At 42.8% G+C, this 72,089-nt stretch overlaps 1 protein-coding gene and 1 pseudogene across 3 annotated transcripts; both read left to right on the top strand.

The window, feature by feature from the left end:
- Positions 1-12,129: 12,129 nt before the first annotated feature.
- LOC311028862 (serine/threonine-protein kinase H1 pseudogene) lies at positions 12,130-20,368 on the top strand (annotated as a pseudogene). Its single transcript has 3 exons — positions 12,130-12,392; positions 13,439-14,144; positions 19,892-20,368. The product of its transcript is annotated as a serine/threonine-protein kinase H1 pseudogene (transcript).
- Positions 20,369-35,074: 14,706 nt separating this feature from the next.
- On the top strand, positions 35,075-63,568 carry LOC311029104 (enhancer of polycomb homolog 1-like). 2 transcript variants are annotated; one of them, XM_084034038.1, is made up of 15 exons: positions 35,075-35,327; positions 36,127-36,241; positions 46,624-46,783; positions 48,155-48,300; positions 48,804-49,010; positions 49,379-49,527; positions 51,143-51,296; positions 52,404-52,562; positions 52,819-52,908; positions 53,117-53,265; positions 54,589-55,004; positions 59,921-60,051; positions 60,435-60,576; positions 61,132-61,534; positions 61,936-63,568. In XM_084034038.1, the coding sequence occupies exons 3-15, from the start codon at positions 46,684-46,686 to the stop codon at positions 62,006-62,008; spliced, it is 2,319 nt and encodes a 772-aa protein (XP_083890164.1). In that variant the 5' UTR covers positions 35,075-35,327; positions 36,127-36,241; positions 46,624-46,683; the 3' UTR covers positions 62,009-63,568. The 2 variants fall into 2 exon arrangements, with proteins under 2 accessions (XP_083890164.1, XP_083890163.1); XM_084034037.1 differs by lacking the exons at positions 35,075-35,327; positions 36,127-36,241 and adding an exon at positions 38,830-39,315.
- Positions 63,569-72,089: the final 8,521 nt, after the last annotated feature.

Genomic DNA, 72,089 nt, shown 5'->3' with positions numbered 1-72,089 from the left:
TGGTTAGAGATTGCGATTGTGTGTCATATCATTTATTCTTAATCTTCTTGTTTGTGTCTGCTCTAGTGATTGTGAATGGGCTGATGACTGTAGAGCTGTAATTGGAAAAAAATCCATGACTGATTCGCTGAGATGGAGCAAACATGGAGGATTGCATTTTTGAGCAAGATTCCCTCCAGCGCTCCAAAGCATAATGTAACATGCTAATAAATAAGTGAGCGGTGAGGTGCTAACTCCATCCTGGTAACCGGAGTTCAAAACCAGTAAAGCAGTTTGTGGGAATTCAGCTCTGTGACTTATTGAGCGTGACTTCATTAATCAGTCTGCTTGTGGGGTTTTAAATATAAACATTTCTCCACGGTGTTTAAACCTCAATCCACGAGGCCATATTGTCACATCAGGCTTATGTTAATGGAAGAGGAGAAGCTTTGTGTAGAACTTCAAAACTACAAATGTCAAACACAAGCATTGTAATTGGGGTTTTTTATAACTCCAAAGCAGGTTCAAATTTTATGGATCCAAAACATATCGCTACATATTTGAAGCTAATGTATGCTAAAGAGTTTTGATGGATATTTTGAATCTATACAGCAGTCATAAAAAGATAAATATCTGTAAAGTGGCCAAAAATCTACCAAAAGTAGCTAACATTAGCCACCGTAAGCTACTGGTCATATCAGACCAAGTGAAGCCGGTGCAGCAAACTCCCGGTCGTAAATGAACATTAGTATTAACAGCTAAATGTAACTAGATGAAAGTAGTCTAGTTGTGCTGAATAGACCCTTTCAGAATGTTACATTATAATATTGCTGAATTGTTATTATTGATGCCTTAACATGCCAAATTTTAATATTGAACGTTGTTATTGTTTGACCATATCGTTTGTAGGTACAATTCTTATTTGCATATAGTTGACAGTTAATTTACAATGGAGTAAAGTATAATATTACAATCTGAAATGTAGTTTAAGTGACAAGTAAAAGTCAAATATCTTTAAAAATCCCAAATTTGAGGGCATTAAAAACACACATGACAGCGTTATGGAGGAAAAACCAATGATGTATAGAATATATACTTCACTCTCCACAATACGACGACGTCTGAAAATGATTTTCTTCAACATTGTTCAATCGACCATTTCCTTTAGCTCTGTGTATGTTTTTAATGCACAGTGTGTCAGTGCCAGCGAGAGAAAAATAGCCACAACCAAGAATCAATCAACAAACACAATGTGGTGTGCATTTAATCCCAAGGGTTTATGACCTTCAGGGTATACAATATCAATTTATCTCAAAATTATTTTCAGCACTCCATCTTCCAGTGTTTCTGTATTCTGCATTGTCATTCCTATCATTTCACCTCAGCCAGAGATTAAATTGGGTCTTATCTGAAGTCCTATATGTTTTGAATTGACTGTACTTTACCGCAACAGTGCATAGTGGGAACGTTTGGTTATCATTGGTCAGAAAAACAAAACAGCACATTCAGGTTTAATTAGAGACAGGGACGGTATCTATTAAGATTGATCATCTTCAAGTCAGCACGTTCAGATCTCACTTATATTTATACTTCAGAATACTATAGTTCATGCTACGTGCATTGAACTATTACATTATGTACCACAGTAACATTATTTATATCCTTCTTTTAATTAAAATTGAATTGCTTCAATAACTCCAAGTTAGCACATCATTGAATGAGGCCGTATGCTGAGAATATTTTGTGATGAGAGCTAATAAGCAGTAAAAAAAAAAAACGTGTCAAGTTATCGCTATAATGGGGAGCCTTCTTACTCTCAAAAGAAGGATGAGAGTGCAGTGTTGGGCGGACTGAGACAAAGCGGGGGGATTCTCTACCATTGCTTTGTGTCTTTAACCTGAAGCTGTAGCAGGAGATGATCCTCTGTCTATGTCACGATTCCCCCCCTTTGTCCTGTCATTGTGAAAGGTTAGCGTTCAGCCTTTGACTCATCGAATCATCATGGATCAAATGAATGTGAAGTGCCCGTGGAAAGGTTGTGGCCTAGGCTGCAGCTGAGCGGTCGGAGCATTCCTCTGTTTGTCCATGTGTGTGGATGTGGCTGTTTTTCAGGGTCCAGTACCAAACATACTTCAATGCAGTGACCTGAATGAAATGAAATGAGTCAATACAAATTAAAACAATGGCAGTTTGTTATTCCTGCTGCTTTTGGGATTTCCTTCACGACTTGCATCTGAGTGACCCTGCTTGCATTTCTAAAAGGAATCTGTGCACGTGTCCGATTCTGTCCTCATGCACTCAAATTGCCAGACTCCATCCAACTCCATCGTCCGTCAATCACCCTGCCGTGCATCGTAACGATCAAAAGACTGAAGGAGCAGGGGGACAAAGACAACCGCTCTAATATCTCCGGCACCTTCCAATTAGTGTCTCGCTTCACATCAATCAAAACAATTATCAATCAATGAGCCGCAATCATTGCTAAACCGCTCGTTAAATTGTTGTCATTTTTGACAATTGGATCTGTCTTGTGCAGGATAAACACTGAAGGATGTGACAGCCGGGTTTGGAAGGATTTAAAGATGGTTTCTAGGGATGGTGGAAGGTCACTATGGTCCTTGATTGCATGGAACAGCATTTCAGTCATTTTATTTGAGTATGACCTACTTCACTTTGTAATTAATATTCTGTAGAAACATACGTTGTTGTATATGCTGCTTGTCCCATCATGATAAAATGCAATTTAATGCAGTGTTGTTTAGCCACACATAGGACTGTTAAAATATGAAAACATATTAAAAAGTACTGATCAAAGGACAGCTAAGGTCAGAACTTATCAACACTATGGTCTTGAATAATTTAGCCCAGCAGATTCGGGTCCCTATTAATAACCAACATATTGTTATAATACATATTTGATCGGATTTAAAATACACCCTTAAATATCTCTTAGATTGGTGTCAACCAACATGCATGATGTGTAAATGAGGTCAGAGACATCTCCACACATTTTCACCAATCAATGGCCAAATCAATGAGGGATCAATACTGTCTGGGACTATATCTCTGTGGACCATGAGCAAGATTGCAACCGCGGCCCTATTTCAACTTCAACTGCAACATCTCTCTTCAGTTTTCCACTGCAAACCTAAAAAAAATGAGCTTTCCTCAATTATAGACTTCCTGCTTTGGCTTCTGTGAGGACCTCATTCCCAGCAGAGCGGCTGCACCCATTTCAATCACCGCTTTACATAAAATGATGAATTCTAACGTTACCCAGAGCCGTACTTGCACTCGCCTTACCTTCCATTACACACACTTCTGAAACCAAGCTGCTCCGATGCCTCGTCACTCCATCAAGATAGACGTTTCCGCCAGACTCCATATTGACACCTTGTGCTCACCGAGTGGGCGGCAGTGATTTCACTTGATAATAAGTCGCCTGACTACACGAGTCCATTTTTTTCCCACGGAGGCGTATATTCCACGGTAGAGCTGCTGGAAGACGATAAGACCGTGGAGAGATAACGGCTCGGTACGCCGCGTTATAGCACCTGAGAGGGCGTTCGTTACAGAGATTATGGTTTTGACATTAATGCTGAGAGGTGAGAGGGACAGCCAGGTATTGTTAGCAATAACAAAGTCCCATTATGACAGTTAAAATTTCTGCATGCTTCAGCAAAATGATGTTCCTTGGAAAGAAAGAGAAAGAAGACTCGTATAAACTTGGGAAACGTAGAATATGTTGTTGTACTTTTTTTCATTTCCCTCCCTCACACTTTTTCAACCCAATGAGGTGACAAATAACTCAAATGGCTAAGTTTGCATTTAGACCAACTTTTATCAAGTGAAAGATTAGTCATCACTGGTTGAAAAAAAAACACTCTTGCAGCGGCTTTGTTCAAATCCCAGTGGTGCTTTTGTTCCATTTCTCTCTGGTGTATAACCTTGAAAATGTGAAGCACTGGAATATATATATATATATATATATATATATATATATATAAATATATATATACCGGTATATATATATATATATATATATTAGAAGTTTAAAAAAAGAGTCGCCTATCATCCCTCGACAGCTCTGGACTTTCAAGTTACAGTTGTCATATATATAATATATTTGTCATATTTGCTCAAACTGTGTCTATCCAGGCAGTAGGACATTAAACAGAATAGGGCTGCAGGATATTGGAACAAAACTGACATTTTAATATTTTTAAGCAATATGAAAAAATACAGGGTGTCTTCACCCTAGATTTTGTTAAAGTTAAATGCATAAATTTGATTCAGTCTGAGTTAAAAGTTAGAAGTCTAGATCTATAAACAATTTTGCTCTGACATAAAAAAATATTCAGAAACTCACAGGTGGTATAGATATGAAAGCAGAAGCGGCGAGGTCAAGGCGAGGGGTGCTCTAAAGTTCATCATAGAAATTCACGACCCAAAATATAATATGTCATACATATTCATTGTGCTCTCTACCAAATTGAGAAAGATTGTTGAAAACAGTCGAGCACTGACTGCCGATTCAATATGCTTCTGAAAACATTTGAGGCCAAAAATAAGGGATGTCCTAACAGAATCTTGTATTTGATGAGCACTGCCTATTTTGACAGTGATCGTCACAGTTTGTGAATGAGCAAGTCTTGTAAAGTGTAACTTTCAATCAAGTATTTGTAGTCACAAAAAAGAAAAAAAGCTTCTTTTTTTTTGCTGGACATGCCCATCCCCGCAAAGTCGCATTCTTAATCATCCAACCTGTGTTTTTCCATCAGATAAGTAGATAGTCTGATCAGTCGGACAAAACGATTGTTTTGCATACTTTAAATGTATTCATTAGGCGTAGTGTTCAAATTTCCTGGTGGTTTTGTTTAGAATTCATTAAAAATGAAGTATTGATAATGGTGAGTGGAAGAAGAAGTTCAAACATACATAAACTACAGGCTCTGATCCCGTGTGTTGCTGGACATTCACTGGGGAACGCATGAAAAATGAGAAATAACCGTTAAGATAAGGTTTGTAAGATATCATACGAACCATCCGCATCACCGTGCATCTTGATCTATCTGATACTCAGAACAGCAAAGTTGCTGTCATGTGTGAATTGGGGGGGAAAGTTAATCATAAACTTTTAAAAGTTAAACGTGAGCTTTTGCCGCACCCATAAATATGCTACACACACACACACACACACACACATACACGTGCATTCACAGTGTTGTTGCCGCTCCTCCAGTTTTGTTAACCTGGTAATCACACTGATAATCAACTTGCATTCAGAATCCTGTTTGTGTCATTCTGAGGTGTTCCGTTAATTAAACTCTCATGCAGTGTCCAATCACACTGTCTAAATAGCACCAGTGATGCATTCAAAGAATGGGGAAGAAAGGAAATATTCTACGCTCGCAACATAATTACAGCCACTTGCATATTTCTGACTGTCATTTAAAAATGAGTGTCTGGGAGCAGGATAATGGGCATGATCCTGCTGCCCATTTTCAAATTAAATTTTGGTGTTCATGGCGAGACGAGTGTGTGTGCTCGTCTCCTTCGAAGCAAATCCGCCGTTTGAATAACTTCCCCCAAGGCTTGATGGATGTGATACAGATATTAGATTTCCATCACTTCAAACTCTGAAGTTTCTGCCACTGGGTGACTTAATAATTGAAGACTTCTCCAGTTAAAAAAAAAACCTGCAATATATTTGTTTGAGAAAAATGTTGCTTCTTCAAATTTATCAGTCAATATTTCAAAAGTGAGGACGGGTCTATTGCCAGCGACATAACTATTCTGTAAGCAGACGCCCTGGAATGACTCACTCTCGCCCCAGCATTTATTTTGTAAAATGATTTTGGCAGATCTTTTGAAGCTGTTGCCACATTTGTATAGCTTTCCTTTCATATTTTCATTATTATCATTTTAATTTCACATTTGTGTTTGCTGCTATTTATATTGTCAGACTCATCATGTTAATTGTAGCCTTGTGTCAAATATGTTATAATAATTAAGTTCTAAAATGAAATACTTAATTAATAAAAAAAAATAAAAGATATGAAAATGTATAAAGCAGAACAACAAAATACATCCTTTAAAAATATAATCATTATATGAATATACATGATAACATTTTCAATATATTCACACATTATTTATTACATGTTGAATGTATGTAATGATGTCATAAATTCACATGAAATATACAGATCTCTCATTTGAAATGTACAGATATTTTGGATGTTTTGGGGGAAAATTGGAACATGAGGTCCACTACAGCCTTTAATCATATCACATGGTCTTCATCAGCAGACCTTGTGGTGAGATTCAAGGATGAACTTTGGACCCCAGTTTTAAGCCCAACATGGAAGAGAAGCAATCAGATAAAGCCAACAATTCCATTAAAACAAGGTGAACTCCATCTGCTGGGGAAGAACATGTGATATGATCAAAAACCCCTGAACAGCTACTAAATGGAGCTCGTGGTGCTCTTTCAATCACGGGAACTCTGGACCTCAGTGGCAAATTTTAGTTGAACATTTAACAGGTAAAAAAACATTCACATGTGCTTTTTGTGGGACAGTTTATATTGATAGGTTCAGATTCTGGGAAAGTATTTATTTGGGGAAAGCTTCAACATTTTGTTCTTTCTCGTCAGGTGATTTTTGAAGGTCAAGTCTGGTCTCTGAGCGAGAGAGAGAAACGCCAGCTGTTCACCTAAGAGCCTTTGGAAGGAAACTTTCCTCGGAGGAGAGCTTGTAAATTTGAAAAGAAATATCCCAAATGCCAAATACTTGAACTCTTCTTCGAAGAGATGGCAAATGTGAGAAAAATGTTATCCAAGAATGCTGCTGTGAGGTGCTTTTACCCATAATTAATTGTGCCGGCTATTTATACTTTTAATTCAAGGAGGGAATGAAGCATATCGGCAGAGATTACTCAGGATATGACTCACTGTCTTCTCTCCACGAGGAGCGGTGGCTCTGCCTTCAATCTCAGAGTTATGAGACCACTTGACCCTCCCTCACTTGTTTTCTTTCCCCCTCTGTCTGCTAAAGAGTAATTAGCGGCGCTGTTCATTAATTACACATGTGATTCCGATGCCAGACATCAGAATGCGGCCCTGGTAGGTGACTGTATCTGTCAACTGAATCCAATTTTGCCAGCTCGCGCAACGTCCATGATTTGTTCAATCAAGACGTCACAGGCAATTTGTCTGCCGTGCCTCGTCCCTCGGCCACCTCCGAGCTCCTCGCAGAAAAGAAAATTAGAGTATCCGTCAGCCGTCCCTAAGGGTCCTGCCTTTGGGAGATGTAGCATCCTCCCCCCTCCGCCGACAGACCTGGCGCCTGCCTCACTTGTCACTGTAATTAGTTTTGTTGCGCTACCATTGTGCTCAGCAGCCTTGTTTTATTGCTGCATATAGCAGTCGGGGCTCATTCCACGGTGTTGTATTAAAGTAGGTTGGCTTTAAATGCCCTGACATGAAAAAACAAGCATTCTCCACCCACATTGATTTCTCCTGTTCTCAACGGCTCGTAATAAGCAAACGTACTTTCTCGCGTCCAGCCCCCCACTTTATTTGTGTCTCTACACGCAACAACAATTACAGGCCGGTGTTGCGTGGATGGATCGTGGATGGCTTTAATTAATCAGCCGGATAATGCCACGTACGGGACTCAGGATGAGAGAGGTCATGAGGGGACTGAGCCCATCGTGGATGGGAGAGCAAATCTCCGAGATTGATCAACGGCAGCGGTGTTATTTTATCAACCCACGCATGGAAGTACTAATCTGGTTTTAGGAAATGGAACAGAACAAAAACCAGGGACCTTTTCTGGTAAGACCGAGAGATGTTCCGATACCACCCAATACTGATTCTGATGCATGTATATGCAGCGGCCGGTGGCTCCCATGAGTTTCGCAAAATTTTTGTTTTCATTTGTTGTTGTTGTTTTTGTGTTTATTACTTGATCGCTGAATGGCATGTAACAGAATACACTCATCAACATCAGAGAAGGATGTGGTTGGATTAAAGTGCAGCAAGAAAGGAATGTGAGCCACGATTGAAGCTAAGCAAACCCAGCTAGACCAAAGGCTATTTCACTACCCAGCATGCTCCTGGCTGTCTTATGTCTTGTGGCAGGAATGTAATTAACGTGAATATTTTATTTCTATTAAAATATTTGCTTAGATTTTTAAAAAGTAAAAACTTGGCATTAGGAGTTTTGGTTTGTCTTTTTAGCTGTGCAGAGCTATGTTAGGGTTATACAGGTCATAATTCCCTTTCTAATGTCTATTTTTTATGTCATTGTCTCCTTCAAACAATTGTATTTATTCAGGTATCTCACCAAAATGAACAGTTTCCATGATTACACATGAAGTTATAATTTACGTGACTTTATAATAAGACTCTTGGACTAATCTGCTCAGATCATATAACATGACATTGTTTAGATCTCATATAAAAGGGATCATTCTTGACATATTCTTAATGATTTGTGTCATTACTTTATGGAAATAATCATACTAACTTCTGCTTGGCGTCTCTGCTGTCTTTGAGGATCATTTGATCTTCATGCATATTGGCCGGCGGTTTGATGCCGTGGTTTGACACTTCAAAGACATAGTTTCAGTAAAGACTGATCATTTTTCTTCTTCCTCCGTGCTCACTTTTTGTGGAGTCCCACAGGGCCCCGATGTCAAATGTCATTAATTCATTAAAATCTGATCATCTACACGCAAGAAGAATTTGTTGACATGTTGTCGGAAAAGTGGCGATGCGTTGATCAGCACAGGACTTGCACCCAGGAGACCGATGTCCATGTCCCTTGTGAAGTCAAAAGTCAGCGTGAGCTTATTGTACTTTACATCCATGAATTAAATAATGTAGCAGACGTACTTTTAAGCCAAACCATGATGTTCTTTTTCTCAACATATCCATGTAGTGCATTTGTTGTTTTGTTTCAACTCACGCTAATCAAATGTCTAAAACTGCCATTTTCCCCCTCAAGACATAATAGAGAATGTAGTTTAGTTGGGAACGTCATTTTGTAGAGACAGGGTTGGCAATGTCAGGTCTATCCCAAACTGTTGCAAATTGGGGAGACTCGATCACTCTTGAAATATAATTGAAGCAACTGAACTATGGGGCATAGTCCAAACCACATGCTTTAGAGTGTATCGTTAATATTCTGAATATTAGTCCGGGAAAATCTTCATGAATTACGCAACCCTGTGGAGGTGGAACTGCTTTGGTAATCTGCTGCAATCATCTACGCGAGCTGTAATGTAAAGTGCACACCACAAATAGGCCGCATGCTGTCTCCCACCAAAAGCCACTTTTTCAAAGTTCAAGTGATCATTTTCTTTTTTTGCAAAACCCAACTATCTCTCTCTCTCTCTCTATATATATATATATATATATATATACACACTTTCAGCCTCGGAACGACAGCAGCTTTTTCGCAGCCTTTGACTCGGCCGTGCTTAAGAGCTACTTCAGTCCACAGATTCTTCCAGCTGCAGTGCCCCCCCCCCCCCCCCCCCCCCTCTTGGCACACAGGTATCACATCCTCCGACTACAATAACAACAGTAATGAACTGACTGGCAAGTGGCAGCTGTGCTCTGACTTCTCCTCTGGCCTAAACCAGTTCACAGTAGCCTATAATGGCTTTTGCTCTCAAGTAGCGGGCTTTACCAATACCGCACACGTGTTGTGGGTTCATTTATAACCGAGGACGGCCTTTTAGTAATCAGATAGGGGTTCGATAAACGCTGAACTGCTGACTCCCTTGAGGAAGGCTTCTGAAGGGCGATTTACCACCTCAGTGCTGATGTGATGTCTATCCTCTGTTGGCTCTTTGTGTTTGTGTATGGAGGGGGTGTTGGAGTTCTGTGGGTGTGGGTCTCTCTCTCCCTCTCTCTCTCTCTTACTCTGTGTGTGTGTGTGTGTGTGTGTGTGTGTGTGTGTGTGTGTGTGTGTGTGTGTGTGTGTGTGTGTGTGTGTGTGTAGTCCTTTGAGAAAGGGATAGACATTGTGCGACAGCAGAACAGACTGATAGGCCGAGCATCCCCTTTGGCTCCTTTTGAATAAAAAAAGAAAAACCCCGCAGCAGACAAGCAACTGATGATGCAGCCTGTCTCTGTGTCCAATGACAACACAATTTACACCTTTTGAAAAGACACAGCGTCGTCTCGTAGCATCCGTGACATTTTCGTATAAATACACATTTCCCCTCCTCTTAACTGCAAAGGGATACAACACAATAGCGATTAAAGCTCTCCGCCTTTTGGTGAAAGCTTTTCCATTTGCTGCTTCTAAACACTCGCCGCCCGGCTAGGCCTTCCATGGGAATAATCCTCCCGGCACGCAGGAGCAAGCGCCACATTTCACTCAGGCAGCAGCAGCAGCAGGGGCACATAATATCTTTTAGTGTGAGTACGCAGCAATGAAAGGAAGGGAAGAAGCTAGCATGAGCAGCATTAGCCACCACTTTACCAAGCGCCAGAAGATTAGGGAAATAATCAAGCGTCTTGATTGACAGGTGATGAAAACAACAGCAAGAAAAAGATTCCTGCGTAAACCCATTGAAAGCATCGTAACGACTGTAGCTTTTTTTCCCAATACCTTGTTTTGGAAGCATCCTCTGCAAATCTTCCTTAAAAAACACAAACACGCTGCGCAATTTATTCACAAACATGAACTCGTTATACAAACCTCATATAACCACATTATTTACGCCCTGTGCAAGTGATAAAGAATAATTCAAACTGCACAGCACTCCACTTGTGGTTAAAAAAAAAGTGCTTCTTCCCACATTTTGATCCCCTGCTTCCTCTCTGCAGTGTCGTATGAATAACTATGTGCATGTTTTCATGGCATCTTCATTTTCTGGGAGGTTTGGCTCTTTAAACAATGTACAGGACAGAGGCAGGCAGGGAGAGAGGAGGAAGCATGTTATTTCTTTTTTTTTTATTCCTCTATTCTCTGAAGATTACAGACACGTGACGACAGCAGCAACATAATGCAGAAAATAGAAAGGTAGCTTCGTGCTAGTTACAGGCTTGACAGCGGGGACGTTGTACGACATAGCGGGCTCAACAACAACACAATACAATGAACATGTTCACCTCCTGCATTGGTGCCAGAAAAGTAACTTCTAAAAGTAAGTATATCTTTGGATTTTGTTATGATGAGCTGAAAGGAAGGATGAGTTCTTCATGATAACAGAGAACAGCTTGACGGGATGAGTTGTATGTGGGTGATTTGGAAGCAAAAAACAACAAGAAAATCGCTGCTCTACCAAGGTCATGTGGTGTTGCTCGAAAGGTCCCATCCACAAATGTAACCGTTGATCTGACTTGAAGATATACTTCTATACTACTGTGCTGTTATTAACTTAGTTACAATGGGCACACAATTGAAAAATATATTGGCAAAACTGGCATTTTTTCACACTGCACACAGCCCCAGGCTAAGAGAGCTGTTTGCCCGGGGCATAAATCCACATTCCAAAGTAGGCTAACATGGACTTTAGCCCAGGGCTTGCTGGCCTTGTTCCACAGAGAAGTTAACACCAAGTTGGCAAAGTTATCCTCTGAAATTGTCTCAAAGTCAATGGTGGAATTGTTAATGGTAAACAATCATTTAACCCAGGGCTAGTAGTAATAATGTTACTTATATAGTACCTTTAAAAGTAAAAACATGAACTAACAAATTGCTGGAACAGCCCTTTAGTCTGCTAAATAGGTGCAACATTTCCCTTTTACATGGAGTTGAGCATGACAGTATTACATTGATATGAAGTAACATCCAACAGCAGTAACGTAGAAGTACTGTTTCCTGATGTGTGACTGGAATCTCCTTCCTCCCACCACGTCTGCTGTGCTCCTTGTGGAGTGACAATAGCATCAAAACAGTTTCTGTTTACCTGACACTTTCATCACATAAGTGAGTGAGAGGGTGCAATCGCACACCTGCCAACCTCTGAGCTCAAGTCAACCTCAAGAAACACCTGCAAACCTGAATGTGGAGCTGCTCCTGCTGCACCACAGGCTTGTGTTCCTTATTTCACATGCAGCACATGTAGGATTTCCTTTCTTTGTTTTTTGTTCCCTCCATGGCGATGGCTTGCTGCATCTGAACGATGGGCTGCGGGAACAGTAAGGTGCTGCCTGAAGCGTCCAAGAAGGGCTATGTAAGTGTTGTGCGATCTCTCGTGGCCTTCAGCAGAGCGCGCGAGGATGATGAGCTGAAGAAGTGTGTGGAGAAGCAAAGAGGTTCATGGTTTCCCACCAGCGTTAAGAATCAACCGGCATCAAACAGCCAGGGGGAGATAGGCAGACATGGACGACACCGGGACAAGGTTGCAAAGTATAAGGACAAGTTTGATCCACGTGTGACGGCGAGGTAAGGGGAAAAGCTTTGACATGATTCTCAAATAAAAATCTATTTTGGCAGCAACATTTTGCAAGTAATACTCTAATCCAGTAACGTAGTATGTCATTGTTTATGTTTGTTATTAAACTGTCTGTTGCTATGTTTTTGTAGGATTTTGAAATCATATTTGACTAGTATGATCCTCAGATTTCAAGTAACTCACATTGCTAACAAAGGAAATTTAATGTTGAATAACTATTTAAGATATAGAGCTGCACGGTGGTGGTTAGATTCCCGGGTTTGGGTTCCATCTGTGTGGAGTTTGCATGTTCTCCCCGTGTAAGCGTGGGTTCTCTCCGGGTTCTCCGGCTTCCTCCAGTCCAAAGACATGCAGGATGATGATAGGTAAATTGATGAAATTGTGGTGTGAATGTGAGCGTGAATGGTTGTCTGTCTCTACATGTCGGCCCTGCGATGGACTGGCGTCCTGTACAGGATGAACCCTGCCTTCGTCCAATGTCAGCTGGAATCGGCTCCAGCCCCCCCCCCCCCGCGACCCTGAATACAGAATACGCCGTGGATGATGGATGGATGGTTAAATATATAACTGAAGCTGAACTGTAAACAAATATCTCAACCCCCTGAGCAGCCGGTTTTCATTCAAAAAAATATATTTTGCGGTGCGACACAAGGTGATCTGACTCATTAAGAGCATTGGCAATGCTCGTGGAGGACTGTTAATGTCACCGGCGTTCTCATTCACTGAGCCTGCCACCCAATAACCTTTATGCGATGCAATTTATTAGCGGTAACAGTAGACATTTATTTGAGAGGCCTAGGCCTTGTAAAACCTGAAGACTGGCTTCCTGTGCTTGTCAGATGAGAGCATGTAGGCGCACTTAAAGCAGGGAAACTGATGTCTTAAAGGGAAGTGCATCATTGATGTACATCATTGTAAACATGTATGAATATGCCTGCGGATGCATGCAGATATCTTCTCTCTCTCAGCTGCGGTGAGAGTGTATCACTAGATAGCGAGGCTGTAATGACTCGTCTTTCCCCTCCTGCCCTGTCAGGTACGACATCAAGGCTCTGATCGGTCAAGGGAGCTTCAGCCGTGTTGTGCGTGCGGAGCACAGGGCGACCCGCCAGCCATTCGCCATTAAAATGATGGAGGTGGAGGCCCCGGAGAGCCGCGAGGTGTGCGCCTCGGAGCTGGCAGTGCTGCAGCGGGTGAGCCACTCGCATGTGATCAAGCTGATCGAGGTCTTTCAGTTCCCGCAGCGGGTTTACGTGGTGCTGGAACTGGCCACGGGCGGGGAGCTGCTGGACCGCGTCGTCAGCAGGGGCCACTTCACCGAGCGGGACGCCACCCGGGCCCTCCAGATGGTGCTGGCTGGGGTGGGACACCTGCACAGCCTGGGTGTCACCCACGGAGACTTGAAGCCTGAGAATCTTCTGTACTACCACCCCGGGGCCGACTCCAGGCTGATTGTCACCGACTTTGGACTGGCCACATTCGGGGGAACAGGATCCGAGATCTCAGGCCCTGGTAGAAGCAACGGAGCAGACGAGGCTTGGTCTCTCAGAACCACCTGTGGAACCCCTGAGTACATGGCTCCTGAGGTGTTGCTGAGGAAACCCTACACCCGTGCAGTGGACATGTGGGCCCTCGGGGTGATCGCCTACATTGTTCTGAGTGGATCCATGCCTTTCGAGGACGACAGTCGCACGCGGCTCTACAGATCCATCGTGAGAGGGAAATACAGCTTCCGTGGAGATGTAAGTTTATTATACATTTGCACAATGGAGTTTAGTTATGGAGAAGGGATCTTCTTTGAAGCAAAATTTGGAAGCTTTAGAGCCAAAAAAAAGTTTATTGGCAACTACATTGGAGGGTTCTATTTAATGCTAATCATGCAAGTCCAGCTATAGTGCTAAAACTCAATGGACAGAGCCAAGAAACCATATTATATTGTTTTTTTTACATTTTTAATGAATATACAATAGCAATAAAAACACAAACTTTCTATCTAAAAGACAACTTTCAACTTTTTTTGTTTTGTTTGATCTGATCTGTTTCCACTCGAAGCTTTTAGCCTTTTGTTTTCTATCATCGTGCAAGCGTTAATAACTAACCGCTACTCTGTGCAAGTTCACGTTATTTATTTTTTGACATGTACTCATGGAAAAGGTGGAAGTTGTCATTCTCATAGCACACAGATTCCTTCACACACCCAGTGATGCAATGTTGACAATGTTTTGACAGTCTGGCACAAAAGTCCCACTGCTGTGCTGCCATGCAGGCAAAATGTAAACTTTTTTTGTTTGTTTTCTGGTTGCTAAACACAAGCTCAGTGACTATGTAGAAAAGTTTATCATATTCCCAGCTTTAACGCGATACATGAGACTGTTTCCAGTGTATCTCTGCCTTGGAAATCAATGTTCAAGCTATTGCGAGGAACTCTAATTTTGCCTTTTGGCGCCCCCAGTGAAGATAATCGGTAGTGTTCCTGATAACCAAGATCCCTTTACGACAGCAGGGTCCAACAGTCTGTCCCATGCAGTCCTGGTTCTGGGCCTCTTCATAGGAGTTTCTGGTGAACCTAGATGACGGGCATTTAGGACAATTATATAGAAATATCCAATCTTCTCGCTGATGATCTTGTTTGCATATGGGGGTCACATAGTGGCATCAGTATTGAATCGATATTAATCATTTCATAACCAGTTACAAAACTTCCTTCTAGTAACTTTAAGAAAATTGTTCATCTGACATTTCAATTTTGACATTCGGCCTTTTTTACCCACAATCTGGTTTGTTGTGTACACTTATCCAGAAATTATCCAACCCCAGCAACGCATCCGTTCACAGCTACTCGCTGCACAAGACAGATTCACCCCTCTGCTATTAGAACTACCAGAAGTAGCTACATTATCCCCTCCTTGCCGGGTGTAACAAGAGCATTGTTGAGCTGAGGAGGCAGTGCAGGTGGTTTTCATCTCTTTGTCTGCAGCCTTGTAAAGCACAAGAATGCATACGTGAAAGGTTGTTGTGGTGTCTGGAGTTTTCGGCTTGGTTCCGCTCTTTCCGGATGCTTGAAAATATGGGAAAAGACGACCCTCCATGTTTCCCTTTGCTCCCCCTTCCCCTCCGCCGTGCAAACTGAAGCGGGTATTTTTAACAGCGCCTTCTGCCGAGCTCAGTGGTGAGTTTGAGTTTGTTCTTTCATGCTGATTACACCCAAGGCTGGATTATTCACTGGGCTTTAAGCTTGGCCCGATTCTCAGGGTTGCAGTCTGACATTTAAGGCTGGCAAACAAGAGGCTCCCTTACATAGGCCCTGGACTATTATCCCTGTGTTTACCACCGCACTGACCACCAACAGAACAATAGTGCAAAAAATCCTTATGCAAGGAGTTAATTTCACGTTTTTCACGGTGGCTTTCAACGCGGCTCATATGTAGGCCACACGGCTTGGAGAAACATCTTTGGGAAGCTGAAAAGCACATTTTATGAGAGCTGGCATCCTTTAGCATCTTACATCCCAATGAGATGCAGTAAAGACATCAACCTATAAATTCATATGATGACAGTATGAAGACATCACACATGGCTAAGTAGCCGTCCAGTGCTTGATGGAACAGCCATCAATCACATTTTCCATGTTGACAAGACAATTATTCTCTATCATGTGCAAATATCCACCCTCTCTGAGACACACACACACACACTGTGATAATCATGTTGTAATGTGTGATGAAGGTCCACAAGTGTCCACGAATATGTGGACCTCTGTCACCAGAAGGGTTCTTCATGTCATTCAGTAGGGGGCTTCTCCTCGGGGCGAGAACAGTTTCAAGAGGCCGAGCAATTCCCATCACATATTAAACTCGACTTGGAGAGTTTGATTCCAAATGAGCCGTCCACCAGTCGAACACAAAGACATGGAGGACGCATTAATAATGGAGCGATGTCTCTCTGACTCAAGGTATTAGATGTCAGTGTAATTAGGTGTCAATACAATGGGCCCTTTTAAGCGGCAGACATTTTGACCTGTCATAAACACGTCTTACTAATAACATTAACAATGGCTCTATTCCATTCAAGTGTCCCAGTAAGCATGCACGGCACCGTGACCCTGAAAAACCGAGGCAGCTAAGTGGATTCATGCTGTTCCTCATTTGACATGTCAAACTGACATTATTTATTCTGGCTTTTTTTTTTTTTTTTTTTTTTTTACTTTATTTTGAAAAAACACAAAAGCTGCATAGTCAGAGTGAGTTATTAATTTAATATAATCCAAATCTCACTAGAACCAGGTAAAAATCGAGACCAATAGGTAGCATAATGATGTACTGTAATATACATAATTGTATTATTCATCAGCAGATTGCAAAATATATTGTCAGTTTAGGATCATAAATTAATATTCTAGCAAAGCGGTGTAATGAAAAAGGAATCACTTCAGGTATCATTTTTCCAGATGGACGTATAAAAGATTTTTGAAAGTAACTATTCGTCTTCTGCTATGCAAATGAATACCCGAGGGCTGCAATTACAAACATTCTTCCAGAAAGCATCAGTAACCTTGTGTGTTTATCGAAGCAGAATAGGGAGTAGCAGCACATGTGTGAGTGTGGGTGGGCTTGGGGGGGGGGGGGGGGTGGGGGAGACTTACTAAGAAATGCAAATGGCCCCTGGCACCTGCCCACGAACCAGGTCCCTCTGTCTCCCCAGCGACCCCCCTCACACACACACACTCCGTTCCCCACTGCAATACACAAACTCACTCGGCGTGCATACATCTCCCCCACTGGTGCAACAGCCCCTGGCCTGAAGACCTGTAGTGCAGACTCATACTGATGTGTTTACTCAACAGCGGGCGGGTGGGGGAGTCGGGGATGGATGACAGGGATGGAGGAGATTGTTGGGAAGAGAAAAGGAGAGGACAGAGGACGAGCAGGTCAGAGGAAGTAGGTGTAGCCTTGGGGGGCTTTTCGCACCTTATCAGTCAATCCACTCGCCGCCCGTCGGACTGAGCGTTTCCCCTCGCACGGAATCACGGTATCTCATCTCATGTGGGTGAGTGCACTTCCATGAGTGTGTGTGAGTGTGTGTGCTTGTGTCACGGCAGCCTTCAGAATGTAAAGCACAAATCCTGCGTGTTAGTTAGGCGAGACGGCGACCTGGTAACCTCCTCTGCATTCTGCTGCTGTGTTATCGAAAATGCACACTTTCACGGGGCCCAGCCCAAACATCTGCATCTCTCAGCAGCAGGGGCGACCTGGGTAACGGTTAGCCCAGTCTGCCCCCTAGTGAGCGCCACGTGAAATAAAATCCAGCCTCCACTTGGCCACAGTGTATTATAGCCGACACAATAGCCCTATTTCCTCCTGTATCCGGGTATTGATATTTTGATTACTGTGTTTTTGTTTTTCTTTCACCTGAATTAGCCACCCCCCCTCTATTTTGGACTAGTTATTATGAGGCGTATTTAAACTTGGCTTTTGTTTCTCTTGAAAGGCTGCCAGGTGAAACAGAGTAAATTGGGGGACTCGCGTGGAGCGGTTCATTACTCAAAAGTGCATTATCCTCGTGATCACATTAGCCCAGCCTTCTAGCATTTTCCTCACTTGCCGCAATTACAGGTTTGTCAGGTAAAGATGTAACGCGGCGCGAAATGCAGTCAGCTTCTCGTTCACTCTTAACAAGATGTTGCCGAGCAAGCCCTGTAGGTTTCTCCAATGCTTATACCGTAGCTGTACTCCCCCCCTCCAGCCAGCTCCCTGCTCAACAGTGATGTATAACACCGGCTCTCACCCCTCTTCCAAACACAATAAAGCCTTTGTGTATTTTGACGTGAAAAATGTTCGAAATAAGGGAGAGAGATAAACTTCCTGCAGCTGGCTCCGTTCCAGGAAGACAACACAATTGGGTCTCTTCTTCTCACCACGGTGATAGCAGAAGGGTCTCTTTAAATATATTTTTCTCCTTGCGTCACGTCTCCCCACCAAGTCGGGGCTTCACCATCTCCCCCACACAGCCAGCGTGCACTAAACTCACATGTCCCCATCATTCGAGATCAAAAGACACCTGCTGGCCACGGATGACATCAAATGTGTATTTCATGGCACAGTAATAAGGAGGCTGCCTCGCCAAATCATCCAGCAGCACTGGGAGAGGAGGGGAGTCAGACTTGTTAGTCGTGGGAGCTCAATCAAACGCTTTCTCTCCTTCCCGGGGAAAAGCCGAGTGTCGCCCTGCCTGCCTCTCAGGAGGGAAATAAGAACAAAATGAAAAGAAAGTTTGAGTGAGGGGCATTTTTATGACTCGTTTGGCAAGGGAGAGGCTCACACACACACACACACTTTCAGTCAGGGCACCGTGAGAATAAGCGAGTCCCCACTTCTTTGAATTCCTCTCACCGGCAACAGTCTCGCAATTGTCAATTTCATGCTTGATTAATTGTCATTACTCTGCAATAGACAAAAAAGGAGGGGGGGTGGGGACAGAAATGCATTTCGGGATTAAAATGGAGAGCAACACCTCCCTAAAGAGTGAGATTTAGTCATCGCGAGGTTGAGCGAAGAATGAGATCATTCTTTTAGCTACATTATCCCCTGCTTGCCAGACACAGAGATATTACAGATATCTGGGTGACTGTGGATACGGTTGTGCATCTTGAAGACAAGAGAAAAGATTAAGGAAACTTCATCATAACCACGACTTCGTTCGCGCAATCTCAACCAAACATCGTGTAGAGGACGAGCGTCCATGCTTTTTGATAAAGGTCATTGTGTCGCGCCGTTCTCCTGCCATCTTTCTAATCTGATGCCACATCAATCTAATGCAGCGTATACATCAGTGATATTTTATTTAAAATAAATTAGGAGCACAAAGGCCATCAATTTACCGAGGCAGGGCCTCCACAATGTTGTCGTCCTGACAAAGAACCCAGGCTGCGATGAATAATTGAATGATGCTGAATTATGATAATGATTCTGATGCCTTCTCTCCCGCCGCAGAGTGTCATCGCGCACTCCCATGTCAGCTTCCGCCATGACAAGGGGAATGATTTGCTATTTGAGTTATAAAAAAATAAAAAGACGAAAAGATCCCTGCAAATGCTCATCTGGAGGGGCCTTTATTGAGAAGCTAATGTGGCTTAGAATAAACATGTGACCAAATCCCACACATACAGCGGGGCTGCCATACGTCCCAGGCCTCGTCTTCTTCCAGCCCAGACTGCTGCCTCCCTTTGCCCAGTGACATTTAGCTTTCATTTGAGTTTAGTTCTGCTTGTTAGGCCTGCAGAGCACAGGGATCATAGTTTTATTTCTTCATTAGAATGAATTCTTTCATCCCCGCGATGAAGAGGCTTTGAACCTGTGCAGGCGCCTCCCCTAGATACCCAGCTGGTGCTTAAGGAGGACAGCAGGTACCACAGTGTCGGCGTGTGAGGGCGGAGATGCTTTATTTCCACACTGACACCAATCACTCAGGTTCTGCTTCTTCTGTTTCACAGCCTTGGCCCTCTGTGTCCAACCTGGCCAAGGACTTCATCCAGCGGCTGCTGCCGTCGGACCCCGCCGCGCGCCTGACCGCCGACCAAGCCATCCGTCACCCCTGGGTGGTCACCATGGCAGCCGGCTCCTCTATGAGGAACCTCCATCGATCTATTTCTCAGAACCTCAGGCAGAGGACGTCGCGAAGCTCCTCCCGGTGCCCGAGCAGCACGGCGAGCTCTGGCAAGTCCAAAAACAGCGTTGGAAGGCCAACGTCGATGGAGGCCAACCAAAAGCAGCAACAGGGCAGAGAGCCATCTCAGAGAGCCATACGACATCCATCCGGAGGGTTCCAGGAGCATCATCGTCGCCATCCAACGAAAGCATGGGTGGAATCAGCTGCAAATCACAGACCTCAGAGCTGCAAACGGGTCTTGGACAGGTGTAAAAGTGTCTTCCCTTCTCTGGACTACAGTCAGACTTCTCTTCCAGACTAATAACCCAGGTTTCCCCCCTGAAGGCTGAGCTCCATCCTCCATTAGTTTGTCGTGGTTGGATTAAGCTGTGAATATCCTTCAGTTCTTGAGGTCCAGGTTTATATTGAGACAGAGCTATCCTCCTCCACAAGGTTTCTAGCCCCTGGTTATTCACACAGCTCAGACTAATGGGTGCAAGGTCTCATCTAGATCATTATGAGTCACCACATTACCTGCCTGTGAGAAGGTTCATTCCAAAAAAACGAATAATGAGAAATTCATCATTTAAGAAATGGGAGCTAATCTTAGTGAGGGCGATGCAAAAGTAGAAGAAATCTGGCTTCTTCTGCTCTGATCTTCTTCCTTTAGAAAAAGAAGAAAGAAGAAAATAGAGTTTGAGATCCCCGCAACCAAACAGCAGGAAGAATTGCCTTTTTTCATTTTTTTTTCAGATTTGAGGTGGAAAAGAAGCAAATACACTTTTTATCTTTTCTTTTCACTCCTCCTATAGCAGCACCCGCAGCCCCGTGTAACCACTAAAAAGCACAATCCAGATATTTGATTTTTAAAGAGCCCCCCCCCCCCCCCCCCCCAAAAAAAAAAAACTGTCACCCAGTAAGAAGTTTTAAATTAAAATGGTAATATTAGTGTGGAACATGAGAGCATTAAACTAGATAACTAGCATAATTACCAATGAGGTTCAATCATGTTTATGGCAACATCACACATTATTGTGGATTTGTGAGCGTTTTATGTTTTAATCATTTATGATTAATGCTTGTGGTTGCAGATGATAAGTCACCAACATACAGACAAGGATGTATGGTATGTGGATGCTGGACAGAAACATGTAAACACCAAGGGGGAAGGATTAAAAAATTGGTATTTTATCATCTCAGAACATACAACGTCCATTTAATACTACGTTAATTCATGCAATCAAGTGACTAAGATATAAGATGCACATTTTTAGCACAGAGATTAATCCCCATTTTCTGGACTGCTTCTGTGCTATTAGTGATGTTTTTGTTTGTTTGTTTTCGAGTTTCAGATGTATTTTGAAAATATTGGACAAATTCAATCAATCATGTGTTGCGGGGCAGCAAATGTCATTATATTGGTGAATTAATATCAGCATGGAGTCTGTGCTTGACATTGGAAGAATAGTTTGACAAATGCTTTGCTTTTTCCTAAGCTTATATTCACTTCATCAGTGGGAGAAAAACAAAATCTTGACATTTAAAATACTAAATTTAATGAATTTAAAGCTTGCTGTGCTGGTCTTTTTGCAGAGCTTTCAGCCACATTTTCTAGTTTGATGAAAACATTTTTAAAAACAATCATAACTCAAGGTCCACTGCTTTTGTCATGCTTTTCATGGCTTGGAAACAATTCAGCATGCTGCAGAGTTCGGGCTTCATCTGCTAATGAAGACAGTGAGATGCAGATGAAGGCGCCAGAAAAAAAAGCTAGTACTTGGACTCCTAAACCATTTTTTTTTTGTTTCGTTTCTGACAGTAATTAGTGTTCGTGCGCTCCTGCTGTTGCAATTCCGACATTGTTTGCTTACCACTCCACCCGCTCTCATTCTCGCAGATAGAACAAGGCTGTATTTAGTGCCTTACTAAATTGCGAATTCGGAAGATGTCACTTGGAAGAGGCTCATGCATTATTTCTCCAGCAAGGGGCATTGGAGAGTTGTTAATGCATTTCAATGGCTGCCCATACTCACTGACCTGAGATCAGTGTCCCTTTGGGAAAGCGATGAGCACTGCTGGTGTATTTTGGCAGCAACCTGTCGGCAAGTGGAAAACGCAGAGAAAAGTGAAAGTATGCAGCTTTTAGTGGGCAAAGAGGAAATCTCTTTAAATTGCCGGAGTAAACGGTCCGTGGCCCGCTTCCCGTGGTCATCTGATGAGAGCTCCGCATTCTGCTTTCAGAAGAGTCACAGGAACTTTTGTTTTTTTTTACACAAAAGAAGTGACATGGCCTCTGAAGAAAAACACATTTTCCACTGAATTGTTTGAACTGCGTTGTGCAATTGACTCGGTATCTGGCCTCGTCAAATGATGTTTGAAGAACTGTCGGGGGGGGGGGGGGAAGGATGTGATTTGTTATGCCTTTTTTTTCCTTTTTTTTTTAAACTCTATCTGCAAACAAAATTCCACTCGCAGACAAAGATAAAGAAATTGCATTAAAGCAAATAGAATTCGGCAATAATGGAATGTTGTCCTTTTTTTTATTATTTATTTATTTCCCCCAACTGTTATTGTTCTATTCTCAGTGCCATTATCTTTCAAAGGGGAATAACAAACCAACTGTCACTTGGACGTTTGTCCGTCTCATTTGTGCACACTGACAAAAACCCAGTTTTGTGCAGTTACAGTGGGTTGAGGGCAGTCAGTGGAAGCAGCTTGATCTCCAAGAAATTCACCATGTATTTACTTCCAGGGTTTAACAGTGTAATGCAGATCATCTTTCTATTATTTTAGTCTGATGCTATGATCATCTGGCGGTTTATTTACACAAGTGACTCCTGTGGGACAAAACTGCAATCCCACTGGATGCAAATCCTAAAGTAATTACCTGTGGATCTGCTTTTGTATTAATTGAGTCATCTGTGTAGCATCGGGTCTGCTCTTGCTTCTCTGAGAAACTCCCTGGCTCTTACATAGTTTGAAGAAATAAATAAATAAAACACATCCTCAAAACTAATTTAGCTTGTGTGCAGTTGGGTCAATATTTCTCTCCGGGCTTAAGCCTCATGCAGCGGTCAGCAAGGCTGAACAATTGAGAAAGCAGAGCGTGGCAAAGATTGTAGCGGATAGCGTTTGCTCTCTTAACACCGGCCCCGTGCTACACGGGGACAAGTATGACAGAAAGTGTCTTTTTCTTTTCTTCAGCTTCTCTCAGCAGAAAAACCGAAGACTTATTTGCTTTATCTTTGGCCTTACTTGAAGAGATCATTTGCTGCTCGGAACCCTGAAACATAAGCTGGTAGATTCACTTGTGGCGACTATTAAAAAGAAAAAAAGAAGAGGATAACAGAGGGGGGGGAGTGGTGGTGGAGTCCCCCCGTATAGAGGAGCTGTCTGGTCACTCCTCCAGAGGCAAGACACCCAGTCTTCCCTTCATGTCTCCACACGCTTGACTTGTTCAATGTAAGTGCCCCTTTAGTTCTGTTGTATAAACCAAACACCCCGTAGATCAAATATTGGGCTCCTTTGTGAGCCGCTCAGCTTCAAGATTATTTTCTTTAAACAGCAATTACAACTGCACTCCACCTTAATGATTTGAGAGGAAAGAATGGTTCACATTTTCAGTCAGTAAATTGCTTTCTTTTCTTTTTCTTCCAGATGAGCTTGCTATTTGCCGCTGTCCTGTTATTGTGCTGCAGATACAACGCCAAAGGAACACAAGGTGGGTCAATACTTTTCTCATTGAAGATGCAATAAAAGTAAACTGTCTCATTATTCTCCCTACTCAGAAATTCTCATTTAGATCGTAGCAGTTGTTTGCCACTTAAAATTTGCACTTGTCATCTCCTCGGGGCTGAGCGGTTCTGTTTTTAAATGCGGTGGAGAATCACACGCCATGCGGCAGCAGGTGGACGAGGATTCACCCCTGCGAGGCATTTCAGCATCATGTTGATGGAAATTAAACATGTTTGGATTCAGATTACGAGTTAAAGGAATAGGTTGACAATTCCGGAAGTAGACTTACTGGTATTTTATTTGATTTTTGGTCGACATTTAGAAGAGAACATCACTCTCATGTCTGTCTGTTAAATCTGAAGCTACAGCCAGCAGCTGCTTAGCTTAGCTTAGCTTAGCAAGACTGGAAACGACGCTACCTCTATCTAAAGCTAACAAGGTGCCTGCAATCAATTCTCACCAATCAACACATATACATATCTCATTTGTTCAAGCTGTAGGCCTTCAGGTGTGTAAAAACTGTGCATTTACAAGAGGTTATGTGCCAAAAAATATATTTCATGAATTATTTTCATATCAGCCTCATTTCATGATGCAGAAACGCACAACGGCACATGGTTAATATTGTGAAATGATTGGTTAATTTTAAGCAACAAAACGACTTAGTAAAAGATCCTGGTTTATGTTCAAATAACATTAGGACGATACGTAACAACGTAGAGCAACAACATAGAGCAACAACATAGAGCAACAACGTAGCGCAACAATGTAGAGCAACAACATAGAGCAACAACGTAGAGGAACAACGTAGCGCAACAATGTAGCTAGGTTAAATCAGTAACAATCGTCCTGAGCAGGCATTCTTCAGTAACATACAAAACAGTACATAAAATACTTTTGGTTTCACACGGAACACAAACGGCAGTCTCCTGGGTGCGAGTTTGTTTGACCCGCATACGCTTTGCAAACTTTCACGTTATACACATTAATATATAACGTCATTTTCAATAATGACCTCTCCAAATATGTGCAAATTCAAAACATCCACATTCAATGTATCCCTGCAAAAACATTCAAAGTCAACATTTTTCTTTTTTTTTTGGCAACTGAGCTGCTCCAAACTCAGGATGAAGACAAGACTCTAGGAAGTCACTGCTCACGGCCAATAAACAGTCTGGCAAATAATATATTCTGGCAAGACGCTGAGCCCACACCTACTTACTTATCACAAGTCTGAGTGATATGAATATACATGAGATTCTGATGGATCAAAATCATTTTGTGGCTGGAAGAATCACTCCTGGTCATATTTCCTTAAATATGTGTCCACTGCATGTGAATTAGGTGCAGATGTGTATCAGTCCAATGTGGCTGCTCGGCCTCCAGACTGCCAGCAGTTAGACTTCAGATTACGGGCTGCCTTCCAATGGAAGTTTTGAGGTTGTTTGTCTGATATGAATAATTAAGTACACAATAAAAATGGTAAATTGTTGCTTGGAAACTGACAAGAAAAATCGACATTGATAGTTTTGTAGTGTTTTTTGGTTGAAAAATAAAATGAGAGGAAAAGAAAAAACGTATCTAAAGTCAATTTTGTACTTAAAGTGAACCCTAACATACTAACCAGGATGTGAAAACTTCACCTTCACGAATATGACATCCTACATTTATGAGAAGTCTAACTTTGTGCTGGTTTCCGTTCCACCTACAGACTATTCAGATCACGAATGCCAAAAGTCAAGGGGTCGGGAGCTGAGGAGAGCGTCTGCCTGCAGGGCCACATTGTGTTCGGTGTGCTGAGGAGGTGAGCGGCCTGAGAAATACACTCGTCTTCTTCTTGGAAGGGGATCGCTGTTAACACAACCCTTTGTACTGTTTGGGACCATGGAGCAGCTTCTCTATGCCGAAATGCAGCTCTTTTTTCCAGAAGGATTCTTATTGGGAAAGGCTGTGTGAATTAATTCTAATTCTTTATTTGACCATATAAATGACATTACATTTGTAGAATTTGACCTACAGATGTAAGTATTTTGGAGAGTTTGGAAAATGTTTGTTTCCCATATTTGATTGGTTTTGCTCGTTGACTCCAGGGAAGGGGTTGGTTGCTACCATAGACTGTATATAAGAAGTGGACATTGGTTGTAGGACTCTAGTTTTAAAGCCTCGAGTTCTGCATTTTGGCCTTCACCATGTTGGATTTTTACCCGTCGCCATCTTGTGATCGGAAGGTGGCTCTGACGAACACAAGCATCAAAGCGACACCTCGAGCGGCAGCCTTACTGGCTCCGTCTGCCTCCTGGTGTGAAGCTGTTAACAAAGTAAGCTTTATAAATTCAAGCTGAAGTGTGAAAGTAATCTTAGCAATTTGCATCGGACGCCGTTAGCGAGGCAAATAATCCTTGCATCCTTGTGATGTTCATTTTGTTTCTTTGAATAATGAAAGGTGCAACTGTGTTATGAACAAAAACATGCACACAAGCTGCTTTTCATTATCACATACACAGCTGTCTCATTATCGGATTTATTTTTGGTTAATGCTTTCAGAAGGGTTGAAGTCAACCTGAACCTGTGTCAAGAATGTTCAAGAAGGGGGGCAGCACTGTGGTTCTGGTTCTCTGTCTCCCTTCCCACCATCAGGCCCAATAATGTTGAATCCAACACGGTGGCTCAGTTGATAAGCAATAAGAATTGCTATATAGAAAAGATAATTGCTAATAGTGAAAAGCCAATTCAATTCAAATGTATTTTTAATATTCTAAAATGTTTTCCTCACTTGATGATAGTCTTAATTCTGTTAATTCAAAGTGGGATTAAATCATTTGAATTCAATATTTGGGCACATTTCAGAACACAGACTAAATTGTCATTCTTAAAATTCACTTAAAAAACACTTCCAAATGTTTTAGAACAAAAGCTTTGGAATTGTGTTTTTAAAAAGTGAACCCAAGACCTTTGAGGTGAAGTTGAAACATGCAGAGGACGATCTGGCCTTCTCCGACCTGCTCAGTGTCATGAAATTGAGCTGCCCAGTGATTACAGACTGGCTCTGTCTGCCTCAATTTCCATTTCCTTGTCACCAGAAATGTGGGGCAACTTCATTTTTCTTAACTTTTTTATGCCTCTATACTCCTTATACCCTTGTGTCACATTCACACTGCGACACACCTGGGAGCTGCCCGGCAATCATAATCTTACCATTGGCCACTGAGAAGCAGTAGCAATCAGGGATTAAGTGCTTTGCTCAAGGAAACGGGAAGCTTTCTAAAATGGAGAACATTACTTATTCACTTTATACCTTTCAGTCTCAAAATTACTTCTCAAAACTAACTCCCCTCCACTCATTCCCGCTCCAAAGGGCTTTGATGCTTTTGTGGATAAGACGTCGATGCTGTACATCAGCACTGCGGGGGTCACGCTGCAGCCCGAGCCCGCCGTGCGTCCTTTCCGCGATCACGAGGTCCTGAAACGTCAGCGCCGTCAGAACCTTCTTCACAGAGCTCAGGGCTGGACGCCTCGATGCAGGCAGCCATGTGTGAGGTAATGTGAGGAAGCCCAGCAGGGGGGACGGGACTGCAATACAGAGATTGTTCTTTTCGTTTGGGTGGGCGCTATGTGGAGGAAGTGGAAAAGACTGCAGACAATAAGATGAGAGGGGGTATTTCAGAATACTAAGCTTCGCTTGGGAAACTTAGTATTCAGTTTTTGGGTGGATTCTGAAGTCATTATGAGTTTTTCAAATGTGAAGATTTGACTTCAATAGTTTCATCGTGACAGGTTTTGGGTTTGGGCCCTAAAGAGCGTGAATGTATAACAGTATTACTCATCCACAGTCATTTGATTACATGCAAAAGCAGAAAGGTAATTCTTTTCCCAAGGTCTGTCAGAAACACTTACATCAGTCACGGCTCTCTATTTGCTGCCAATTGCCTGTTCATTGACTGATGTTCTCCACTCGCATGAAGGGATCGTCTGGAGGAATGTGACTCGTCTGCTGGTGTTTTCCAAGGATGCAGGCTCGCGTTTCGCCGGGGAGGACACACTAAGTGGCATCGTACTTCCCAGTGATGGAAAGTGTCACTCGCATAACTTAACTTTGAGGAATGCAAAGAAGGTTATTCTAGAAAAAAACCCTGAATAAAGAAAGCAAAAGTCTGGAGATGTAAAGAGTAACTAAACCCACAAGTTGCAAACAAGCTGAAAAAACGATGCTTGTGGGTATTTAATAGTTGTTGATGGCTGCCTTCAGTAACGTGAAGACACATGTATTGACCATCAAAAAACATTATTCGTGCGCTGATTTCTGACTTCTTGTTTTGAATAGAAAAAGTCTAACATATAAAAGAAGATAAAAGATTATCTTCATTCATATAATTACAGTGTGAATGTTTTCATACTTCTCATAATGACCTTTTTCATTTTCATGTCTCCTGCACTCGTTTTGCCCTTTTTCACTGCAATACAAAACAATAAAAACAGCTGACCTTCAACAATTCAGAGAGGAGGTGCAAAGAGAGACAAAGAGGACAGGAGGAACAAAGGAACAACTCCAGATGAATAATAATTTCATTTCTACAAGTGTGAAATCACCTGAGGCAATCGCATCAATATTGTAGGATTTCACTCGCATGCTGGGATTTCCATTTCACTTCATATATTTGTTCGGCGGGTAGCCTATAGTTTCATCTCTCTATAGATCTCTGCTAGTCAACATTATGTACATTTATATTGATCCTGCAATCATTTCTATTTTGTGAGTGTGCTAATTGATTTTTTTTAAATTAAGGTTTTCTTAAAATGTGTTTGCGTGCTGTGAACAATACAAACGTTTTTCAATAAATAAAATGTCATGGAAAGGTCTGGTCTCTTGTATTTAATTAGTGTAACGTTGTTTTTAATATAGCACAATCAATTAAAATGAAATCCCAGGCATTTCAGATAATTGGTAAATCCGTATTGATTCGGGTTGGTTTCATTATCAGGCATAGGGGGAGATTAAATTTGCTTTCTGACTGTTACTTTTGGCTCATTTTGCTATCTGGTTAGCAACTAGCTTAAAAAAGAAGCTGAACATTTTGCTAAAGATGAAGATAATTTTCTCAGGATGAAATGCACCAAATGAGAGCTTCAAGGAGAGAGTAAACAACAGGTGCTCGTTCATTCGTTGGAAACGGGTATTTTAATGGCATAATCATGTTGCTCAGGGGATGTTGTTTTTCTGGTTGTTTTTTTTTCAAGTTCTTCTCCTTTGCAGAGTAAAAGAATGATCGATGCAGTTATTTGAATGCTTGTATTCACAAACAAGACTAAAGCTTTAGCTCAGCGGATCAAGCCACCACAGCAGTGTACGTGTGTGTGTGTGTGTGTGTGTGTGTGTGTGTGTGTGTGTGTGTGTGTGTGTGTGTTTTCTCTCTCTTTGAAGCATGTGGGGACTGAACGATGTTTACCCTATGGACAAGATATTGCAGCGTGTGTAAAATTGATTCTCGTCAGCAATCCTAGCAGTGAAATAGAGGGGCCGGGCTTCTGCAGACAGGAGTCAAAGACAGTGATTTAAAGGTCAGAATCAACAGCATAGTTCCCTGGGTAAAGAAGATCCTGACAGGCACACCCCGATGGGAAACAGCTGGAGTGTTTGTGGAGTAATCCCAACCGAAGCTTTCATCTCTCAATCTCACTGTTTTTGCTTTTTTTTTCCTCTTCTGTGTAGATGGCGCGGTGGGTGTCGGGTTGTATGCGTGCCTATTCATCCGCTTGCGAGTGCACTGTGTGTCTTTGTCCCAGCGTGTTGAACGTCCATACGGCTCCCCTTCATTGAGCGCCACGTGTCTTGACCTCATTGCAGTCCAGGCAGCCAGCAGGTGGAGTGAATATAGATACATTATTAATCTATTTCTGTCTGAATAAATGGCCACCCAAGGCTGAAAATAGATGTGCGAGACGCGGGTGCCGCTCCTCTCTGAATGGTACTTATTTATCTATTTGGAGGAAATGGAAAGTCTGTCAGGGAGAGTGAATGAAATGAGCGATAGAAAGAGTTGTTAGATGGGAGGGAAAGGGGGAGGACAGGGATCGAGGGGAAGAGGGAGAGCGTGCTTAAATACTGATTACACATATATATATTCTCGCCCTGAGTGTTATGCTTTACATGTTTGCCTTCAGTGGCTCACATCGCCAAACCACAGAGACAGAAGGCTTCAGTCTAACCGACGAAGTCGCACACTTGTCTGAGGTTCAACAGGGATGCTTTCAACGTACTATATTCTAATGTTCTATGACAATAATGTACCCGTATAATAATAAACCCAGTGGAGCGATTATTCGCCTCGCATTTCACGTACAACTTTGAGGAGGGGGGCTTAACTCCAACGTTTCATCGATCATTGCCGAAATAACCACTTTTGCTGCTTTGCACATGTTGTGGAAGCCCCAGCTGCAGCACTGTATTCACTGTATAGCAAGACACACAGCGGCTGGTTAACCACAGCTGTATGAACCCAAAATAAACAATTTTATTTTAATGTAAAAAAAACTTCTTAAAACAGTTGCCTGAAATAACTACATGATGATGCCAGTTTGTAAATGCTGTAAATCTTCACAAATCAAGTCTGAACTGGTTCGGAACTATAGCGCCCGAATGCATTGTAATGAAGAAACATGTCACAGAGTCAACAGCAAACCTCTATAGCACACAGGAATAAGCTATATCAGGCAAAAGCTACTCATCATAATTCATTGTTGGTTTAGGTCCTTTATGGGATTTGTTAAAAATATAATATCAAGTTATCTTTTGACATGTGTATCCTGTGGTGTAAGTGGTTGAAGGCAGGGGGAGGGTAATTTCAGTCTGCCACCATTTCAAGCATCCCTCCTTTGGCACTGAGTCCGGTTTGTCTATGCCACTGTAGCGAAAGTGTTGCTAGCGAAAGTGTTGCTAGCAAAAGTGTTGCTAGCGAAAGTGTTGCTAGCGAAAGTGTTGCTAGCGACGGTAGCGTATAAACCAGCTGGCGGCTCGTCAACAAGCACACGTTCATCGATTCTGTGTTGAAGGTATTGTTGCTTGTTGGCCTCAGAAGCATCTTCCCCAAAAAGTGCAGTCGGACTGCTTTCTCACAACTAGAATCCTGCAGGTGAGAGTGGAAGCGTATAGCGCAAGTGAGGCATGAAACTCCCTTCCTACAAAGGTCATTAGCCTCATGTGTAGCGTGCTGACACCTCCTCAAGTTTAAGAGGTTAACTGCTCTATTGACCGCAGGCTGAGGTCTCTGAGACTCTGAGGTTGCTATGGAGAACAGCGAGCTGCCGCTGGGATATCGCATCTCCTCTGCGCTAACTCCTCGGTTGGCAAGGTGTCTGGTCGTGTGGCGGGTTCTGTGTGGAGTAAGTGTGGCTGTTAGCATGTGGCCCTTCACGGTCGAAGCAACGGTGATGCAAATTAGGATCATTACCTCATTAGCGATGGAATTGTGCTAAAGGAATTCCCCCCCAAGCCTCCGGGGTGAGCTTTAATGTAAGCATTGCAGCTTTGCAGCACCTCCACGAGTGACTGCTTCACAAAGACCACCCTGTATTATTGTTGAGCTCCAAGGCTACAGGGAAGAGGTTTGAGGTCCCGCCGAGCCTCATATGGTGTCAAAGGACATGGTCCCTCGCAGTCTTCAATGTAGCTATGGCAACGGCACTCTGAAGGGAGACGCATGCAGGTAGGTGATGTAACTCGGCGAGCATTATATTTTCGCTTTTCAAACAAGTTTAATCTCATGTTATTCAGGAAGAAGTCAGGCACCATGCAAAGGTGTAAAAGACGGAATATCATGCGAATGCCAGCAGAGGCAGGCGAGGTTGTCATAACAACACATCAGGAAAGTATGTGGCAAGTGTGTTTGTCGTAAGGAAAAAACCCGAACACGCTTACTAATGGGCAGTTCTGTGATTGCAGTGACTGAAGTGTGGAGTTATGGACTCACAAGGCAAAAACGTTTCTCTCAGCCAGAGACTGAAGACAGTTTGGAGAGATTGTGTGCTTGGAAAAGTTGTAGCAGAAGCACAATACAACGTTCTAACACACACAGTTCACTTAGCATTGCTGCTGTTCAAAGTTTAAAGGATAAAAAATTGTTCTCCTCCCAAAGGTAAACAGTCCAGGATGTGACCGGTAGATGCAGTGTTTATTCATCCTGAATCTCTGGCTCCTTCCTGGCTCCTCTCACGGAGTCCAAGACGACGTCGACCAATGACAACGCCAGCCCCACGTGGCGGCCCGTACGTCCTCATGCATGTAGATAAGTTGTGACTGGCCTGTCTGAAATCCAGAGATGCAAGATCGTTCCACAGTGTACGTGAACGGTGCTGCCTACTCTTCTGATCCCTGTGCAGGGAATGTCAGCGAACTAACTACCCTTGAAAAAGATCCTTAATTTGGAACACCCTGCAACATCACCAACGGAGACATCACTTCCTCTATGCAATACCCTGGTAGGCCTGATAATCACCTCGGATACCTGTTACACTACTAAATGAAAACGTGTGCCCTCTCAACTTGGAGTCTTGTCCATGTCGGGATAAAAAAGATTTGTGCAGGCAGAGGAGACTGTTCACTGTGGCACCAGCATTCGCCATGACAACTGTTTCCAAGGCCCAACTTGTGAACTTGCACTGGCACCGTGTCCTTTTTGTGTTTTGGCCATTTAAGAACTTGGAGTGGAGTTTTTTTGTATGAACTGGATATGTAACAACAACAATTGGACTGTGACTACTTCCTTCTTTAACAGAGAATTTGTTATGTGCAGGGCTTTCTCAGTGGGCTTCAATCCAAAGGAGTGTGAGTATTTTTGCCTGTATCTCCAGTTTTTTGACTGGATTGGTCGTCATGAGTCATGTGCAGTGCAAAGTGGTCTGTATATTTCAATCCGCTGTCCAAAAATTCACTTAATGCTGCTTTTGCACGCCACCGTGAGATTTAACAGGCATATTCATTTCATCATTAATACATTTTTGGAATGAATATCACCACTCTTTTCCCCATAAAGAGCCACGGCTTCCTCCTGCCTCTCGAGAATGCCCATCGGGCGCGAATGTGATCCTGATCACTGCAGTGCTATCAGCCTCCGTCGTGGTTCTGGGTGTGGCTTTGTTGCTGCTATGGAAACTACTCACCAGCATCCATGACCGGAGGGAGTTTTTCCCGCTTCCAGAGAGAGCTGGAGCAGAGATGCTGGAATGGGGTGAGTCCTGCCCAAACAAACCCTTCTGTCATTTGCTGTCAGTCAGAGGCTCTACAATAAATGCAGGAATTTGTCTTGGTGACATTGCCGCAGGGACATTTTGACAACTGACACGGTGGAACAAGAGCACAGTGGTAAACGTGGCACATAAGGGACATAAAATACAATGAGAGCTATGGAAAGGCATACATATTTTAAAAATAGTCGCATATACATGTTCTTAAAAAAAAGGATTGTATGTGTCCTAATAAATCTGTGGAAAAAATGATAAGAGAAAATAAATAATCAAGTCACTAACACCTTCAATTCACAGGTAGCAATGTGACACAGAATGAATGTCTAAGAATAACCATCTTGTTTCTGTAGAGGGACAACCCCGTCTCCAAGAACGCCGTCACGACAACTGTCAACCCCAAAGATGAAGAACAGTAATAGCAGCCATGGAAACAGATCTACTTTTCAATCAGGAGCCCCGTTGTGAAACACAATGAAAACAACATCCTCCATCTGAACTGTTGCCAGCAGTTGGTCCAACTTGCTTGGCGAAGTCATCTCACTCCTTTGATCTCGATATGCAACCCCGGACTGCCAGCCTCTCGACTCGTCCCTTCCCAGCATGCACTGCACGCACACAAATTCAAAACAGCTTCTCACACAAGGTCTGTGGGATGCATGCAAAGTAAATGTCCTCACAGTATTGTAATATTATTCACATTAAATCCACGAAAGCTAATTACTCATGGAGTCATATTTTGTAAGGAGATAAATCTCCCATATATGCCGAGGGTTGACTCAGCTGTGTAACATGGGTCTCAAAAGGCAAAGAGATAGTGAGGTGAGCATTCTGCATCATGCACTGTAATCCCAGTGGAGACGCGGGTCTTTGCATGGGTCTCCACTGCCATCTAGATGAGAGGGGAAGAAATTGATATCCTGCTAGAAAACCACGAAGCAGCTTCGCATTCATTTTACATTTCAGATAAGATGCTATTTTGGACACCAACATGCAACTCAGACTCGTGCTGCTTTTTGTATTCCAACAGACACCTGAGAATATATCAAACAGAACGCTGCAGACTTGAAATGGTGCAGTGTACTGTACAACTTTAATAGATCAGCCGGCGTACGTGCCAGGCACTTTGCCAGTGCACTGGGCTGAATCGTGTAAGCGCAGAGAAAACAATGGGATGTTCAAATCTAAAAGGATATTGGGTTGTTGTTTTTTTCCCTCACTGCCTACAGATGGCCGCTGATGACCTTGCTGGGAGTGGTGAGAAAAGCGATATTAATCATAACGATGCCTCCTCCACTCCCAGAGTCACTGGGCAGGCGTGCATGCAGCTTTAACAGCCAGTGGGAGGTGGTGGTGGTGGTGGTGGTGGTGGAGCATCGGAGAAAATGACTCCATATGCTTTCACTGTGAAGTATTCTCTTTCTGTGTCTGATCATAAAAAAGGAAGGGTGCGAATATCACAGCTTCTGAGGAGGCAGCCCTGCCCTGCAAAATGTGAAGTGGCAGAGATGGAGGCTGGAGGGAGAGAGGGAGGTGACTAGCTGTGAAGACGGTTACATAACAAATAGCCTACTGCAACCAGCTGTACCATCACTTGTATGTCCGTTAGTGGTTCAAATAAATGAGCAACCTTTTGTCAGTGGCTGCCTTTTTGGTGTGTCTATTTAAACAAAAGTATATTTTATGTGTAGCCTTTGCTGCTTTAATGAACAAAGAACTGCAGTGAAAATACATACAAATACTAGTTATTATTAATAATAATTATTGTTAATATTATTAATACAGTATTGTTATTGTTAATATTATTGTTGTTATTATTACTAATATTCATATTAATAATATTATTAATATTCATATTAATAATATTATTAATACATTATTGTTATTGTTAATATTATTGTTGTTATTATTACTAATATTCATATTAATAATATTATTAGGTGGGCGGGGGGACCAGTGAGCTCATCCTCCCTGAGCTCTCCACAGGTGATTGGTGGCATTCACCCTCCAATCACAATTCGCCTGCAAAGTGGCTCGGTGGTCAGTTGGGATATTTTTTTTTAGTCGAAGTAACCTTTGCGAACTATTCAAGTTTACCGTCGGCGACAAGATAACACTCCCTGTGTCCTCGCTTTTGTTTCCGGCGTCCTCTCACATTGACTTAACGGCACTTTCAAGTGCACAATATTTCAAATCGTTTTCCTCTGAGGCGTCCTGAGGGGAGCTAACCAGCGTTAGCATTGGGCTAGCATGACAACCAGAAGAAGAACTGCCATCATCATCATCCTCCCCTGTGGCTTTGCTAGCAGCAGGTAAGTTGCAACTCCGGCTCAAGCTAGTTTCTCCCCGTGTTGTCCCCGCGAGGTTCCAGTGTGACGCCTTGCAAAAGCGGGCAAGTTAGTTCAAGCGAGTTCAAATTAAACTGTTGGCAGCCTGTCCGCAAACTGTTAGCTGGCTGGTAAATGGCGCAGGGTCAGGGTAACTGGGCTAAGCTAGCGTTAGCAGCCTGTCAGCTAGCTCGGTGTCGCTGTTCCTTGTGCAAACACAGCTGTGTCTGTGATCTTTGGGCTCGAAGCGAATTACAAACCCGTTAAAGGCTGCGTTGTAATCGGCTTCGTAGCGGTGCACGGTTGTCGTCCACATTTGGTAAGACGATTTCTGACGCTGTCTTTTTCTGTCGTGTCTGTCTGTTCTATTTACCCCTCCGCTCTTCCATATATGGGTTTGCACTAATGTGCACTCTGATGTTGTAGCAACAAAACTTAATCCACCTTATTTAAGACGGCCTAAATCTTCCTGGAATACATTTGTACCGTCATTTGAATTGAAAACGAGCAAAATGTGAAAGTGCTAGTGTGGGTGTGTGTTGTATTCTAACACATTGTCAAATATTGCCCCATATTTTCTCACCAGTCATCACACATTGTTTAGTTTATGGTTGTGATTAATGCCCGATAGAGCAGAAGATAAAGAATATGCCAATAACTGCGGACTCATGGTAAAAACATCTGTGGCTAATAAATAACATTAATCATGTAGTGTTATTTTGAAGCAGATTAGTGTCTGTTAATTATGTGTTTTATATTTTTCCTCTAATTCTCTGTTTCACAGGTCTCCGTTATGGTCTACAGCTGTGTGCCTCCCAAATGGATGATGATTATCATGTCAGCCTCCCACATTTGTACCGTTCATTCATGCTCACAGGGAGGTTCGCCAATGCCTACAGGTTATTTGCATTTCTTATTTTTGTCATTCTGCTTTGATATAACTATATTTTCAACCTGGACCTTAATTTCTCATGTTTTTGTGTCTGACTATTAACAAGAATTTCCGAAATTGGCCCAGTATTATGCAAGAGTGCCAACAGTCTCTATTGGGATGCTATGTAATCTATTAGGGCAAGGTGTCACCGTCCTTTACATCCACTAAAAGTGCTTGTTTTGCCAGGCTGTGATTGTTATTATAAGTATCTGATATAATGATAAGAGTTTAGATTTAAAAAAAAGTGAAAACAGTGAAAACCCTGCGAGCCGGCTGGGATGCGTTTTTTTGTGGTGGAGTACAGAAAGCATTGCTTAGCCTTCTCTAAAATATATGGATGTTCAAATTCCACAGAGAGACATTTCCTTGAGCAGCACTTGGACACAACATTAATGCTGTCAGACACTTTTAACAACAAGCTGAGCCTGTCAGTGGTAAAAAACAAGCACCTTTTAGTAGATGCAACTTTACAATTCCCAGACCAATTTCAAAAATTGTTGTGCCATTAGTCACTGAGACACAAAACACATGGGGAAGTAGGGTCCAGGTTGAAAAAGACCAAAGTCACCCTTTAAAATGTCATAAGGGAGTCATGCGGTGTCAACTTTAGGCAGACATAAATACATAAGATATATTCATAATTACAACACATCTGTGGGTAGACATAAGTGCTTGGGCTCTTTATACATTTTATGCACAACATTGTATGCATGTAGACGGTGAAAAGAGGATAGTTGGTAGTCAAAGCTTAGAACGCAGATAATATATCTTGAAACATTTATAATGACGTTTGCTCTTGTTTTGCAAGACAGAAGTTTGACATGAATGAGGTTTTAAGAGTTTTCATATTGGTTCGTAGTGAATAACCTTAATAATCAGGTTTCACACTTTTGTATCTGGACCAAGGAGCTTTGAACTGAAATATTGAAGTATTGAAGTATAGTTATTGCACTTATGTGTGTATACCTCTGTGTGTTTTGGCCAGTGTGTAGTACCTTGTGCTGAGGAACCAAATACCAGGCATGTATTATGCAAGCCACACTTTTGTGCACCATTAAAATCAAACATTAATGTTAAACCTTTTCTTAGGATGTTCACCAGCTGTTAGCCTAAATATAAACAGATGAACGAGGCATATTACATTACCTTAAAATGTGGTCTGATCATTTGTGCCAAACACATTGCCTTCAGCATTTCAGAAATTATCACCTTTGGAGGTTTGTGACTGCTGTGATTGGCGTGCGGTAACCTAGAAATGTTTTATTTAAACGAACATCCAGACAGTTGTCAACCTGTTGCGGAAAAATTGCCACCTTGACGAAAGTGTTCCATTGAGAAAGGCAAGACGTGTCCCATAACATTGCAGTGCAAAGGTGCAATAATGTGCAAAGGGACCTGTCAGGATGCCCACGCTACAGCAGAAGACGACTGGGCTGGTTTCCATCTGACAGTTGCAAACAAAAACGCAAAGCTACACTGGGATGAAGCTACACTAAATGACGGTTGACAAATTAAACAATGTTGCCTGTCTGAGTGTATCTTGATTTCTGTTGCTTGACAAGGTGTGAATCCCTGGATCTATCCTGCCCTTGTTGTTATTATAAGGCCCATTAGAAATAATCACAACACCATGGCATAGTATTTTTATTGCTTTTGGCCCGGCACGTCAGAAACTACTAATGAGGATCAGTCATTTTATGGAATGGGTGATTGACTGTGTTCTTGTTTAGGGCCGTCAACGTAAAAGAATAAGTCGACGTCTGTATTTTCATTATGGCTGTTTTTGGATAGCTTTCGCCATATTGCCAATGGTAATGTTATCAATTTCTTAAAATAAATCAATTTGCAATTTGCAACGTTACTTGATTCAAGGGATAACATTTCTGATCCTAAACCAACAGTACATCACTTTACTAAATTGTTATTTACTGCCCAGCCATGTTATAATCTGATGATTTCAGTTGTTTCAGTTACTGTCCCCACACAGTTGTGGGGACAGGAATGTTAACCAACTTTTCTCATTTCCCCCCCTTTACATGTCTTGAGCATTGACAGAAAAGTCAAGCAGTTCCTTTTAGTATCATTACTGTAGTAGTGGATTGTTAGTGTTTACACCACTGGGTGGCGCTACTCGCAAAATAATTGAATCTTAACAGGCAGAACAGGTGTGCTATTTTTGGTTCCACATTAATTTCAACACACGAAATAAGTTTTAAATTGTGTGTCCATGCACGGTTAAAATGAGTCTCACGTAAATTTTGATGCTTGTGTTTTACCCAGGAATATAATTTATTTTAGTTATGTAGTGCGACAGACGGGTGTGCGGGTTTTTATTACATATATCAATAGCTTTTTATTATTTTTTTTATTATTTTTTTGACATAGAGAATAAATTATGTTCTCGTACGTCAGCATCAGCCTGCCGTGTTACGAATAACATCCCGAGCCTGGGAAGTTCACATCCCTTCATCAGCATCCAGCATCTTGCCCCCACCGCCGGTACACCCTCCTCCTTCCCCCGTACCCCAAGGGTCTCGCGAGCGCGCACGCGTGCGAAACTGCGTGGGAATGGCTGTTTGTGTGATCGAGGGGGTTGGGCCGCTTGGAGCGAGCGGAGAGCTGCATGAGTTTGTAATGTCCGCCATGTTGGCCATGGCGTATTGAACCGGGGAGGAACAGCGGAGCCTACGAAAAAAGAGACCGACAGAGAGCGACCGAGACCCGGGCCTGCCCGGCTCTGTTCGCGCTGCTACGGACCCACGCCTGCCCTCAATCGACCGGCTGACTCCGAGAGACCGTCACAGATTCATCCATGAGAACTCGAGGCAGACCTGCTGTTATTCCTAGCAGATCGGATAGATTTATGCTGCATCTTTTAATATAAAAATGAGTAAATTGTCGTTTCGGGCACGGGCACTGGATGCTAGTAAGCCTCTACCCGTCTTCCGCTGCGAGGATTTGCCTGACCTGCACGAATATGCCTCGATCAACCGGGCAGTGCCGCAGATGCCGACTGGGATGGAAAAAGAGGAGGAATCGGTATGTTTTTTCATTGCTGCCCGGCTAATGGTGGATCATTTTGGCAGTGTTTTCACATCGAGGGGCGCAACTATGTTGCCTGCGCAAGCTTGTGCAAAATGGCCGCCATATCTGCTCTTTCGTGCACACGACGGATCTCGACGAATACTGAATATTACGACCCCGTTCCACCACGGGTGTTATTGTAAGGCTGCAGCGGTTTGATATTTGATTCATAAGCCGTGTTGTGTCCGGCTGTTTGTCTTGAAATCGCAGCCGATAGCACAAAGAAGTCACGTGACTTGTATCTGTTCCACCATTTTGTTGACTTTCTCTTTGGTAAAGGCAAGCGGGGATAGGCCTTGGACGTGGTGTACTTTCCGTGAGCAAATGCCAGGGGGAGACACTGAGCCCCCCAGCCCGGTTTGACAGCTAGGTGTTGCATGTTGACAGCTACAGCTCTGCCATGTGTGCCGCACACTGCCTGCTCTCGCCGAGAGAGGAGTGAGAGGGAAGGATCTTGCTGATCCTGACTTCTACTTTATCATAAGGAAGTCCTGCAGATATAACGGTGGCCGTGGGAGCATAATGTGTTTTGACATGCATGGTATGGCGATAATAGTGTTACTAAGAGACCGCTGCATTCGCGTTTTCACTATTTTAAAGTGTGCATTTGTTGATGCAAAGTGAGAAGGGCCAACTTATTGCAACTATTGTAGATCATTCCCATGTGCGGTTTGTAAACAGTTGTCTTACATTAATTTACTTAGTATTTTCTGAATTGTTTTCAGTTGTACATAATGTTTTTACAACTCAGGCTCTGAGTGTAATTACTTATAAGGATATTATTTATGTTGTCTAATATTTGCTCATGGGCTCTCATTTGTGCTACTTCGTCCTATATTGTTAACTATTGTGTATAGCAGGTTAGTATTACATATCACCCACTCAAGTTTAAATCTCAAAATCATTTGCTTTGTGGTTGTAGACAATTTATGTAGAGCCATTTAAGTTTCACCACAGTGTGTCCGATTGGCTGGGCTCAAATACACCTTTTGAATTCTTGGCATGAGTCGGAAAAGGGCCACTCAATTCTTTCATCTGCTGACCACGCTGACTACTACTTATTTACTTACTTACTTGAACTGCTTTTGGATTTGTCAGATTATTTAGGCACCTTTGTTGTCACCAGTTATTAACTGGTTATTATTGCTTGTTTTAGACACAAAGCACATTTATTAGCTGGTGTTTATTACCCCTCCTGGCACCCTCTGCCAAATGTTTCTGTCATTTCATCAGCAGGCAAGCCCCGTCTATGCCACTGAGATGCCTCAGCAGACACAAACACTGGGAAAGCACCAACAGGGGCCCGCAAAGTCAGCAGAAATTCTGCCCTCCCGCCAGCCCTCTCCCACCTACTGTACACATACACACAGCGGCATTACATAACAGTGACTGCTGAGATAAAGGGGACAGTTTTACTACACGGCTCTGCGTGGCTTAGCTCCCTGACCCACATCCTGTCCAGCAACACAGGAGTCTCGCTGTGCGGAGCTGGCTGAGTGACCACACGCTGACCTGAGAATATTTATGTTTATTTAAGAAGCGAGTAAGCACGCATAATGTCTTCGGCGAAGTGCTAGCATTGCTTGCATGAGGGCTCATAGGAAGTCTAGATCTTTTTGAAACCTGACATTTCTGCTGGCAGGTTGTCCTCATCAAGATAGTTTGATGATAAAATAAGAACACATCTGGAGTCAGTGATGAGCTGAATCCATAGCTGATGGACTTCTTTTTCGGGCTCATTTGAATCACCAAAATAAGTGCCTTTCTATGTCTGCCTCATCAGCATTCATGGCGTTGAAGCTGACAGAAATAATTAACCTCTAAAAGCACAATTTGTGCGCCATCTGTAGTTGCAGTTTGATTGGCAATATGGCCCTACATTCAGTTGTCATCTGTGCTTGCACCCACTTTACGGCCCTTTCCCACTTCTTTTTAATGGTGCGAATCACTGTATCCCCTCATACATTGCCCCCATATTGGAACAAGGTAAAAAGACGTGTCAGACATTGTTGTGTGTGTTTAGACCGGAGGGTTTCAGATGTGTTTGTTACTTGCACGTCTACATTGTAATCTGTGCCGCCAGCTGTCTGCACAGCTCCTTCTGTACTGTGAAAGTTATTTTTTTCGGCAATGCGTACGACAGCGGGAGGTTGATTCCCAATAAAGGTGCTGAATAATATATCTATCCACATTTTGCAACCAGCAGAGCAGAGTGAGCTGCTGTGATGCACATTGGTTTAAATACCCATACCCACCTGACCTGTAAACCAGCCAACTTGCATCATAATAGAGTAATTGTCAGGTTTCTTTTATTTGTATTCAGGGCTGTTGCAGTTTGTTGAAGCACTCGAGTTACTACATACTTTTCCATGATGGTGGCCATCAGGAACATTTTGTCCAATTGCCGAATCAGGGAGCCTGTGATTGGAACATTTGCGCTGATAGTTAGAAATAGAGACTCACCGCCTATTGTTTCCAAGGGTCAATTGGACAAGGGCTGTCTCAAAAAAGTGAAAAGAACATGAGAACATAAAAAGGACACAAGAAGACAGCATTGCTGGTTTCTGGATTTCAGATGCGCTGTATGCCTCTGCTCACTGTGCAGATTGCCTTCCTCAAGACTTCCTCGCCTTCTTTTGGTCGGCATGAGCTGAAAACACCTGCTGGAGGCCACACTTTTGTTGCCATGGCAACTTTTGTTGAAGTCATCTATTTTTCTTGGGAGCATTTAATGGAAGGAGCGTGTGGTGCTGTGAAAAAAAAATAGATTTTCATTTGTCTCTCATCTGTGGCCGTGACAGAAAGCAGCACTGCCACTGTGAAGTCGCCGCAGTCACAGGACATTTTGTGTCCAAGGAACAGGAGAATTTGAGGTTCGATATTGGTTCGTTTTCTGGGGTGAAAGGCAGAGCAGTTAGGAGCTAGGGCTACTGTAAGTGTATTATGTGGGACAAATGAGATTGAGAATAAAGACTAGTCAGTGCTTCAGCAAAAAGTGAAATTTAAAGAATTTAAATGTGTCAGAAGTCCTATAAATACACCCCCCCATGTGCCATTCTCAAAAGGTCTGTATTCCTACTCACCCAATTCCTCAACAGAGGAAATCCCAAGCTGAAAACCCTGGTTGTGAGCATCACAGCTGCAAAAGATCAGGATATCTTTAAGTCAGAGCCAGCTCAGCGTAGCCTGCTGCAATCTGCCGAGGTTGATATCCTCTACAGAAGTGTGCAACGGCAAGTTTGGGCTCAGCTCAGGTTTAATTGCTTTCTTGCGCCCACTCTTCATGCAGGTTCTGCAACTCGCAAAGCTCAGGGTTCATCAGCATGTCAGACAGTGGGGTCCACAGAGGGAAATTTTGGAAGGTGTGTTTGACAAGTTACACGAGAGAACAAATCCGGCACTGTGTTGGTTTAAGCATTGGAATAGAGTTTACATAAGGTCATGTCATATCGGCTGACAACTCTTTGATGAAGCCATAGTCTGTTCTTGTCTTTGTCATCAAATGTAATCATGCAAGGTGGATTTTGCTGAGTAATGGTGTATAAAATATTTATGAATGTTTGGATGAAAGATTTTACATTTCAATTTTGACAAAATATGGTTGGTTTCCTCTGGATGCTTTGGTTTTCTCCAACAGTCCGATGTTGGATAAATCGGTGATAACCAGTGTAAATGGTTGTATGTGTCTAATTTTTAGACTTTTAGCTCCTTGCACAATGTGATTTAAGGTTAATCAGAGTTTCTATTTTGGTGTACATATTTCTATCTATACTTCTGTTCCAGCACTTACCATGATACATACATGTCATTAAAACTCTTAACTGTTCCTCTATTTCAAGACACGACTTTTCAAAATAGTTGTCCAGTAGCTTTTGCTAAAGGCTGGTACTATACTGCAAATGAAATTGATTGTGCACTGTTCTCAACTGGCAAACTGCGACTAAGAGCTGAGGGAATTGCAAGAGTGCTATTGCAACTCAAGTGTGTGTTCAGAGCTTAGTTTTTTTTTACATTTAAAGTTAAGAGTAGCTGAGATCTGGGGACGGAGAGCCTCTGCTGTTTTATTCCAACTGTCTCATGCTGGCTGAGGAAGAGGTTGTTAAATTAAGGATCACACAAAACTGGTGGCATAATGCAGGTGGTTGCATATTTGTGGGCAGTGAACAAGGATGTGCGAAAGTTTCAACAAGCTTGGCTGGACTGTCTGCACACACTGCAGCAATCAAAGCCAAATTTACCACTTTTTTGGGGGTCCAAAACCTGTGATGCGTGTGTGTGTGTGTGTGTGTGTGTGTGTGTGTGAACATGCCAAAATCGTGTTTAAACTAACTTGCAAGCTTGCGGTGACAAATTACCAGCGCTGTGTGAATAGACTGCAATTTGTTTGTGGTACGTATATGTTTACAATCCCAAGCTCGTTTAGTGCCGCTAACAACCAGGCAGTAGGTGATGGATGTTGCCTGAATCCTCTCGTGGGATCACTTATACTTTAGTCCCAAGGTCCCCAAAGTTGAACTTAACAATGCTCTGGCTAGAGCAGTAAGCTGTTTTCTTTGTGGGTTAGTTGTAGAGAAAGTGTACAATACACGGCTTGTTGATAAGCTTACCCGGTGCAGATGGTTCAGTTCTGGACTCATGCTGTGTCCTTTCTTGCCAGCTCACAGCTCTGATATGATTCTCCTGTTACTCCATGAGAGCTCTTCATGGCTTTGGATTGTCCTTTAGGCCCTAAACGCTTAAAACTCCCACAGAAGTGTGGAATTGTCTAAAATTGGAACAGTTTTACGGCTAATAAAAATTAGCCATACACAGACGTGGTTTTGTTGATGGTCATATTTGCCAGCCGCACTTTGGATGTCCTGGTAAACTGACCCATATCTCAAAATCCACTGAAGAAACTGTGGCTGTGAAAAAAAAGTTTGTAATGTGTAAAATGAGTAGGAGCCTGTTAAAATACTTGTTAGAGCGAGATGGGCCATCTGTTGCTTCAAGTGTGTAGAGAAGGCCTGCAAAGATTGTGCACTGCAGAGTGAGCATACATTTGAAATAAGCTGCAATGTAAATGATGCAGATGTTATTTCTACGCATATTCCAGTCATTCAATAATCAAGGTGTGAAGGTCCATTAGAAATTATATTCAAGCATATTTTCAACAGTATGTGATTAATGTGCAGGGTTTCCGATATACGCAAAATGATTCCGCCGCTTCAGAATTTTATGAAATGTCATGAAGTCACAATTACATGACTGCGAGGGCTTTTCATGTGACATGACAGCTCTTGAATCTTTGGGTGCCACGCACCCGAGGACAGACGGGTAGAGAGACGAGTAAGGATAAAGACAGCAAGGGAAAGGTAGATTTAACCAGCAAACATAGTAGTAGATTTTTAGTTTAAAAGAACATTCATCATTAACCTTATTCTCTATTGATATTAATGGCCAACTAATTATAGCTGCATCTTCAAATAATGGTCCAATCAAAGCTAATGTTATAAATGGGCAAAATCAGTTTGTTTTGATAACCTCTGAAATCTTTTTGGTATGTTCACATGTAAGACCGTGTTCACAGGTAACTTCTTGTGAATTTTGCTTGTTGCCAGACTTTGCACTTTACCCATAATTTAATGAAATAATAGCCCAGTGAATCATAACACCGATAACATTACTTCAGTAAAAGAATTTTGGCGGGGGGTGGCGGCTGTGAGTTGGCGTGCCCCCGCTACTGAAAAAAAATCCCAGTGGAAACACTGATGTTGGTGTGGGATTTTTCTTCGCAGACTAATGTGAAAACATTCTGCGCCTGCTGAGTTCAAAAGTCAAACTATGTGACTCATTTGCCAATGTCCTTGCTTCTGCTGCCAAGTTAGTTAAAGTAATAGATTTTCTGCTGGAGAAACTTGCAGGTATTTTATCTCTGAACCCATGAGTCAAACTGTGCAAAAGAATTTCTTGTGTAAACTTTCAGGGCAGATTTATTTTGCGACTAACAGCTGGGAGTTGCAGCAATGAAAACAACGAGTCACTGCTGTGATCGTAGGTTTACCTGCGCAGGGTTAAAAAATGACGTCGTAACCACGGAGCACACACCTTGAAGTACACAGACTGAATCTCACCTCCGTACTCGCATCGGATTGATGCACCAATGCACGCCGGTACTCTTTGTATCTCAGGCCCTGTTCAACACCTTGAATCCTACATTACTCTTCTACCAGTGAGTCATTTCTCTTGAGATACAGCATTGAGAACTCTGATGGAAGCACATACTATGAAAAATCGTGCGTTCTGGCTGGTTAGACATGCCATGACAAATGATCAGCGATAAGGTAATTTGTAATTTATTTTATTTTGAGACAGGGACAATGCACAATAGAGACATTAATGTTGTGCAACAATAAAATATGCATTATGCCAGGTTTTAGCAAATTGGTAGTTTCCACCTGTAGTCCCTCGAGGAAAATATTAATAAAAGAACAAAACAAAACCGAAAAACAATAGATAGAATAGATACATAAAAACAGGGATACAGAGGCAACAGGACATGTGATCTGTCAGATATTTTACATGTACAATTTGGACGGCTAGGTTGCCCCCCCAATCCTCATTCACTCACTCATACAAACACACACACGCACAGGTAGAAAAATAAGAGCTAAGAAATGGCTGAAAAAACTCTGGTAGATAATCAGTAAAAGGGATTAAGGATGATACGTGACTGTGGTAGCCCTATCCTGTTTTAAAATGCTTTGTTTTTGGATGATTGCCAGCACGTTTTGCATTAATTTTAATGGGATCGCTGTAATCCTCATAACAAGCTTCAGGACCAATACCAATTTTAAATAAAATTCATAATTGTTTTTTGTTGTGTTAATATTTTTAAACATTGAACAACTATTTCCCCACAACATATTGTGCAAATAAACTGCCCTGCAAGTAATGAGAGTTCTTCTTGTGTGAGACTGATTGTGCTGAGGCTTGTGTGGAATAACTTAAAGATCTTTTGCTACAAGCCAGTTAATTTAATCCTGTAATATTGGCAATATGGAATACCTGGTTGTGTTGTGGATCTTAGTCCTCTCTGAAAGAGACTGGGTTCCCCTAGTCATTATTCCTGGAAACAAATTAAAAATGTGTCAAACTCTTGGTGAAACGTTGAGCATTGTTTCACCGACCAAATCAATCTTGCTCATTTTTATTCCCATTACACAGCAGTGTGCATAGCAGACAGTCTATTGTAAGCAGCTGTTTTCTTTCTCTCTCTTCCAGGAGCACCATCTCCAGCGGGCCATCTCGGCGCAGCAGGTGTATGGCGAGAAGCGGGACAACATGGTTATCCCCGTTCCCGAGGCAGAGCGCAACATCACGCACTACGAGTCCCTCTACCCCGGGGAGTTCAAGATGCCAAAGCAGCTTATTCACATACAGCGTGAGTAGCAGCCCGCTTGAAGCAGGATTATCCTCTTAGCTATGTTAGTGGTCTGTGTGCATATGGTGATGTTGGCATTTGGATGCACCGTTGTCTGATGGTTTCAGAGAGAATTGTGTCTATCAGTTTGGGCTATGTGGAGCTAATTTTTTTTAATAGATTTGTCATGTAGAAGAATGTATGGGCCTACAAAATCGCTACCATACCAATAATCAAACACAGAATTGTTGCAGGTTTCATGTGGGAAAGGCACATATGTCTTGACACACGTGTGTTAGTGTGGTTGTCCCTAGAGTGTAGCCTACAGCTGAAGTGTGATTTTTAGAAACTGTTTGAGCACTGGCATGTCTCCGTGGGTGATACAAATTAGGGGTCAGCAGTTGATCGGTGGAAATTGAAAGGAGAATTGCAGTGACAGTATCCTCCTTTCAAAATTCCATTTGGCAGGTGAAATAATATGTTTGCACCAAAAAAAAGAAGTGCTCTGTCTGTCTTCCATCGTCAGTGTTACTAGCTAAATTTCACACATCCCTCTGCTGTGTTTGCAGTCTGGTTCTGATGATTATAGAAGTTCATTCATCTGGAGGAGAGAACAGGCTTACATAAACAGGCTAGTTTGTTTTGCTGTGGGATGTACTGCGCCATTGATGCACTGTTTGAATGAGCAACATGTAAACCAGAGGGACCGCTGTAACCAATATTTTCAATGTTATTTCTCAGTTTTGTTTTTCTGGTATGTAACTGTTTAAATCTGGGTAGCTGATGGGGAATCCTGCATTCCTTTCTAAACGCTTCAGGTTTTTTTCTGTTCAGCAGAGTGGGTCTCTGATAGTGACACTGCAGTAAACATAGAAATATTTTTTTTCATCCAGTGGTCACAGTAGCTGGTGGATTTCAACAGACAGCCACTCACTGCATTTCACCAGACTAATATGTTCCAGACCACGACTGGAAATTCTGGCCAAACTGTCTGTTGGGGCAAAAATCTTAGCCACAGTGAATATTTATAAGCAAGTGGTTGGTGAAGTTCCCAGCCTGGATACTTGTGTCCTGAAGCACCGCTTCATTGAGTTGGAGCATAGTGCTTTGTCATGATAAAGAAAGTGTTTAATTGTTTGAACAAAGTTTTGTCGTAGTTTGAAAACAAGGTGAGGTTGAGCGTAGCTTTCTCTGCTCAGTAATGAAGTGTTAAGTATGATTAAATGTGTCATAATTATTTAATGGTAAGTCCTTAGATTCATGCACAGTGCAGCCAGCTCATGCAGTGTTTACAGGGGCAATGTTTGTGTAGTTCAGTCATGTTCCTGGCAATGCTTTTCACTTAATGTCTGTTCCCATCACTTCAGTGACCAACTCTTCTCCATATCACAGCTTTCAGTTTGGACACGGAGCAGCCAGACTACGACCTAGATTCAGAGGATGAGACGTTTGTGAATAAGCTGAAGAAGAAAATGGAAATCACAGCCCTGCAGTTTGAAGAAATGATAGACCGGCTGGAGAAAGGCAGTGGACAACAGGTATTTCAAATAAAGCCAACAAATACTATGGAAACTCCCCACACAGAATAAATAAGCCTATAGAGTCAGATCAGATTGTGCTTTACTCTGTAGAGAATTAAATACTGGTTCTTACCCTGTAATTTGGTAATTCGAGTCGTGGGTCTTTGCCTTAGTCCTTGGTTTATTTAATCGTAATGGAAAGCTGCTGCATTTTCTACTTTAAGCTACGGCATGACATTCTTGTCATCTCTGATGAATGAGTTGGCTACTTGAATCTGTACAACTGTCAAATTTAGAAGTATGAGTTTATGACGTGTGCCTGAAGGCAACAAGACTCCACCACATTGCTGAAAGCCAAAAAGCAACATTACATTTTAAATTACCACAGCTTGCTTAAAACCCCCCTTTCTCTCTGTGTTTACGTTTTGAATATACATGCAGCACATGAGTACTGTATGTATTGTCACAGCTCTTTGGCTCTGACCTTAGCCTTTGCCTTGACTTGGGTGTCTCCTATGTAGCTCGTCAGTCTACAGGAGGCCAAACTGCTGCTGAAGGAGGATGATGAGCTGATCAAAGAGGTGTTTGACTACTGGAGCCGCAAGAGGAAAACATGTAAGGGTGGCTCCCTGATCCCCAACGTCAAGCAGGAGAAGAGGGATGGTTCTAGCACCAGCGACCCCTATGTGGCCTTCCGCCGACGGACTGAGAAGATGCAGACCAGAAAGGTAGGATCTGTGGCCAAGAGGCAGACACCAAGGCAAATGGAAAAAGTTGTGCTGTTGTGCGTGTGGCATGCAAATTATGGCTTCTCTGTGGCCTGGTAGTTGTAAATTATCCTTTTATCTTTAAGGGCAATGGTGTTTGAAGATATTATACAGCTATAATACTGTTCTTTCGGTATCCTTCTATCATAGACATAGCCCTGAATCCAGATTTGATGTGTAGGGTGCACTAATACATTAGCTAGTGGTAATATTGTTACCCTAAAATCAATGTTTAAAAACAATCAAAACCCTGAGTAACCATGTTTCTGAAAAAGTTCCATTATTTATGGGAAAACCTTATGTGTTTACTGTCGACGTTCCATTTTCAGAACCGAAAGAATGACGAGGCATCCTATGAGAAGATGCTGAAGCTGCGCAGGGACCTGAGCCGAGCTGTCACCATCCTGGAGATGATCAAGAGGAGGGAAAAGAGCAAGAGGGAACTGCTGCATCTCACACTGGAGATTGTGGAGAAGAGGTAAGAAAGACCAGCGAGTGAAATTGGCCCGGAGAGAGTTTGGCGGTGGTAGCTCGGCTTGTCAGCACTGCATCAACTACCTTGTTAGGCAAGTAGCTGCTATTAGGAGGCTTTTTCACTGGGATTTACGATGCAAGAGTATGATAAATGCATGCTTCACTTCTCTAATTAGTTGACAGATGTTCATGAACAGATACGCTTTTTGGGGAAAAAAATCATGTCATGCAGCTGTGCTCTCGTTCCGTCCAGCAGTGTTTTGGGAACGGTTTCTGATAAGGTTTTCACATTAATTGTTTATCTCCTGAAAGCTGAGAAGGTGACCGTGTCAGACCTTTACTACAGGCGGTGTTTTGAACAGCTTATGTGGTTAACCTTCATGTTTGATTAGGCTTTTGTTTACTCGCCAATTTGAAATCCCAAGTAGAGGCCATTAGGACACAAGATTGATGGTGTCAAGAGTCAACCACATATTTTCTGTTAAGTCAGGCTTCACTGCTTGTGTTAATTGGGGGCACAGTTATCTACACTGTTTTGCATGCATTATCAATTTAGAGTTCACCCTGTTTTATTCAGTTCTGTCAGGAGAAAATTAGCTTATTGACTTCACTGGTTGCTAGAGTCTTTTTACCATTCTTTTTGGAAGTACACTAAACTATGTTTGTATTATTTGGTGGGGTTTTTTTTCTTTTCCAAGCTCTACTTTGAGTTGTTCTTTGTTTTCCCAGCAGAGCCTCTATGATCCATCTTAACATGACATGAGAATGAAATGAATTTGCTCTGAAAGCAGCTGTCAGTGTGAGCTTAAATTGGGCCCTTCTCCTTATAGTGCTTTTGATTTGTAGTGACATTTCAATTTCCTCTGGTTATCCCAGCCTGGTTCTGCATGTGCATCACTGCCAGTGTTTGCTCCCAGATTGGACTACTCTATTCTCAATAGATAGCCTCCCCGGCCCACTTCATGATATTATGTGAGCGTAGAGGGACCCAGGTGTACTGCATCATGTGTGTAGTCGGACAGTAGTGTGTTTTTTGGTTGTTCCTATGCACTGAAATTGAGGTTCTTTTGTCTGTTGGTCATGCCAATATGGTGTTGAATTATGCATTTATTAGCAATCATGTGTCTGAATATTTCAGAATGAATTACAATACAGTATGCACAGGTTTCTTTGTATTTCATGCTTTGCAGTAGATGTCAATGTAAATGCAAATTGCATGTTTGACGTTAAAGCTTCAACTAATTATTTTCTTTTCAATAGGTTATTTGTTCTTTTATTAATCAATTAAATGTTTTGCGTCTTCTCTGACAAAAATATGGCAATCACTATAATTACAAGAAATGGAGGAACACAAGACAATCTTTCTTTAGCACTCAAATTAGTCTTTTAGTGTGTTGGTCAAAAGTTGGTAAAGGAATCTTAAAGCATGTGTCTCTTTTTAGGAGTTTTATTTAGTGTTGTTTCAGCTGTAACTTGTGGACCTAATTATTTTGATTGATAAACAAGTGAAGTGGCCCAATTTAACATAAATAATCTCTAAATACATTCTGCAGGTGGTTTGGAAATATGCCCACTTTTCTGCTCACCAACTCATCTACCCTTTTCTCTTTCTCCTTCAGGAATGGAATGCCAGACTATGGCAGTGAGGTGATGGCAGAGGCACTGGCACAACGAGCTTTGGTGAAGCCTGTCTACACCATCCCCATCATCCCCTCGTCCAGCAGTAACCAGTACAGACACCAGGACCACTTGGACATGAAGGACTACAAGAAAGTAAGACCATCTACCAGAGCTTATGAGCGGAGTAAAGCGGTGAGAATCTCCGCTCCTGGCTCACGGAGCTGTTCCCTCACGGAGCTCCCCCTCTCAAACACACTAGGCCGTTCGGCTCAACTCAGATTGCATCCTGCTCCACTCCAAAAAAGGAAAGAATCTTCACATATTTCGCTTTTAGCTTAAACCACAGCCTAAAATACCAAAGAACTAAAGACCAACGACTACATTTTCCAAATAGGGTCTTTTAGAAAATAAATGTAATAAATAATTTCTAAGTGTTAGAGGAATTGGTTTTACCAGACTCTTTGGCAGCCCTCGACCAAAAGACTGACAGTTGTGTATCACTCTATGGTACACTGGTAAAAGTTGTTTCATTGAGATATGGTACATACTTTATGTGCTGACTCCTTCAAACTGAAAGCATTTAATGTAAAGCTAAGTTGCCATATGCTTCGACAATGTAGCACTTCATTACACAGCAGTATTGTGAACTGTGAGTCACCTCTTCTCATTATAATTTCATTAGCTCCACCTTCCAACACCCCTCCCCTATCCCTGCAGAGAGGCTACTATTTCCCACTTTTTTCCCCCATTCCCTGTTCCTCAACCAGCTGGTTGACTTTTCCCTTTTGTTGACAGACCCTCATATTTTGGGTTAACTTGCCCCTTCCTCCCTCGTCACTCTCACCCTCACTTCTTCCGTTGATTTGACATGGCAGTTCTATGCTGTAGAGTCCCTGCCTCTCTGTTTGCTTTGTCCCCCACGTCTAAGGACTGAATAGGATCTGACTAATCCTAGTAGAGTTGGAGTCTGTTCACAGGGAGGGGTCGTCCCAGTGGGGAAGTTGGGGTGAACGGTGGCACGGGTGGATTGAGGAGGGGAGGAGCAGCCATCTGGCTCAGCGGAGGCATCTGGCACATGTTGCCATCTGCATATCAATGCCCCTTTTTACACACGCTTGTTTCTACATACACTCTTCACCTGTGCATAGACCACCAACACTAGACTGCCACGGACAGCTTTGCTTTGCATCTTGAAATGCCTTTCTGATTATGCAGAATGTGTTATATACATTAAGCACGGTTTCCCTCCACTCCTCACAGCCAGAGAAGACGGAGGCAGTACGGACCAAAAGGAAATATGAAAAGAAACCCAAGATCCCTCCTCTGTCAGCGCCTCAACATTCAGGGCCCTCTGTGTTCAATCCCAAGGACCTCAACCAGTATGATTTCCCAAGCTCAGATGAAGAACCCTTCTCACAGGTAACATGATTTAACTTCAGATGAGATGTGAGTTGATTTTTGTTGCCATGGGATTTCAGTACTGTTTTCATATGGAAATTAACATCCAGAATGAACAAACCATGAACAGAGAATAAAAGCTGCGATCGATGAGCCAATATTGAGTTTTCTTAAGTAACTAAAGGCCTTACTTGGCTAGTAATATGCTGACTGGTGTATAAAAGGGTGTGGTTTCTTGTCCTAAACTTCATTTCCTAACATTGATTTTATTGTATAGATCCATTCAGGTTCCTCAGAGGCAGAAGAGGAGAATGACCCAGATGGCTGCTATGCGTTCAGAAGGAAGGCCGGCTGTCATTACTACGCTGTGAGTGCCCTCCCGTGACTCCTGTGCTTCTATTTATAGTGCCAACAGCAGGCTGGCCGGTCTGGCGGGTCTGGCCGTTAGTCTTCCACACTCTGCTGGACAAAACAATGCAATAACAAAGCCTTGTTTGCTCTGCCAGTAACTTTCTTTGTTCTCAATTTAAATATGTGACATCCTTCCTATATTCTCTTTCTGCTTCCCTCTTCAGTCTCGTCCAAACCAGAGTGGCAACTGGCCCTGGGTAAGCCCGTCAGAGGGTGGGGTTGGCGACCCACGCTTCCGCTACTGTCTGACCTCGCTGAACATGCCACGGCGCTGCATAGGTTTGGCACGCCGCCGCGTGGGCCGAGGGGGCAGGTGAGTTCAGTCTGGCTGTTTGGTTTCCTCATACTTGCTGCGATTTGATCAGTGATGTTTGGATTGCTCCACAGGTATGCAGTAAGGGAAGTGGATTGTTTCCAAATGGCTTAATTATGATGCATGACTTATAATTTTGTGAAGCCTTTAATCCGCTATTTTATCATCTGGGATTTGTGACGGAAAGCGCAAGTGTGACATGATTAGCATGTTGCCTAGGTACCTTATGCATTCATCATATTTAATGAAAACCTACAAATTCAGTTAAGAAAATTCAGACTGAGAAAAGATCAATCTGAAATTAAATGTGTGTAGGAATGCTGCCAGTACAAATACAGAGCAGTGGAAATCTAGCCAGCAAGCGTTGGCTGTAGCTGCTGAGGTTGTTTACCATACCGACTCTTTGGCAAGATACCAGCGATCGTTTGGCGGGCACACACTATAATGAATATCAAGCTGGCTGGTAAAACGATGAACCTGACATACCATTTTGGTATTCACCTGCCACTGTGGCCTCTAGACAAATGTAACGTGGCTTTCTCTGAGTTTCAACCTCAAGATATCCTGCAGCTCTGTCATATATCTCCTCAGTAATTACACAGATGATGGAATAAAGCACACTGACCAGAGGAGTTAGCCTGTGGCTTCCGCATTGTAAGATGTTGTCGAGGAGACGGACTGGGTTAGGCGGTGTCAGCTTCACAGACGTACGAGATTAGCAATGTTCTGTTTCTGTCTGCACTCTTATCGCCTTCCCCGAGGCAAAGTGAAGGGACCAGTCTGTCTCTGATTTAAAAGTCTTCTTCAATATGATGCATTCTTATGTTGCAGTGTTTGTTGAGGCAGACCAGCAATTTGCCTGTGCAATGTCACTACGACAGCTTGAAACACCAGTGTATGTACAGTTTTGATTTAGTTAACAGTTTGCTCTCGTACCAGCCTCAGGCCGAACTAAAAAAAAAATGTTTTACCGCAATATTGTTAAGGCTCTAGAATAGCAATAGCTTGTTTTCTGGATTTTAAGCAGCCCAGCTGTAAACCTTGACTCCTGTTCCATTACATAAGTGTTCTGCTCTGTACTCATGGCAGAACTGCATGTTTTTGTCCTGTTGTTGTACAATACCCAGCTATAGTTGGTATTGGCCCACTGGACATTGCAATTACATGAGTTGTGCAATACTTAAGTCATAACCAAAGGATGTTGTAATGTTCTGATTATGACTACAGCATGTTTTTTCATTTGTTCTCACCTCAAGTTACTCAGGTTGTTTGTAACAACTCACTGATGGAATTTATTCTAATAAGTTTCTACTTTTGTTTCAGGATCTTGTTGGACAGAGCGCACACAGATCTAGACAGCATCTGTCAGAATCTGGACTCTGACCCGGAGCCTGAGCCGCTATCCTCACCACTTCCAAGTTCTCCACTCCGCGACCCCAACGCCAGTACCTCAGAAACCAATACCTCGGACCCAACCAGCTCCTCCCACGCCCCCCCTTCTCCATTACCGTTGTTTTCATCATCGCCAACACCCAAGGACCTCAGCCAGATTCTTTTGAACATTAAATCTTGCCGCTGGAGGCACTTCAGACCACGGACGCTATCTCATCACCCCTTGGGTGGAGGAGACTTGTCTCGCAGAGGATTTAGGGATTTTAGCCGGACAGTGTCAGGACTAACCCGGACCCTGTCTGGAGGAGCCAGCTCCCAGAACCGCACTGGTCCAGCCCCTGTCAATGGTGAGTCAGTTGTTTCCCCTGTCATGCTGCTCAGTGTGCTGTTTTACATCTTTGGCATTTTATGTCTTAAAATTGTACAGCAAATATTTTCATTTGTCCGAACAAGAAGTGGAACAGTTGAATTAGTTGCTTTATTGCATTGTAAGCAAAGGGATCAATTCAATATAATTTTGTTAAGATGTCATTCTACAACATTCTGGCAGTAATTTATGGAAGTAAACTTACCCAAGCTTGATGGCCATTTGTGCAATTTGTGCTGTGATTGGAGCCGTTGAATTCTGCCCGAGCATCAGTAAAGAATTAAGTTGGTTCATTCGGCAGCTGCTGTTACCAGATGTCAATAACCATCTCTTTTAAAACTAGGTACTTTCTTTTTGTGTGTGCTCTGACATGTTTTAGGCCATTCTGTGGTGACTGGATTGTGTCTCTTTTATTTATTGCATGACAGTTTCAGATTGTTCTTATTTGTATTTATTGGTTTTAGCCCGGTCATAGGTTGTCTTTTAAATTGTCCTAGAGTGTAATCTTGGATTATTTTTGTGGGCACTTATTTAACAATGACATTCAGTTTTGGTTATTGACATTTGACTTACGTCAGTATGTTGACTTTGATAACTGCTTGTAGTGGCTTGCCTTTATTTGTTTGGTGGAGGTGTGTTGCTTGGCATGATGACGATGTTGTTCCACTATCTCCGGTTCCAGCGTATTGGTTGCTGGTTGCTCTGGACAGAGGTGTTACGTTCAAGGCCAAAATCTCTCTTGTATCAATACCTGCATCGGATAGTTTGGTCATGGTGCTGCCGAGGCAGTGAGTGGTGTATTTCTGCTTGCTGGCATACTCTGAGTTACATTATCGAACCTCCTCTCTTAACGTAGCTCCTCATGGCATTAAGCAGGTGGATTATTTTCTGCTGAGAGGCACGGCTCGAATCACTCCTCCATAGAAGTTGACTGAAAATGTTTCAGTTTTTGTTGTGAGTTTTAGCAGCTGGTACCTGTATGGTGTTAGTGGAAGTTAGTGGAAGTTTTTCTCAGAATCATATTCCTTGATTTGAGCTACCCAAGATTAGTCAGAGCTCATCTGGATGGCATGGCAGGAGAGGCTGCCTGCTTTGACCATTAGAGGATCCCCTCTGTAAGACTTAATCTCCGTGCAGAAAACAAATGAAAATGCCTTTGTGGTTTACATGGGTGCAGTTGGAAAACATTCTCCATGCATACATGATGTGTGGTGCTATTGTTTTGATTTTATGCATGCGTAATTCAATGGTTGAAATGAAAAAGTTGGACTTAAAATCCAGCTCAGCGTTGTTTAGTTCAGGCTCGCTGCTGCTGTTGTGCATCCCATTAAGATGAGGCACCTCAAAGCTAGATTTCTGGTTCCCCATGCTGCTGGTAAATCACACAAACGTTCTGTTTTCAACACCTCTCTCCATATTATAATACATTAATTCCAGCTCCCATGGCTTGGGGGAGTCAATTAGAAATGGTCTTGTATAAATAGATTCATGAGACGAGCTGGAATGAGGCTGGGCTGGTGGTGGTAGAAAAGAGTTGGTGAATATTTCATCCACATTGGGCTGGTTTGGTTACATAGTAGACTGGCAGGCAAATTACAAGGGATATGATATGAGTTTATCTGAACCCTGGGCTGCAGTCAAATAGTCAAAAAATGTACATACATTGTCTTTTCCAACCACCTTTTCTTGGCCTTGATTGAAAAAAGTGATGAGGTCAGCGAAAGATGTGAAGGAGAATTCATAAGGAATTAAAAAAAAAAGAATAAAAAAGGATAATCGATTGCACTTAATATGGCAGACAGATGTTGTTGTTGTTTCTTACCAACTTAATTTGGAACAAACGAAATGCAGAGAACGAGTGACTAACCCACTTATGAACTGTAATTCCAGTAAGGATTTCCTTTCCTCCTTCAGATCTTGTGAGGAATGAAAATTGTATTTGTGGAATTTGTTTCTTTGTTGTTGCTGTAAACCTGTTGTAGTTTGTGGTAACTGCTGTGTAAAGAGCTTCTTAGCAGGGTGGTTGTCCAGACATAGTGCTCATTGGCAAAATCCCTGATTTTCAAACAATTTTTCATCCTTGTGATTGATAGCTGTAATGGATGAAATAATAAATGGTCGTTTAATAGACCTTGAGGGTTATATCAGTAATTAAAGTGGATTGAGGCTGAAAACACATTGTATTTGTTAAGGCTGAGTTATGCTTCCGCGTCGACACAACGCAAGGGGGCTTGCGGACCCCTTACGTCCTTGCGGACCCCCCTTACGTCCAACGCAAGGGCCTGACGTGTGCCTCCCAAAAATCCTAGACGCGCGTCGAGGCGACGCAACACCAACGCAGCGGCATTGGCTGTGATTGGTCCGCTAACTACATCCGCTGGAGACCGCTATCCAGTTTCCACTCATAAACACCGCCATTTAAACTTTTAAAAGGCTACTTTTATTGTTTGCACCTTGTTTTATTGTTTGCACCTTCTCGCTTTTGCACAAAGAAATAAAACACCAAGTTCTGAAAAATTGTGGACGTTTAAAGCCGGAAAGTAAACAAATACGCTATAACGAGGCTACGACGATATACGGCAAGAGTCTCGGTCGGTCGGTCAGTCTTTACAAAAAACATAGCGCCCTTTACCGGTGTGGCATTGAATTGCATTTCGACACGTAAACCCAACGCAGAACCATCACGGTCTCCCAGCAACTGCGTGGCCGTTGCGTTGCCGTTGCGTGATCACTACGCGGAAGCATAATCAGGGCTTTATCGAGTACGCCCACAGCATAGAGGTATGAGTGAGTGTTGCTCTGTTTTGGTGGTACTAGAGAAAGCCATTTATAATTAACAGTCTGTAATTTATGAATTCTGGTCATACTAAAGTGTCGAACATACTAATAAATCTCACACATTGTTGTGGTGACTGAATATCATGTTTGTGAGGAGTAAACATGTTGATGAAGTCGGTGATGATTCACATAGTTTTGCTGTCTAATAAGTGGAAGTTGGATTGTTTACACGCTGGCTGCAGGCATGCTAACGTTAGGTGCAGCTGCTCTGCTGTGGGGGATTTACAGTTCAGGCTCTGATAAACAGTGAACTCTTTAGTTTTTGGATCCACTGTATTCTGTGCCCTCTAGACGTGTTGAGCTTTGCATTTCACAAAAACTGCAGTGAGTGATGTCCTTGTTGCCGAGACTTGAATGCGACTGTTTCTGCTGTTCTGACGACTGTGCACAGCTTCACGAGCAATGGTGACGTCGTAGGTCTACGTCATTCAACGGAACAATGGTTCGATCAGTCAGTGACTCACTTACTCAGCCACGGAGCCCTGTGTAGGAAGGTGGCTGACAGTTTAGGAGGCACTTGATTTGATATGCAGCGGGATTTCCAATGAGCAAGGCACTAATTTACATAAACATTTCGGGCATTTAGCAGACGATTTTGTTCAAAGCGACTTAGAATAAATACATTTGTCAGAAGAAAGAAACCACAACATATAATTGCTGGCAAAAAAATAGAAAGTGGTAGCTGTTCAGCAAGAATAGAAAGCTATGATCAAAGTGCTAGAGGTAAGAACATAGAAGTGCATTTTTTGGGGGGGGGGGGTCACTAATCATGTTGGGCTGAGCAAGATATTAAAGAACATTTAACCTATCCTAGCATTAGGAGGAGTGTGCAGCTACTATACAGCACCTGGGGAACAGTTTGAGAGTCCGGTGCCTTGCTCTAGGGCATCGTGGCAGTGCCCAACAGGTGAACTGACAAACGAATGGGGTTAAAATACTGTTTGTGTGTTTGTTTGGGGGGTTTTTTTGTCTGCTCAACACAAAGGCCTGTTTTTACTTTTCATTGTAGTTCAGGGAAAGACATAAGTATTTTATTTATTTATTATTACTACTATTTTTCACTTGTCTACCACGATAGTGAGCAACACAGCTTTTTCATGTCACTCTTGATGATATTTAGGATTATCCTGATAATGGAAATTGAGCGCGATCAGCTTATTGTGAGCGTGTTTTTTTTTTTTTAATCACAATCCTGTCCTTAAACCACAGTCATTGTATCTGATTTTACTGAATAACAAAAATCTCATTACGTAAATATTTTGTAAAAGCGCCAGCATTCTGCCCTACAATGTCGTCGCAGTATTGATATCAAAGTGTTACATTTTTTTAATTAAAAATGTTGTGATCTTTGATTTATTTCCATGTCGCCCAGTCTTGCAATACTACAGTTGATGGTGTTCATTTAATTGTGGGAAGCCCACATATTGATCAGGATTAATATTAGTTTCATTGTGCAGCCTTAGTAACTATACTGTTGGGTGATTGTTGGTGGCTCTACTCTGTTCATAACAGTTACCCAACAGCACACTGTGCTGACCCCACACACGACCCCCCAGGTGGAATACCTTGTAGCGTGTACCTTGTACTTTAGTGTAAGTTTGAGTGAGAGCTGTACAAACAGGCCTCAGTAGTACAAACCGTTCTGTTTGTGACTTTGTGTGGATAAGCCTTCCAGCTTATGTTTTTATTTTCTTTACCGTGAACCCTGTGGCAACACGCCCACCGCAACTAGACCCTTGTGTTTCTGTTTGAAAGCCCACTGAGGTATCGCTTTTCTTTACACAGAAAATCACTCTTGTGTGACACATCAGTTGATGAGCATTTTGGGAGCAAAGGAATTCTGTTTGATGAGACTAAATGGCCTTTAATATCATATATCATTAATAAGACATCATCTCGTCTTAAAAGGATACAGTACAACAATTAGTTGTTTTACTACAAGTACCTTTTTTGGCATCTATTGTCAGTATGTCAAATGCCAAGTAAACCGACCGAGCCACACGGTAAACAATGTCCACATTCTGGTCTTGACCGGTGCATCTCATCCTTCCTGTCCAGTGTTCACCGCAGAGCAGTACCAGCAGCACCAGGAGCAGCTGGCCCTGATGCAGAAACAGCAGCTGGAGCAGAGCCAACAGCAGCAGCAACAGCAACAAGCCAACAACCCTGCAACAAATACCAACACACAGGTTAGTAGTGATGGACACACAGCTGAGAGCCTGTGCTCCTAGTTAAACTGTTTGGACGCGCTTTGAAAGCGCGAGTGTAAAAGTAGTGGCAGACATTTCGTCTCATCACTTAGTGCACTTCTTATGTTTACGATCAGCTTGGTTAACACTGAGCCAGCCTGAGTTCTACCAATATGGAAATAATTTCCAGTTGAAGGTCAGCTCACCCATCCTTAGGATATGGGACACATCCTCATTCCCACGAGCAGTATTAATGCACTGGCTCAGTTCCTGTCTGGCAGAAGTGGTGCTGACTCTGCATTTGCAGCGCTTTTTATACGTTTTAGCGGAGCGGTCAAGGCTCTGGCACGGGCCCACATGTTTTCTGTCTGGTTTCCATGTAGGCACTTGTGTCCAAGACGTTGGACCAGGCCAGCGCCCAGTTTGCTGCGTCGGCCCTCGTCACCACGGACCAGCTGCTGGCCTTCAAGTCCAAAGAGGAGCTGGTGCTGGCTAGTGGGGTCAACGGGGTCATGGCAGGTGCAGGTGAGTGTCACTTATTTTGCTAATTAGATCAAAACAGTTTTTACTTCTGTCTTGGTTCTCAGCGGAGAAAGGAAGATCGACTTCAGTCTGTTAAATGTTGTACTATTGGGCTCCGCTCCCTGAGGGGTTATACTCATGGAATATGGAAGATATTTCGCTTACTTGAAATTAATAAATTTTTTCTCACTTCTTCTTCCTTCTCGGAGCCTCTAAAACTCCTTTTTATAAATAAATTTAAAAAAACCCAAGAAGGATTATTATTCTGGGAATATTAATAAACTTTTGAATAAAATGCCGTTATTCCAACACCATTTCCATTGGTCTTAAAATGATCTTTCATGTGCATAAACACTGATGGCATCAACAAAACATTGTAAGCCTCACAAAGAGGGGATTTATTGCTTGCCTCTTGTATTAGATTGCATTAGATTGTGCCGGGGCGCCTTATATACCTTATAATTTGTCAAAATCTTGATATCTAAAATATTCAAAGAGACATTGATCTTGTTTGTTGTGTTAATTTGCATTTAAAAGCCCGTTCCTCTATTCCCCCAGGTGTTTTCAAAGGCTTGCATCTCTCCAGCACCACCGCAGCCCATCACCAGACCAACCAGTCGACACACACAACCACCTCCATGGCCCCGACTTTCCTCCAGCCCTCCTCCAACTCTGCCACCCCTTCACCCGCCAACGCCGTCCCCACCTCCCTCACCTCCACCCCCAGCGCCCACGCAGCAGCAGCGCTGGGGATCCTGGGATGCAGCGCTGCCTCCACCGCCCCCGCCACCACTCAGGTCCTCATCGGGAACAACATCTGTCTGTCGGCCGCCAGCCTGGCCGGACGCCACATTCCCCGGACCCTCGGCAGCGTGCCACCCTCTGCCTTAAAGCTGTCGGCCACCACCAACCTGCAGATGCCCAAAGTCTCCGGAGCATCGTCCATGGACATGGGCTCAAGGTGAGGCTCCGCTACGCCACTACGGCATCGCTATTAGAATCGACAAAAGAGGAGAGATTTTGAATTACTTCCTACTGATGATGAATAAGTAGACGTTTAGCCACAGGCTGTAATTAGTTTACACAGCTGCAAAGAAGCCACACAGAAGTGGGCGATGAGATGATGGTTCCTTATGGCATTGTCTCTAACAACCCCTCCATGTTCCAGACACAACAGGGAACGCACCTTAATAAAGAATAAAACGAGAATATGCAGAAGATAACTTTATTGCGTAATTGTCTCTTGTGTTAGCGGTATAGAATACTTTTTATCTACATAATTCCTCCTGAGAGAAGAGATCTGTTGACTGAGGACCGTTAAAGATGCCGCACTGACGAAGTAAACGTTCTTCTCCTCCACAGGGATAATCACGACGAAGACAAGCCAGCACTGAACAGTATAGCAGACAACACAGTGGCCATGGAGGTGACGTAGTAGCGGTGCATTGAAGAGTCCACTCTTTAGGTGCTGTGCATCGTAGCATCAGGAATGCAAAAGGGACAGCAGGACTCTGACGCGGACTGACAGAACGACGGGAGGCCGCGGCCGCTCGCTTGCAATTCTCATCTCTCATACTTTTTAAACTGTTTTGTTTTGTTTTGTTAAAAGTAAAAGATTGACATCTGTAAATTATGAATATGGCAAAATTAGTATCTGTACAGTAACTACATATTTGTAATATCCCCCTTGTATATATTACTTGAATACAGAACTGTCCATTTGTGATGTTTTGCACTTGGGAGTCAAACTTAAAGGAAAAAAAAATAAGTAAGCCAAGTAACTTGTGGCGAGTGTGAGAGATGTGGAAGTTGTATAGAGAAGAGTTTTATCACATCATTTGCATGGTGCGGAGCCTGCTGTTTTTATCTATTTATTGTGCTGTGTTTACAGTTTTTTGTTTTGTTTTGTTCTTTTGTTTTTTTTTATTTGTACACTGTACCTTTGTTGGTTCCTGTGCTGTAGTAAATGTTAGGTAGCTACGGACTCCTGGGTATTTTTGTATATTGTGAACACAAAGCAGGTCCCCCCCCCCCCCCCCCCCCATTTATTTTGTGTCCCTGTGCTTCTCTCTGTGGATCATGTGAAAATCGATTGGTGACATAGATACAGATCAGGAGAGCCAGGAGGAGGAGGAGGAGGATGAAGATGAGGCGGTGTTGTTGTGTTGACTGGTTCACCTGAAGAGAGTTGCTCCTCTCTTCCTGGGAGCTTCCATTAACATTGTCCCAAACACAAGTAACAAAACAGGGATGAAGTCTCTTCCCAGAAGCCTCTGCTGCTTCTGATTAAAGCACTATTTTTTGTGACGTTTTTGTTCATGGTTTTGATAAATATTAATGCTGCTTTTGTATTTTATTTGTTTTTTAAAGGGGTTCTTCATTTTCATGCAAGCGGAGTCCCCTTTATATTTGTTTTTTTTCTCCCCCCCACAAACATTTTTGTAAAACAAAAATTCAGTTATTTTTGTATTTTTTTTTTTCTTGTGGTGAACTTGATTGTAAGCTTTTCGTTAATTGAAAGACTTCATTCTTTTGTTGATTTGTTACTTGTTCATGCATAGGTGATAAGGGAGGTGAATGGGCAGTAATCGCTGTACGTGTTTCATCATTCCAGTTTTTAATAACAAAAAAAATGCTAATGAGGGGATGGAGTGGTGGTGAGAAAATAGCAGTTTTCTCCTCTTCACCTTTTTTTTCCTTCATTATTTTTTTTTTAATTTTTTTTTTGAAAAAATAATCTCCAGACGGCTGCAAGGCCAAAAACCACAAGTATTGGGTGCCTTCCTTTGGGGAATTATATGTACTCTCTTCTGTGAAGAGTTAGGCACAAAGGCAGCATTACTTAGTAGTGCTTCTCGTCTTTGTCAGAATCTGAATGCCCAGTCCAATGGCAGGATATATCCTTGAGGTTTACTTGTCCCACCTGGAGGCTGAAAAGACTAAAAAAATGTGACAGAACTCTCACTAAAATAAAGCCCAGGGCATTAAATGTGAATCGTTGGACTCTGTGTCATTTGTGTGTGTGTGTGTGTGCGTGCGTGTGTGTGTGTGTGTGTGTCTTTAGTACAATATCCATCTCGAGATTTTTCATTTGACAGAAAATGTTTTCACCATTTGAAATAAAAGATTTAAGACTCTTTCCGAAGCACCCAAAAGGCTTATTTCACCCATTTGGTTCACAAATCGGTTTAATCCCGTGTTAGTGAGCACTTCTGATTCAGCAGCATCATTATTGCTCAGATGTGCCTTCATCTGTCCATAATAAAAGACCTCTAAAACGGGCAGTGTTATCACGTCATGGTCCCACAGAACGTCCAGCAGAGCTGCTGTGAGAACAACTTTTATTTCAGCACTGCACCAAAAATCACTCACTGGAGTAGAGTGGAGGGGTGAACGCCCACCCTGCAGACTGTGAGGTGGTCCAGTCTCACTGCTGCTGACTGATTTCTCAAACAGGAATAATCCGTGGCTGGATAATGCCGGCAGCCAACCAGCAGGGCTTAATTGGAAAACTTGGGAGTAATTTGGTCTCTGATGGGAAAGTGATATCTGTACAGCGGAGTCGCTACAGGAAATAAGTGTCTTTTGTTTTAGTCTCCCTGAGACGCTGATGCAGAACAAACTGCACTAAAGTGTGTGATCTGTACAGCGCCACCTTCCTGGAGCACTGCTGCCCCCTCCAAGGAAACTAATTAACACATTATCTCTACTTTTATTTTAATCCAATGAAAACTTGGAAGAAACACTTTCTATGTTTATAACAGACTTTACTCTGACCAACCTTACTGCATCTGGACCCAGAAACTAGAGATTGAGACCATAAACTCACGTTCACCATGTTTACTGAGATGATAAACTGAGTGAGAAGGGTCATTTTCTCATAGACTTCCATGCAACTTATTTTTCCTACCAGAGGAGTCGCCCCCTGATGGCCAGTAGAGAGAATGCAAGTTCACAAGACGTTTTCAGAACCAGAGGTTGCTGCCTTGGATTATCTCGCGTTGCTTTTAAGTTTTTCAACTGTTAACTTTGAGCACCACAAGCCGGCTGTCATATAGATCCATTACATTGGAGAGAAAGGCAGACATCAATATCTCCAACACTTGGAAACTCACACCCAAACATCTATATTGAGAAATAGCGTTGAAAGTGAGAAGAACTATATGTATTTTTTGGGCTGAGCTGTTGCTACGCAAAAAAAAAAAAACTGAACATTGAGTGTTAAAAATGGCAGAAGTGCTCCAGGAAAGGAGCTGTACATCTCACACACTTTATCCTGCATCAGCATCTCAGGAAGACTAAAACAACACAGACACTAATTCCCTGTACAGATATCACTTTCCCATCAGAGACCAAACGACTCCCCAAGTTTTTCCAATTTAGCGCTGCTGGATGGCTGCCAGCATTATTCAGCCACAGATTATTTCTGCCGGAGGAGAGAAATCAGTCAGCAGCAGTGAGACAACCGGCCCACCTCGCAATCTGCAGGGTGGGCGTTAAAACCCGCCACATGCTTACTCATTACTATAGCCAGCGATTTTGGTGCAGACGTGAAATAAAGTTGTTTTTCTCATCAATTCTTTTTCTGGGTGTTAACAGTAGCTTCGTGGGGGAGAATAAATCACTCGTGTCCTCTGGGGGGAGATAGCTGCAACTGTAGCTCGTATCTCGCTATTTTTCCAATAAACTCACGACACATTTGTTTCCCTGAAATGACTTATGTGCGTGCCAAAGGAGTCTGCGGCTTCTTTCTCTTCCTCACAGCTGTAATTTAGTCTGTAATGGGAACTAAGCATGTTGGAAGCGTAATGTCCACTCTTGCAGACCAGAATATGAGGTTTTTGTTGTTTTCTCTGGTAATTCAGGCCACATTCTCAGCCAGGATTCAAACTTGGCGTGTCAAAAAATATTTTTTGCAAACGGATTCCTCTGCATCCACGATGCATCCGGAACAATCGGGGAGATCTAAAGGCGCCACGGGTGTGGCGGTGCCAGAAGCACAGTGCAGCTGTTGGCCACCACTGGGTCAGATGTCACGATGGAGGTTGTGATTGGACAGGCGGAAGGCCGGGGCCTGTTAACACGGATCACGCTATTGTGTCTCCCCGTGGCGGCAGACAACAGGTGTGAGGCCGGCCGCCCGACAGCCTGCTTCTCTGAAAGGTGACTCCGCTTTCCAAGTAATCAAGAACAGGAAACGACATGAACACTTAATCACAAGTTGGAACAAGTGGAAAACAGATTCATTGAAAACAAATGTCCATTTTGCAACAACGGACGAGAATCTATGACACATTTATTTACTTTCACTTACTCGATATTTAGTGTAAATCTAACATTAATTGTATGGTATTGATTCATTAATGTACATTTTACATACATTGATGTAAAAATAACAAGTTACACAAATATCTTTCTTTAAAGAATATTATTTGTTTTTTTCCTAATGATTTATTTAAATGCACACCCTTGTTTGTACCATCCTGTTGAGTACACGTCTGCAGTGTTTGTTCATTTGAATGTTTTTTCAGCTCTCGGAAAAGGCTTTAAGAGTTCGGACTGTCAGTTTGACTGCCAAGCGTGTTGAATGTGTTTTCTCTGCGGCCGTGAACAGGCTGCAGCCCGACCGTGTGGTTTCGGCCCTTCTTCCCTCTGAAGCGCTCAGACCCTCCACAAAGGAAATGAGTCACACAGACTGTGGACACCGAGGTGCGAAACAAGCCAAGTGCAACTGCTTTCCCTCTAACAGCAGTTCAGAGAAGCTGTAGGCCTGACGAGTCAGGTGGTTTCATTCTGAGTGTTGTGATGCGACAGTTGTAGTTCCTCTGTGGTGTTTGAGAAATAGTTTCGTGTTTTTGGCATATGTGCTTTCTGGCTTTCTGTCCAAGAATTAGGTGAGAGGGTTGATACCTCTCATATTTGTCCGTTACAATTAGCATAGCATAAAGGCTGGAAGCAGGGGGAACAGCTAGCTGCTCTGTCCAAACAATATCTGCCTGCTAGCACCTCTGAAGCTCACAAATGAACACATATTGTGTTTGTTGAACACACTACAAAATTCAAACTCATTCTACTGAAAATTGTGCTTATTCATTTTACAACCCCAAAACATGACACTAAAATAGTAACTCGGTACGTCTCTACGTGACTTTACTTTGAGTCATTTATTTAATTATAAGGGGAAATACACTTCATTTGGAGTCTTCGTTCTGGTCACCTGATGAATACAAATCCAATATTTACCTTCTTTTTTCATCTCCACCAATTCTGAGATAGCGACGACCAAAATGCTGAACTCAAGGCTTCAAAACCACAAACCCACTCACTCTGAGTCGGATGATGAAATATCATTTTTGAATGACTTTTAGACTTCTGATTTGCTGCTTAGCACAGGACGGATAAAAAAACGACCTTTTTATAAACCTTCAGACGTTGATTTAAACAAGATGCAGCACGTGCACAAGTTGTTTTTTCCCACAACTTTTCTTTTAAGTGTTCCCACCAGGTCCCAGTCTTTGTGCTAATTCCCCGGACTGATTTCTATACAGGGAGCAGAGATTTAGAGCCCGTTGATCTCCTCATCTTGCTCCGACACGCTTCCCAAAATGTCAAATCCTTCTTTTAACTTGCATCCAAACGTTCGTGGTTTCCTTGCAAATGTTGAAATATGGAAGAAGAGAAAAAAAACGGTTTCTTGGATGCTCTGAGGAATACAGGCCTGATAAACCCGGGCGTGTGTTTAAACACAGCTCGGGTTTAACAGGCGCTCCACTCGAAATAGAGAAAGGAACCCACGCCGCCTCTCGCAAACTCCCGACACTCTCTACACGCATCCGCACTCTGTGTTGCCGCAATCTCTATTTCATGCCAGCGGCACAAAGGTCCACAATCTCCTGCACCATAAATAAAGTCTTGTCTGAATTGGTTGTCGTGTCGGAGCGTGGAGGCAGTATGCTAATATTACCCCTCAGACTTCTTGTTCCGAGTGTTTGGCTCGGGCTCAGTGTTTCCGCTGTGCCAGAAATGAGCTGCCACTTTGATGACACATTAAAATATTCTGACATGAGAACAGAGGAATCCATCTCCCCGCTGAGTGCGGCGGCCACTCGGCAGCAAGGCAAATGTATTGTCGAAGGTGACTGTGGGGAATGTTAATGAGGGACGGCTTCTTTAGTTCTCCTCCATTATACATCCAGGGGACTTAGCCGTCTTTGAAGGTTGCCTGTATCTGTGTCGGCCTTGTTCCTCCTCAGATATCCATGTGAGGCTTTATTGATCCGGTCGCAACAGCAGAAAAGTGGATCTAAAGATGGAGGGTGGAGGGGGGGATGCTGACAGAAGTGGCCGTGAATTAATCTTTTTCATAATGCTGATCTTTGTTCTTCCTTTTGTGTGCGTTAAAAACTGGTCGAAGGGTGATGAAGCAAGAGCACTGAACCGGTGTCGCTCCCAAAACTTAATAAGTTACAAGTCGTGCATTTGTAACCTTAAACTGTTACGGGCTCCTCCGCCTGCTGGCTGGGATGTCTGCGTGCCTGTTTCTTCCCAGGTGTAGCTGGTTGGGGCCTGATTGAGGAAAGCTAATAAAGAGAGGGCAGGAAGGTCAGCTCTCTCTCTATGGCCTGAGCAGCAGCAGTAGTTCTGTATCTAGATCTTTTGATGGGTCTGGTAGTCCTGGATTTCTGCCCTGTGCGTTTTGTATTTTTTAACACTTGTGGACTACCATAGCTCAGGCTCGTGACAACAACACAAAATGGCAACGTGTACCGTACACTTGTACCGTAATTTCCGGACTATTGAGTGTACCTGAATATAGCTTATAGTAGGAAGTAAGAGAAGCCTATGTCTGAAAAAACGTTCATGTTCTGCATGTTCTGAATTGTTTTTGAGAAGATTGGATCGGTTGTACTTTTTTTGGAATACTTGAACCCCTTTTTTGTGGAATACTTGAATACCCAGCCTCACCCAGACTCTAGCTCCAGCGGCCCACAGGTAAGTTGAGTTTGAGACCCCTGGGTTAGAGGGAAGAGGTGCGTGCGTGCGTGCGTGCGTGCGTGCGTGCGTGCGTGCGTGCGTGCGTGCGTGCTGTTCCTTTTAAACACAATATTAGCGTAGATGCTACATTAGCATCAGCTAAGCAAAGAATAACACCAAAGGCTTTTCCCAATGGAAAACATGTTTTAGCTCCTGTCTCATGTTTGATTGACAGACAGTTCCTCCAATCACCTGCCAAGTATTTTGTGAACGTGAATGCCCTTTTCCAACAATAGCTTCTCAGATGGTTCTGCGTAACAAACCATCCGGCCCATCGGATTACGGCATCTGTTGCCGAAATGACAAAGAAGGTGCCGGAAAAGGGGTGAAAATTAGCATGTGTCATGTTTGCATCGCTGCCAATCAAAGCTGGATGCGACAAATAGCCGTGACTACTGCGGAGTCATTTTTCTGGGGAATGAATGCCGATTGTAACCTTTCTCACTGAAGACAAAGCCAGATGTTAGGAGTGTTTTATTTGTCCAGAGGGAAAGGGGCTCACAATCTGTGACTATATGCATTGTCTGTCTTTGTCTCAGTTTAGTTCTTGCACGCTTTCAGTAACTTAAAGGCCCCTTTCTCACTGCATGATTCTGGCCCGCAAACCGACCAATCAGAGTGCACATCCAGAATACACTTGTGAGCTAGCGTAATGCTACTGCTCAAAACACATTTTTGCATCGTCTGCATTTCTTTTCCATGGTTGTGACATAAACTAAACGAAAATAGAAAAGGGACACTGACATGCAGCAGCTTGAGGATCAAACTGCCAACCTTGTGGTTAAAGGACTACAGCCCAGACTACATTCCCCTTGGCCCCTTTCTTTGAGGGGTTTCAGATATATGAAGCACCAGCTCTGTGGCCAAAGTTAAATCATGAAAGCAGTGCAAATGGATGAAAATGTTTCCTACGAATCACATCGTAGCTCTTCTGTCCGCCTGACATCCAACCCACAAAATGACACATATCGGGACTTTATTAAACCAATTTTGGTCAAAAATGGGATAATAATCATCTGTAATGTGGACACAAATTATAGTGCACGTCTTGAGCAGAAAGTCAGACCTTATCAATGCGCTTTTTCTTCCACCGGCAGTGAGCACTTGCTTGGAAATTTAGTCACATCACTCACACAATCACCGAGCTCCTTCAGCTGAATAAACCTGTAGCTCTCCATCTCGCCCACCCTCCCCGTTCCACTATCAACGTGACCCACGCTGCCACTTCGCTTTGTCGGAGAGAAAACACAGTGCAGTTAAAGGTGAGGGTCTGATTAAAACGCATCTCATTTCGTGTTAATTTCCACCTCATCGTTTTCATCACAACAGAGGCGTTCCGATCTTACTCCAATAGTATGAAATTGAGGTTGCAACCTGGTCCGACTGATGTTTTGTTTCTCCTGACCATTAATAATCTTAGCTGTCAGTCAATCAGACAGCAAACAAATAAGGCGTTTTATAAAATCCATTTTTCCCCAGCCTTGAACACCCCGTTTTGTGTTTATGGATGTGTACATGGATATTGAATGAAAGTCTGAAAAGGACCCGTTTAGTCTGGATGATCCAGTTCTAAAGCCGGTAGCTAATCACTAATTGATTGAAGCCAGTGCTTCAAATTGAGCGAACATTCATGAAAACACTTTATGCCGTGTGCAGCCCCATTACTTTGATCTGCAACATTAACATTCACCTTTACTTTAAAATAAGTGGTTTAAAACAATATGTCAAGACTTTGTCATTTAAAATCGGACTCATTAAGAAACACCAGCTGCAGGCGAAAATTAATTGATTGTTGTCTTTTGAGTGGACACTACGGCCTTTACACAACCAGGTTCATGTCAACGATGTGTGGCAAGAAAGCATCATTATTTACTATCTTGTTATTTGGAGAGCGTAAAACAATGTTCTATATTTGCCCTGAAAACCTGCCTGCGCTCTCGCTGCGAAGCTGTTTCAATAGTAGTCTGCTTGCTTCCACGTCTCAGATGGCCAAAAATATAATACTATGATCCAGTTTGTAACCAAAGAAAGAAGAAGAAAACAGCCTTTTTCTTTTAATATCACTCCATGGGGCCTTTGACCTCCAGAAGAACAACAATGAAGCAATCTGATGGGGGTCAAATTCAGGCTGTCATGAGGAAAGTGTGGCATCATCGTTGTGGGAGCAACCCCCCCTTCACTGCCTCAATCATCTCTGCCCACTCATCACTGAGTGTTTTGTACCCACAGTGGAGTGCACCACCACCACCATCACCACCACCACCCTCAGACACACACACACACACACACACACACACACACACACACACACACACACACACACACACAATTCAGTGTTTTCAGAAAAGACAATCTGTGTGCTGTCAGACAAGGCAAGGAGTGAAGTGACCTTTCAATCATTCCTCCAGGGACGGAGAGGGGCGGAGCATCCCTCTGACAGAAGATTGGAAAAACGTCTGCCTGGATTTTTGTTGCTAGGCAGCAAGGCTCCGCAATGACAGTGTGTCAACAATGAGAAGAGAATGGGAAATAGATTGCTGCCTGGTCGCTGGAGATGAGAGGGCATCTGATTCAAGGCCGCTCTGTGAGTGAGCGCTCCTCCCCCGGCTCGTGGTTCGGTTTGTTAGCGCTCACAGACCTGCTCGTTCTCTATGTTATGTTATGCCGGTAATTGTCATATCCACATAATAGCAAACGGCCTTCGATTTACTTGAGTGTGAGTCATCTTCAAGTGTTGGATGTATATTGTTGAAATGCAGTCAAGACAACTTTGAATTGGTTGGAGTCGCTTTTTAAAATTGGACATCCTGAGTGGCCGGTGAAACGTAAAGGAATTGGCATTTCTGTGTAACATTGTAAACCTAACCCTGCGTAACAGCGTGGCGTAACATCATGATGCAACATCGTAACAGCGTGGCGTAACAGCGTGGCGTAACAGCGTGGCGTAACAGCGTGGCGTAACAACGTGGCGTAACAGCGTGGCGTAACAGCGTGGCGTAACAGCGTGGCGTAACAGCGTGACGTAACAGCGTGACGTAACAGCGTGGTGCAACATCGTAACAGCGTGGCGTAACAGCGTGGCGTAACAGCGTGGCGTAACAGCGTGGCGTAACATGATGCAACATCGTAACAACGCGATGTAACAACGCGATGTAACAACGCGATGTAACAACGCGACGTAACAACGCGACGTAACAACGCGACGTAACAATGCGACGTCGCAACGTAACAACGCGACGTAACAACGCAGCAAAGTAACAAACTAAGAAACATAACACAACAACGTAACGTACTACTACAACATTTAAATTTGGCCAATTTCACCTTTTAAACAGTTTTAGGGTTGTTGCCTCAATTTAAACCAAATTGACTATTTAATTATTTATATGGTTTTCAAAGAGGAACAACATGGATTTGGACTTCCAGATTGCTATTTTTATGCCAAAATGTCTACAATGGAGGGTAATAAAGTATATTATGGT

Source organism: Eutrigla gurnardus (assembly GCF_963514095.1).
Source record: "Eutrigla gurnardus genome assembly, chromosome: 18".
Lineage (NCBI taxonomy): Eukaryota > Metazoa > Chordata > Actinopteri > Perciformes > Triglidae > Eutrigla > Eutrigla gurnardus.
The sequence above is the reverse complement of the archived record's forward strand: the minus strand, read 5'-3'. Positions and strand labels throughout refer to the sequence as shown.

Bases quoted from the DNA above. Each gene is read 5' to 3' on its own strand.
- LOC311029104 (XM_084034037.1), top strand. From the start codon at position 39,163: ATGAGTAAATTGTCGTTTCGGGCACGGGCACTGGATGCTAGTAAGCCT. The intron at 46,784-48,154 runs GTGAGTAGCAGC...TCCATATCACAG, and splicing joins GCAGCTTATTCACATACAGC to CTTTCAGTTTGGACACGGAG. The intron at 60,577-61,131 runs GTGAGTGTCACT...CTATTCCCCCAG, and splicing joins CGGGGTCATGGCAGGTGCAG to GTGTTTTCAAAGGCTTGCAT.